This window comes from Podarcis erhardii, assembly GCF_964252035.2.
Source record: "Podarcis erhardii genome assembly, chromosome: W".
Lineage (NCBI taxonomy): Eukaryota > Metazoa > Chordata > Lepidosauria > Squamata > Lacertidae > Podarcis > Podarcis erhardii.
Genome location: NC_138506.1, coordinates 27,000,400 through 27,072,488, shown reverse-complemented (window position 1 = coordinate 27,072,488; position 72,089 = coordinate 27,000,400). Strand labels below are relative to the sequence as shown.

At 48.2% G+C, this 72,089-nt stretch overlaps 1 long non-coding RNA gene across 1 annotated transcript; it reads left to right on the top strand.

The window, feature by feature from the left end:
- The first annotated feature begins 47,623 nt into the window (after positions 1-47,623).
- On the top strand, positions 47,624-60,785 carry LOC309333273. Its single transcript, XR_014152436.1, has 4 exons — positions 47,624-47,676; positions 48,793-48,877; positions 59,743-59,870; positions 60,686-60,785. It is a non-coding gene; the product is annotated as an uncharacterized lncRNA (long non-coding RNA).
- The last annotated feature ends 11,304 nt before the right edge of the window (positions 60,786-72,089 follow it).

Sequence of the window (72,089 nt, the reverse complement as noted above, 5' to 3'; positions counted from 1 at the left end):
TTTGAATTGTGCTCGGAAATGTACTGGGAGCCAATGTAGGTCTTTCAAGACCGGTGTTATATGGTCTCGGCGGCTGCTCCCAGTCACCAGTCTAGCTGCCGCATTCTGGATTAGTTGTAGTTTCCGGGTCACCTTCAAAGGTAGCCCCACGTAGAGCGCATTGCAGTAGTCCAAGCGGGAGAGAACCGGAGCATGCACCACTCTGGCGAGACAGTCTGCAGGCAGATAGGGTCTCAGCCTACGTACCAGATGGAGCTGGTAAACAGCTGCCCTGGATACAGATTTGACCTGTGCCTCCATGGACAGCTGTGAGTCCAAAATGACTCCCAGGCTGCGCACCTGGTCCTTCAGGGGCACAGTTACCCCATTCAGGACCAGGGAATCCTCCACACCTGCCCGCCTCCTGTCCCCCCAAAACAGTACTTCTGTCTTGTCAGGATTCAACCTCAATCTGTTAGCCACCATCCATCCTCCAACCGCCTCCAGACACTCACACAGGACCTTCACCGCCTTCACTGGTTCTGATTTAAAAGAGAGGTAGAGCTGGGTATCATCCGCATAATGATGAACACCCAGCCCAAACCTCCTGATGATCTCTCCCAGTGGCTGCACGTAAATGTTGAAAAGCATGGGGGAGAGGACAGAACCCTGAGGCACCCCACAAGTGAGAGCCCAGGGGTCTGAACACTCATCCCCCACCACCACTTTCTGAACACGGCCCAGGAGGAAGGAGCGGAACCACTGTATGACAGTGCCCCCAGCTCCCAGCCCCTCAAGACGGTCCAGAAGGATGTTATGGTCGATGGTATCAAACGCCGCTGAGAGATCCAGCAGAACTAGGAAACAGCTCTCACCTTTGTCCCTAGCCCGCCGGAGATCATCAACCAGTGCGACCAAGGCAGTTTCAGTCCCATGATGAGGCCTGAATCCCGACTGGAAGGGATCCAAATGGTCCAAGGACTTGGGAACCCCTCGGCCCCCGCCAGAATTTCCCAAGCGGGAATGTTTCTATCATCTCTTGATTCGTATTTTTTGCGATTATTTTAGTCTTTTTCTTATTCAGTATAAACCCTGCCACTTGACCGAACTGCTCTATCTCTTCTAATATTTTTTTTTTTTACACTTTTCAATGGTTCTTCCACTGTTAGTACCTACTGTCACCCCTTTCATTTCTCCATTTTTCCTTATTGAATTCATTTCTCCATTTTTCCTTATTTTCCTTATTGATTTCAGAAAGACCTCCAGTACCAAGATGAATAACAACGGGGAAAGAGGACATCCCTGCCTTGTACCCTTGGTTATTCTTATGTCTTCTGTAGTAATATTATTTACTATCAGCTTTGCTCTCTGTTCTGTATATATAGCCTTTATTCCATTAAAAAATTCTTTTCCCACATCCATCAATTCCAATTTTTTTAACATAAATTGCCATGATATATTATCGAAGGCCTTTTCTGCATCCATAAATATTAACATAGCTTGTTTCTCATTCCTGGCAGTCAAATATTCTAAAATATCAGTTATATTTCTTATATTGTCTTTCATCTGCCTGCCCAGAAGAAAACACGCTTGATCTTTGTGTATAATTTCTTGTAATACCTTTTTCATCCTCATTGCCAATATACTTGCAAAGATTTTATAGTCTGTATTCAACAATGAAATAGGCCTATAATTTTTAACTTGTGTTAAATCGGAATCTTGTTTTGGAATAAAAGTGATAAAGGCTTCTTTCCAGGTTTCCGGGATTTCTCTTTCTTTCATAATGTTATTCATAACTTCTTTCATTGGTACAAGTAGGATGTGTTTCATTTCTTTATAGTAACTTGCCGTAAATCCATCTGGTCCTGGAGCTTTCCCTTTTTTCAATTCTTTTATTGCCTCTTTTATCTCTTCAGTTTCTATTGGGGCGTTCAGTCTGTCTTTTTTTCTGTCGGGATCTTCTGCACCTCTTTTTCTTTTAAAAATCTTTCTATTTTCCTCATATTATTCTTTTCTCTACTTTTGTATAGATGTCTGTAAAAGTCCAAGAATCCCTTTCTAATCCCTTTCGGATCATCTATTTCTGTACCTTCAATGATGATTTTATTAACAGTATTCTGTTCCTTCCTTTTCTTAATCTGCCACGCCAGCCATTTTCCTGATTTATTAGCGAATTCAAAGTTCCTTTGTCTCATTTTTTTTATATTCCATTCCACTTCTTTATTTATTATCATTGCAAATTGTGTTTGCAAAACCTTTATACCCTGTCTTATTTTCAAATAAATATGAATACTGAGGTTGAAAAAAGAGTAATCTGGGATGCTAGTAAAGCCGTTATGAGAGGGTTTCTGATACAACAGAATGCAATCAAGAAGAGAAGTCAAAATGAAAGGAAAGACAAAATTCTGGAGAAAATAAAAGAAGGGGAGAAGAAATTGAGAGCAAAACCAAAGTCGCAGGAGATTTTGAGAGAAATAAAATTATATCAAACACAATATATGGAATTGATGAATCAAGAAATAGAATGGAAAATCAAACAAATGAGACAAAAGACATTTGAATCAGCGAACAAATGCGGGAAACTCTTGGCTTGGCAAATGAGAAAACGACAAAAATTAAACACTATTACAAATCTAGAAGTGGAAGGAAAAAACATACATAACCCAACTGAGATCAGAAACTGTTTCCAGAAGTACTTTAAACAATTATGCTCACAAGGACCACAGAAAGAAATGGACATAGAACGATTTTTAAAGACAAATGGATTACAAAAAAATTCTCAAGAAAGTAAACTGATGTTGAACTATAAAATATCAGAACAGGAAGTAGAAGGTGCCATTCAAAATATGCAATTGGGCAAGTCTCCAGGACCGGATGGGCTGACTTCCAGGTACTGCAAATCTTTGAAGGAGTGTTTATTACAACCAATGAAATTTTGGAAGGGAAAAGGGCGCCAGAGTCGTGGAAAGAGGCATATATCACACTTATACCAAAAACAGAGACTGAAAAGACTCAACTTAAGAACTACCGCCCCATATCGTTATTAAATGTGGATTAAAAAATCTTTGCTGACATTTTGGCTAAAAGATTGAAAAAAGTATTGATGGAAGAGATTCATAAAGACCAAGCGGGCTTTCTCCCGGGAAGACATTTGTCTGACAATTTGAGGAATATAATTGATATTTTGGAAAAACTAGAAGTGAATATAAACACTAAAGCAGTTCTGATATTTGTGGACGCAGAGAAAGCTTTTGACAACATTTCTTGGAGTTTTATGAAAAAGAATCTACAGGGGATGGGGGTAGGGCAAGGTTTTGAAAATGGTATAGGTGCAATATATTCTGAACAGAAAGCAAAATTAATTGTAAATAATGTGGTTACGGAAGAATTTAAGATAGAAAAAGGGACACGACAGGGGTGCCCAATTTCCCCATTGCTTTTTATATCGGTTCTGGAGGTCCTGCTGAATATGATTAGAAGAGACCAGTTGGTTAAAGGTATACAGGTCGGAGCTAAACAGTACAAACTGAGAGCTTTTGCAGATGACTTAGTTTTGACGTTACAGGAGCCAGAATCTAGTACTAAAAGGGTTTTAGACTTAATTCAAGAATTTGGTCAAGTGGCAGGATTTAAATTGAACAAGTTAAAAACTAAGGTTTTAGAGAAAAATTTAACACCAATTGAAAAAGAAAGGTTTCAGAATGAGACAGGTTTGACTCTGGTTAAGAAAGTGAAATATTTGGGGATTAATATGACAGCAAAAAATGTGAATTTATTTAAAGATAATTATGAAAAAGGTTGGACGGAAGTGAAAAAAGATCTAGAAATTTGGTCAAACTTAAAGCTTTCCTTGTCGGGTCGAATTGCAGTTATAAAAATGAATGTATTGCCTAGAATGTTGTTTCTGTTTCAAACATTGCAAATTGTGGACAAGATGGACTGTTTCAAGAAGTGGCAGAAAGATATTTCTAGATAATAATAATAATAATAATTTATTATTTATACCCCGCCCATCTGGCTGGGCCTCCCCAGCCACTCTGGGCGGCTTCCATAGAAAGCAAAAATACAATAAAATATCACACGTTAAAAACTTCCCTGCCTTAAGATGTCTTCTGAATGTCAGGTAGTTGTTTATCGCTTTGACATCTGCTGGAAGGGCATTCCACAGGGCGGGCGCCACTACCGAGAAGGCCCTCTGCCTGGTTCCCTGTAGCTTTACTTCTCACAAAGATTTGTCTGGCAGGGCAAGAAGCCCAGAATAAAATTTAAGATATTAACTGATGTAAAGGAAAGGGGGGGATTTGCCCTGCCGGACTTCAAACTTTACTATGAATCAGCAGCATTTTGCTGGTTGAAAGACTGGCTGCTTCTTGAGAACACAGACATTTGGGACTTAGAAGGTTTTAATAATGCTTTTGGGTGGCATGCATATTTGTGGTACGACAAGGTTAAAGTACATAAAGCATTTAAAAATCATATTGTCGGGAAAGCATTGTTCAATGTTTGGATAAGATACAAAGACTTATTGGAAAATAAAACCCCAAGGTGGTTGTCACCAATGGAAGCGAAAGCCTTTAAAAAACTTAATATGGAGTCCAAATGGCCAAAATATTGGGAAATTTTGGAACAAGAGGGAGATAAATTGAAATTGCAGAGTTTTGAGAAACTAAAAAACAAAGTGCGAGACTGGCTTCATTATTATCAGATAATGGAGGCTTACAAATTGGACAAGAAAATTGGACTCCAGGTGGAAAAATCGAAATTAGAAACAGAATTGTTAGAACCCAAAACTAAGGTTTTGTCAAAGATGTATAACTTGCTGCTGAAATGGAACACTCAGGATGAAACGGTGAAGTCTGTTATGATTAAATGGGCACAGGATGCTGGACATAATATTATGTTTGCTGACTGGGAACAGTTATGGACCACCGGTATGAAATTTACGGCATGTAATGCCTTAAGAGAGAATATTATGAAAATGATTTACAGGTGGTACATGACCCCAGTCAAGCTTGCAAAAATTTACCATTTGCCCGATAATAAATGCTGGAAATGTAAAGAGACTGAAGGTACATTCTTTCACCTTTGGTGGACGTGCCCAAGGATTAAGGCTTTCTGGGAAATGATTTATAATGAAATGAAAAAGGTATTTAAATATACCTTCTTGAAGAAACCAGAGGCCTTTCTCCTAGGCATGGTTGGCCAACTGGTGTTAAAGAAGGACAGAACTTTTTTATGTATGCGACAACAGCAGCAAGAATACTTATTGCAAAATATTGGAAGACACAAGATCTACCCACGCTGGAAGAATGGCAGATGAAGATGATAGACTATATGGGATTGGCAGAAATGACCGGCAGAATCCGAGACCAGGGAAAAGAGTCGGCGGAAGAAGACTGGAAGAAGTTTAAATATTATTTGCAGAAATATTGTAAAATTAATGAATGTTAGAATGATGTTGGACAGAAATTAAGTGGTTTCCAGCTGTAATGCCTTAAGAGATATGGAAAATAAGGTTTTGAAATAAGCAAAAACTAATGGGGAGGATTTGCTGAATTAATAATTTGAATTGGAATATAAGAAAGGGAGGTATGAGGAGGTCTGGAAAATAAGTTAAAAGAAAATAAGTAAAGGGAAATTCTATGTGTTTTTTAGTTGTCTTTATTTTTCTGTTTTTGTATTTCTGTATTTTTGTTGTTTCTTTTCTTTTTGTTTTACAATGTATTATTCTGGAAAATTTCAATAAATATCTTATAAAAAAAAATTCCTTTTTTCCTTTCTCTCTCCTTTTATTTTTCAATGAATTCTGCTGGATAAAAAATCCTCTCATCACAGCTTTGCTGGCATCCCATACTGTCTTCATTTTCGTGCCCTTGTTACAATTATTTACAAAATAGTCGGTCCAATACTTTTGTGCCCTATTAATGATTTTTTGATCATCTAGAAGGTAATCATTAATTCTCCATCTGAAGGTTCTTTCCTCATATCCTTTTATTTCAAATTTTATTGCACTGTGATCCGAAATTACTCTTGGTTGAATTTCATTATCCAATATTCTCGGAGTTAATTCATTGGATACCCATACTTGATCTATTCTTGACATTGATTGATTTGGCTCAGGATGAAATGTGAACTCCTTTCCCAACGGGTGTCTAAGTCTCCAAATGTCTATTAAATTACAATTCTTTGTCATCGAAAAAAAAGTCTTAGGTAATTTTCCATCCTTACTCATCCCTGTTGCTTTCAGTCTGTCCATTTCCATTGACAACACTCCATTCATATCTCTCATTATTACTATCTTTTGGTCCATATATTCAAACAATTTTTCTTCTAATTTTTTGTAAAAATCAGTCTTACTATGTGTTCCCCATAAGGGAATAAGGGCAGATTTTTGTTTATTACAATATGCAGGAGTGGGCTGCAAAAGACGGAGTTTGGCCTCATCAGGTCCCCCTACCATGAACTCCTTAGGTGGGCCACCCTGCGTCCGCCTCGGCATCGCGCCTCGCTATTCTGCAACTCGAGATAACACTGAACTGCTCTGCAGGGTTGTTGTAAGGATTGCAAGGCAAGGCATCCAAAGTGCCTTTGAACATTGAAAAGCCCCTAGTCAATGCTTTGAACTACTGTCGCTTTAAAAAGGAAACTCTGATTAGTAAGAGTTTGGGGATTTAAAAATGGGTTTGTCCTGGGGGCGCTGAAGCTGTGTTCTGGCTTGAAAAGCCAGTGAGACCACTGGGCCATCCAGTTCTGTATGGTCTGCCACAGCCAGCAGCTGCTCTCCAGGATTTCAGAGCTCTCTTTCCCATGAGGATGAGAGTGTTGGAGATACGTGCAAATGTGTATGTGAATCCGGTCTTGGGTGTTTGATTTTCGTTGTTGTGTATACTGTGTATATACGGACAATGACAATAAATTTATCTAATCTAATCTAATAAGAATGGGTTGGAACTGCCGCTTTTTGCATCATGTGCCTCTCCCAGTGGGCCACCCCGAGCCATTTCCTGTATAGCGTTCTACATCCCATGTAGTCCTGCTTCTTCCAGCTCAATTCAGTTCATTCTGCAACTGTGCAAGTTAGGCCGCATCTGCTTTATGCATTCAAAGCACCATCATGCCCCTTGGCATTCTAACAGTTGCATCTTTGTATTCAGCACCTTGGACAGCAGTCTCTCAAGGCTCAGCCACAGTTACCTGGTGCCCCATGCTTCCTAGGCCCAGGTCCGTGCTTTAAAGGCACTGTGTCCGAGTGTTTTGTTGTCCCAGGGCTGTCTAATTGTGACTCATTTTCAGCATCCCTTTCCAGGGCAGCTTTATTTATTTCATGTCTTTAAGGAGTCCTCTGTGCGTGGCAAAGGCTTGTTGCTGGGACAATAGGAGGCTGCCTTATACTGAGTCCCACTATGGCTCTATCTAGCTCAGTCTTGTCCACAATGGATGGCAAAAACTCTCCAGGGTTTCAGACAGAGGACATTCTAGCTGGAGATACAACAGATTGAACCTGAGAGCTTCTGCATGTAAGCAGCTGCTTTACCACTAAGCTATGGCCCTTCTCCCATTGCTTCTGCCCTGAATGAACTGCAAGCCTGTCCTACAGTCCTCCCAAAACTCTCTTTGGTGGCTACACTCTGCAGGAGGTCATTGGTTGCAGAAGTTGAGCTGTCTGCACAAGTGACTGAATCCGTGAGAAGGCTGATCTGGAATGAAATGCTGACTTTCAGGCATCTCTTGAAGACCTTTTCTATGCCAACAGCTCTGTGCTATCATTTAAACATTTCTTGAGCACAAAGACATTTGAATTCTTTGGACTGATTTTAAATTTTACGGCATGTAATGCCTTAAAAGAAAATTTACGGCATGTAATGCCTTAAAAGAAAACATAATGAAAATGATCTATAGGTGGTACATGACCCCAGTCAAGCTTGCAAAAATTTATCATTTGCCCAATAACAAATGTTGGAAATGCAATGAGACTGAAGGTACCTTTTATCACCTTTGGTGGACCTGCCCGAGGGTTAAAGCCTTTTGGGAAATGATCTATAATGAAATTAAGAAAGTCCTTAAGTGGACCTTTTCTAAGAAACCTGAGGCTTTTCTCCTGGGCATGGTTGGCCAGTTGGTGCCAAAGAAGAATAGGACCTTTTTTATGTACGCTACCACAGCAGCAAGAATCCTTCTGGCAAAGTATTGGAAGATGCAAGAACTACCTACTCTGGAAGAATGGCAGACAAAGGTCATGGACTTTATGGGACTGGCAGAGATGACCGGCAGACTCCGCGACCAGGGGAAAGAGACAGTGGAAGAGGACTGGAAGAAATTCAAAATATATCTTAAAAATTGTTGTAAAATTGAGGAATGTTAAGATGTCAAGGGGTAAGAAGTAGAGAATTACAGCTGTAACTAACAAGCTTATGGAAACGTAATGAAAGGGAACTAATAGACAAACTGACTAAAGGGTTGCTAAAGAACTCCAAAATAAGGATGCAGCGAAAGGGAGGTATGGGGAAGTCGGAGGAAAGAAGGTGTATGAAAATAAGATTATGAAATTATACATGTTTAAATGTTTTGTATGTTTTTGTCTTGTGTTTTGTTTGTTTTTATTATGTGTTTGAAAAATGAATAAAAATTATTTAAAAAAAGAAGAAGAAGAAAGAGTCCACCTTACTGCTCATCTCTGAGTTTTGATGCTGAACTGCAGCTGAATCAGCCCTGACAGCCAGGCTCCTGCCAATTGAGCAGATGAGACCACTAGGGGGTCCAACAGTCAAGAAGGTGGTTTCTGCCCGTGCTGTAGAGGGAAGTGACGAGCCGTGGGGCTCATCCACCTGGGAAGGTAGCTCATTGAAGAGAAGGAAGTCCCTGATCCTAAACCTGATTGATCCATTTAGCCCAGTATTGCCCACTTCCAGCCTGAGTGGCAGAAGCTCTTCAAGGTCTTGGACAGAGAGAGGCTCCTACCTACATTTTGCTTCTAACTGCAGGTGCTAGGGACTGCACCTGGGACCTTCTGCATGCAATGCAGGTGCTGACACACTGAGGCTATGGTGCCTCCACAAAACCTTCAGTTATGGGCAGGAGGCACTACTCGGCATCCTTATATCCCACCCTTCCTCCCAAAGGAGTCCAGGGCAGCAAAGACACAACAGTTAAACAACCAAAACATCCCAAAACAGTTCCTACACAGAAGCAGACTAAGAAAAATCTCTCCTTAGAAGGCTTCTTGAAAGAGGAAGATGAAGTAGGCATTGAAAAGACAGCAGAGAAGGGACCCCCGATAAGATGGTACCTGCAGGAAGCCGTCATCTGCAGAGCAGAGCCATCCATTGGGTATCTAAGGGGTGATATGATTTTTCAGGTGCCTTAGCCTCAACCAATACCTCAAACTATCAATCAACCTCCTCAGTCTCCTTAATGCTTCTGATGAAATAGGCTATGCCTGCGTAAGTTTTTGTTATGTTGTCCTAAAATGCCACTACTCTTTTGTCTCTTCCTTCTGAAGGATCACGGTGAACAAGCAAAAAGCCTTTGAAACACACACACACTCACGAGGACAAGACAAGACAGGGCTGTGCACCACAAACCATCCCCAAATAAGCCTCCATTCCCCATCAATCAATATTGGGCTAAAAGCTATAGAACACAAAGCTAAATGCACCTAAAAACTGGTTTGAAACATTCTTGGTCTTGCCTAGTCCCTCAGCCTTGTGAGTTTGGGAGCTAGTCTGCAAGGGTGAAAATCTAATGGAGGATTCCATTGTTGAATTAACCAAGCAAGGGTCATAGTTGCCACCTATGTACCTTGTGGTTGCTCTGTGCCAGAGGGCAAATGAGGGTGGGCCTCCTCCCTCGCCTGGCTGGGAATGAGAAAGGAAAAGGTCAGAGTTGTGTGAGAGAGCTGGGCTGGAAGTTGGCAGAAGTCACAGAGAGAGAGCCATGCCTGCTTTCTTTTTGATTCAAAGGCTGTAACTGGAAGAAGCAAGACCTTCTGGGGCGTTAATGCTGTGAGCCTCTCCATCTTCGGCTCAGGTTGTATATGTGTGTGAATAAACCATATATCATAAAGACACCACAGTCTCTGCTGAGCCTCATTCCAAGGAAACTTGCTCTAACAACCTCACTAATGCAGCCCCTTCAGTCCTTTATTCTAGTTCCCCTTTCCATGCCGTACCATACAAGGCTTTGCCAGTATTTTCAGGGTCATCTTCCACCACAATTTAGGGTTGCCATATGTCTGGGGAAACCCGGACATGTCCTCTTTTGGGGGACCAACATGCCTATCTGGGCGATTTTTGACATTTTAAAGGAAATGTCCAGGTTGAGGGGGAGTTGTTGGGGTCTCGGGCTCAGGTGGCTCGGGAGTGGGCTGCTCTGCCCGTCATGGCCCCTGCCAGCCCGAGCCAGCACACCTCTTTTCCCAGCTCGGGTTGGCAGTGCCTCAGGCTGTCCTCTTTTTTTGCTCCTGTACCTTCGTTTTCAAACAGCTTAGTTCTTGAACGTTTTGGCTCCCGGAGCTGATTCCATTCAACTTCCAAGGTACGGCTGTAATCAAAATAAAAACAACAACCACCCAGTAACCCACAATTGGATGGCCCCACTGGGTTCTGGAATTATGGAGGGATGAAAAACTGATCGCATTCCACTTTCTCTACACTATGCGTGTACCACTGACCGTGTCCTCCCTTATTCATTTCCCCCCTAAACTAGAAAGCCCCAAATGTTTTAGCTTCTCATCTGGGAGTTGCTCCAGCCCCTTGATAATTTTGGTTGCCCTCTGCTGAACATTCCTGCCCCCCCCCAAGCTCTGCCTTCAACTGCAAACGTGGCAGACAATGCCTTCCCCAAAAAGTTCAGTTTTACTTTTAAGGACAGGAAATTCTCCTGCAGGCCATCTGTGCTAAAGAGAGGGTGCAGATATAAGTCTCCTTCTTTTGGACCACCCAATTTGCATAAAAATAAGACAAGATTAAAAGTGTTGAGTATTCCCCGAGCTGTGGCTCCTACTTCCTGAGCATTTTGAGATGAAAAGGGCCTGTATGGATTTGGCAAAGTCAGCATTCAGAGTTCGAGAATCACACTTGGCTCATGACCAAGGGTGTCAAAAAATAGCAAAAGCCAAACTTTTGGCTCAGAGTTGATCTGTGTCCCTCCAGATTTTGCTGGTCTCCAATGCCCATCACCATCATGACCAATGGTCTGGGGTTATAGGATCTGGAGTCCAGAAACACCTGGAGGGCCTGAGCTTGAAATTAGGAGTGTCAGTTTTTCACTCTGGGCCTGTGACCTTCTGAACAAAGGGACAGTCTCTGCAAGAGTGCTCCAATGCTGAAACGAAAAATATGGCATGTCAAACAATAGCTTGGGATCACACATCCGCTCTGGAAGTCCCAAGGCCAGATGTGTGTGAGCTGTTTGGGCTTACTCACTGATCAGAGAAAGGAGTTCTGGGCACATCGTTTTTTAAAAAAGCATTCCCTTCTTTTCCTTTTTTAATTTAAGCAAGTGGGTTCTGAAAGAAAACATTGCAACTTGGCGAGTACTTATGCCCAAGGCAAGCCTAAGACATTTTGCTGCCTGAGGGAAAGGACAAAATGCACTGAGGTCAGCTGGGTTGTTAAAAAAGTAGCGGGCAAGGCACGTGACAGCTCTCTTCTCCCACAGAAGCCGCCTAGTCAGGAGGAGGAGCTGAGGGGAATACTTTGCTGATAAATCTCATGGTAGTAATGTGCCTAGATAATTAACATTTTCTGTACAAGTATGAAATTGGTATTGTTTAAACAGCTGAACAAATATATATATTTCCTAATAACATCAACTCTGATTTGGACCTATTTATAGTATATCCTGAGATTTTACCAAGACATCTATATTTTGCATTATTCTCCAGACATGCCTGGAGTTGTTCAGTGACCATCCGTTCAATCACCTTGCCCAGGAATGGAAAGTTTGAGACTGGACAATAATTGGACATAATGGCCAGGTCCAAATATGTCTTTTTAATAAGCAGTTGAACAATCACTTCTTCAGCTGGTAGGTTTCACTCGTTTAAGTCTGTCCACATCCTCAGAGGCAACAGGTTGTAATGGATCGCATCCAACTTGACTAGACCCAGTGGCGTAGTGGGCTGCAGGGGCACAGGGGCAGTCGCCCCAGGCACAAAATAGTTAGTGCTGCCTCAATACAGCTGCACGCTTCCATCACTGGGGTCCGATGACAACGGCTTGTCCATGCGATCAGGTAAGTGACCTCTCCAGACAATGGGATGGCTCTTCTTTTCTTATCTCTGTGGCTGTGATCCCCTGGGTGATGTGGATGCCATTAGGCAGTCGAATGCGCATGCACACTCTGTCTGTTTCCCTCCCTCCTACCCCCTCCTCCACGTGGGAATTGGCAAGCCATCCTATGTCTCTGCCTAGGCAGAGCTCTGGCACCCTCCTACCTTGGTGGAGTCTACCTCGTTTTATCTGCAAAAAAACTCATGACAGGAGTCATGACAGGAGATCTTGGACTCTGTATCAGACCCTGATGGCAAAGGTGGTTCTGTTAGACTATGAACCACCTGAAAGAGTCTCCTGGTACTGTTTTCACCAACAGATCACAGCGCCAGGTTTAGACCAGAGCGCCACCCGCGTCCCTCCTGCACATCCATACCCTGGGGCAAGTCTGGGGATGGGCTCTTGGTTTCTTTGGCCAACTAACTGCTCAGTAAGTGTCACCTTTGGGCACTTCCCTGGGTGTACACGTGTCCTCACGCTTGAGGGATTATGGCGGGAGATAGAGGGGGAAAGAGTCCTTTCCTTAAGGGCAAGAATGGCGTTGGAATGGAGGAAATTGATGCAGGGGGTTGATTTTCTGAAGTGAGGGGCTTTTCCTAAGCCGGCAGTCTATAAGGGAAGTGGCTTGACAGATTTCTTGCAACAAAGGATCACTTTTGGCAATAGAAACCCGTTAATGGGCTTTTGATGGACTGAGTCCATTGTTCTCTCAGCAGGCGGCCACTCAGGAGCTCAGTCAAGCTGGCGAAGCTCCGCTGCTCCGCAGAACGGAAACAGGCAGCGGCACAAGACAGATTCTGTCCACTAGAGGCCGCTATCCGCTATTGGCTAGCTGTCCAAATCCGATGCTTTTGATTGGGCTATACGCAGCAGTATGTAAATACAGAGTTCATGCCCAAGTCCCCGTTCATATTGATACGGTTTCATACCAGAAAGAGGGAAGCAGGGTCTTTTATTCATAAAAAAAGATGTGGTGCTTGGTGCGACAGGGGAAGGAAAGGGCTTTCTCGAGCTCATTGTCTCGCGCCCTAGCTATGTGGAGGGGTTTCTGGGGAAGGCGAGATCCCTAGCGAATTCCCCCCTCGGAAATACCGTATAGCATATTCTTAAAAAAGGGAAAAAAGGAAAAAGGAGGGGGGGAGGAGAAAAGACTGAAAGGGAAGAAAGGTTTCCTCTGTTGCCCTCCACTCTTCCAAATTAATTCCGAGCTGAGGTGCAGAGCTCTTTCCTCCCTTGTGACCTGCCCACCCTCCTCCTCCTCCTCCTCCTCCTCCTCCTCCTCCTCCCTTCCACATAACTGGCTGTGTCACCTTGCCTGCCAATCATACCTCCCTTTGAACTGAAGCAGATTTCCATCCCTGTTTGTGCCAGTTCTGGAGTCTCAAAGCCGAGGACCTAAATCAGCCCAAGGAAAAGGACACCCTTCCTACCCACGCAAAAATGCAACTTTCATTGGTCTGTTTGCTACTGGACGTGGTCGCCAAACTTGGCAAAAGGGGTTTGTTTTTTCTTTTCTTTTAAGAAGCGAAGCAATAGCTCATTTGCTTGCGAGTGTGGGAGTCTGCAATTCTTGGTGTTCCAGGGCTTTTTGCAAGTTGGAGTTGCCTCCAGTCCAGCCCGGATGTAAGAACAGTCCTTCTGGATTAGACCAGTGGATGATCTAGTCCAGCACCTTGTTCCCCATAGTTGCCCAGCAGAGGCTCACAGCAAGCCCATCAGCAGGACCTGAGTGCAATGGCCCTCTCCCACTCATATTCCCAAGCAGGGCCGGACCTCTGATGAGCCAGAGTGAGGCAGCTGCCTCAGGCGGCCGATGCTGAGGTGAGGGGATTGAGCTGGGAGTGCCCTGTGGCCTGGCCTGTACCCCTACGTTAGCTGACTGCTCTCAAGTGCAGGGAAAGCTCCTGTCCTTTCCAAAGTACTTGGAAGAAGATTCAACAGTCAATCCAATTGGCTTCGGTACAGGAAAGATTTTGGGGTGTGTTACTGTTTTGGATGTTTCAATTTGCTGGCAGCGCCCAGAATGGCTGGGGCAACCCAGTCCGATGGACAACATAGAAATCTCAAGGTTGAATTTGTCTGATTTCCTTTCAGAGCCATTCAAGTTGGTACTTTTCAGCACCTAGGGGTGTAGTGGCATCTGGACCATGGACCTCTCAGCTGGTGACTTGTGGGAGTCAGTCTGCAGCTCACCACCCCTCAACCAGTGGGATGTCGAGTCTTCAGAGATGTCCTGCTCTCAGCAGAGCAGCTTCTTCCAGAGCAGTGGCGGAGCAAGGTGGGTTTCATCCTGCAGGGGGGGGGCATTCACTGTACACTTGGGAAGCTGGGGGTCGTGGGTGGGCGCTCCCGGCTGGAGGAGGCAGGCAGGGGAGAGGACGGGAAGGAGGCAGGTGAGCAAAGAACGGAGGGGGGCAGGAAGGGGAGAGGAAGGAAGCGGGATCGGTGGGGGAGCCTTTCATTCTGCCTGGAAGACCAGCGCCTACAGCTGGACTATCAAGTGGATTGAAAGGGTCACTTTGGGGGCAGCACTGCAAATGCAGAAGGGATCTTGGCCGGTTTCTAAACAGGGAAAGTGAGTTTCCCTCTAACAAACACTTTCTGCCTCCCCTCTGCAAAGCTCCACGTGTTTCCGCCCCACCCTGTCCTCAGCCAACCCCCCACTTCGAAGCCACTCTTGGGCTATTGACTTCTGTGTGCTTGTGTATCTGTGTCTCCCGTGTGGGGTTCCTCTCTGCGTAAAGTCTTCAAGCTGTGCCTGTGTGCGCCTGACAAATCGGCCCCATTGCCTTTCCCTCGTCAAAATTTATCTTTCCCCCCACCTCCAGTCTCCGTTGTTGTGTGTCCTGGCTGAGAGGAAAAACAGAAGACGGGGGGCCATCGGTCAGGGATAGTCTACTTGAGATTCCTGCATTGCCCCAGGGGGTTGGCTTGATGACCCTCAGGGGTCCCTTCCAGCTCCACTCTTCTCTGGTGCAGGCTTGTGCAGAGTTTTAGGTACAAGTTGGGTGCAAGGGGTGCAGCCCATCTTATGCACCGCCGGCTCGGGAAGAAGTCCCACTGATCATGATGAGACTCGCAGGCGAGTAGATTGCTGCTGTGCAGGCCTGCTGTTGAAATCAATGTTTTCCTTTTCAGAGCATGGTGAAATCCCCATGACTAAAACCTCCCCTTCCGTAGTTTCTGTCAGGAGTTCAGCCTGCAAGAAGATGGGGACTATAACATAGGACTTCCTAACTTGTGAGTTCTGATGAGCCGCCGCTGCTTCCCCAGTTTAAAGGATGGCGGCTCAGGTGAGCCATTAAGCTAGAAGGAGGAAAAGGACCGACCCCGGGATGGGCTGTCTGCCTTCCTTTTGCCTTCCACCTCACGACATCCTTCCCCAGCCTGGTGCACTCTAGGTGTTCTGGGGCTCCATCTCTCACCAGGCCCAGGCGGTATGGCCAGGGGTCAGGGATGGGGGCAGTTGTCCAAAGCAGCTGGAGAGACTCAAGGAGGGCATTACAGCCTCAAAGCCCTTTCCCTACCTCTCAATCTGGACTTACCTGGCCTTGCCCCTGGCCGCCTTTAGCCAGATCAGCTGTGCTCGGAGCTGGGACAGACCCCTCTGGAGACTTAGAGGTAGAGGAAACAGCCTGGGTCCCCGCAAAGGTGATCACACTTTTCCTACTCCCAGACTGCAGGCTAGAGATCGTCGCTGCACGCTGGTGACCCGTTCCCTGGGTGGTGCACTGGGAAGAAGAAACCTCATCCAGAGATGGGAGGGAAGCACTTTGGCCAGTGCCATGGGGCCTTTCTTCGGAAAGCTGCTCGGGGACCTGCAATGGAGCACTGCCCAAGGAGGAGGAAATGTGGGAGGCCTGCTGGGAAGGCTGCTGGGACCCCGACTCTTCCTGGCTAAGGGAAGCAGCTCTTCCAGTGGTATCTCTGGGAACAGAGGGCATCCAAGTGAGCTGGCAATGAGAAGGCTCAGCCAGGTGGGAGCCGGAGGTCTCTGTGGTCGCACCCAGGGATTCGATGGGCAAACTTTTCTTCTCCATTCTGTGGACACGAAGGCAAGTCTTCTGACCACTGTACCAGCTGGTTTCAAAGGCTATTTTTTATGAAAGCTTGAAAAACAAAGAAAACACAATATACAGAAATCAGTGTCAGATATCAAGCATTTTGAAAACATAAAAATGAAAAGAAACAGAAGACGAAAAGCTTTCTTCTTTGTTGCAAAGTAATTCCCAAGAATAAGCCCAGAGTAGGTAGGCCTTTTGTCTCCTGGGGAAATCACCGGCAATTTCATGCCAAATGCAGCAGAGGGAAGGGGCACAGGAGCTGCTATGAAACAGACGATCCTCAAATCACAGCTGTTTGATACAGGGATGGAATCAATCCTTTTGCTTCAGTAAAAACCTCAAGGGTCGTAGGTTGTGGTTAAATGAAGTGGATGGTGTTACAAAGGATCTCAAAATGAAACACCGTTTTTCAATTTGAAAACTGTTGAATGATCTTTACCTATCCTGGGAACAGCACATGAAGAACTACATGAAGATGATGTACAGATGGTATACAACACCAGTGCAGTTAGGGAAAATGTACAAAACTAGTTCAAATATATGTTGGAAGTGTAAGGAAAAGGAGGGAACATTTTATCATATGTGGTGGGAGTGTAAGGTAATTAAAACATTTTGAGAAATGATATACAATGAATTGAAGAAAATGTCCCATTTATCATTTGTTTAAAAACCCGAGGCATTCTTGTTGGGGTTTGTAGGGAAAGATCTGCCAAAAAAGTTGAAAAACATCTTCATGTATGCGACAACGGCCGCGAGAGTTCTGGTTGCGCAAGGATGGAAGACTGAAGAAACCCCAACTAAAGAATCATGGCAAGAAAAGTTGATGGACTATGCAGAAGTGGCAAAACTGACATATAAGCTATGGGACAAGGATAACTGTGACTTTAAGGATGAATGGGAACCCTTCACAAAGTCTCTGAAGACGCAACAAAGTGAATTGGACTCCTTGGCAGGTTTTGAATAAACATCCACAATTATTTTTTTACTGATAATAATCAGCTATACAGTTTGAGGATCTATACAACTTTGTAACATGCAGAAAATAGCAATATTAGAGAAACCAAAGACTGGAACTGAGGGAAGTTGGGAGGTGGGGTGGGGGGGTGGGTTCTGGGGGGGTGGGTTCTGGGGGGGAGGGGGAAGGGAGGAAAAATGGGGGGGGGGATAAGGATATGTTTTTGGACAATATGTCTTGTTATAACTTTGAATATATATTTTTTTAAAAAATAGTCTGGGAACAGTACACCGCAGTGGTGGGCAGTTCCATAGACCCTCCTCCTCTGCTCAAAATGCATAGAGACCCATCTTTGCACGGGGAAGATCCAGACAAAAGGAGTCTGTTTTCAAAGTACCCGCGGAGGGGTTTAGACGGCTCCATCCTCTTGCCTCCCCCGCCCCCCCCCCGATCACTGTTTCACTCCGGAAGGTGTCTCAGACCTGGGTGGAGCAGCCACAAATGACAGGCAAAGAGACAAGGTCCTGCCCAGATTCAGGCTTCCTCATGATCGTGTGGAATCTGTACACGTTTCTGTTGGCGCTTCCACTAGTGATTTATCTGTACAGGATCGGACTTCATTTCAGCCAACCACATCCTTCCTCTTCCCCCGACAGCATACTAGAGTTCATATGGATTTCAAAGCATGCTTTGAGAACTTGTATGCTTAGCTTTAAACTCCACAAAATTAGCCTGTGGCTAGGATGCTATTTATCAAAGTCTGTGTCCGTTAAGATATGGTCAGATACAAGTATGCTTTCCCCCTTGTTATACAATTATTATTTTTAAAATTGCATTCAAACAGCTTATACACCACTTGACTATAATCATCTCTGAAGTGACACACGAGAAATACATTGCAGAAAAAGTTAACATGGATGACATCAGACTTCCGTTAAAAAGACCTGCTGGAATAAAAAAAGGATTCGGTAGGTGCTGGGTGCTCTGCCTGATGCTCTCAACTGACAAGATGTAGGTGTGGTTGAATGAAATGGGAACAGTGACCACAGTGCTATCAAATTCAACATACACAGTATGGAAGTGGACAATTGCTAAGGAAATCCAGAACAGTCACATTTGACTTCAAAAGAGGAGACTTCCTCAAAATGAGGGATTGGGTACAAAGGCAGTTGAAGGGGGAAAGTCAAGGATGGCGAGCCCTTCTGTGCTCCAGAGGGCCTGGGTGGCCTCATTCCCCTCTTGTTCTGAGCACTGCAGAGGGAGGCAAACATGTCCTTCCTGGGGGCTGGTCCCTCCCCGCCCTGTTCCTGGAGGGCAGCAGGAGGAGGGGGCTGCTGCAGCTGCCTCCTTTGGGGGCATGGCTCACCTTGCCTGCTCCTGCCCTCCTCCAACACACACAACCTTACCTGCCTCAGCCATCCATGGGGGCTTGAGAGTGTGTGAGCAGACTTTGTCATGGGAGGAGGCAGGCCTTGCAGAGGAGGAATGCTGGGGGCAGGCATTCCAACTCAGCCCTGAAGCTCACTGGGTGACCCTGGGCCAGGCACTCACGCTCAGCCTAACCTACCTCAAAGGGTTGTTGTGAGGATCAAATGGGGGTGGGGTGGGGGAGAACTGTGCACACCAACTGGACCTCCTTGCAGGAAATGGGGGCTATAAGCGTAATTGTGTTATTTGTACCCCACCCACCTCACTGGGTTTCCCCAGCCTCTCTGGGCGGCTTCCAACACATATTAAAACAACAGACATTCAAAGCCTCCCTATAAAGGGCTGCCTTCCAGAGGTTTGATAGTTGCTCATCTCCTTGTCACCTGTAGGGAGGGCGTTCCACAGAGAGGCTGCCACCACCGAGAAGGCCCTCCCTCTGCCTGGTTCCCTGCAACCTCACTTCTCGCGGGGAGGGAACCACCAGAAGACCCTCGGAGGAGGACCTCCGGGCTGAAGGATGGGGGTGGAGATGCTCCTTCAGGTATACTGCGCTGAGCTTCCTGACCTAACATTTGCCTCGCTTAACATAATTAATTAGTAAGTGAAGTTTTCCTCTTCCATTCAAGCAGTACAGGAAGTAAGAACTTGCAAAAAGGCAGGCAGGCAGGCAGGCAGCTATCCGATGTCGATCCTGCCCGTTTCTCCCTCCACCCCCCTCAAAGACAGCCGCGCAGGCAGCTATCCGATCGAGGAAGGTGGGGAAATCCTGTTCTGCATAGCTATGAATTCAGGTGTGATAGTCTTAAGTTTGCATACTTATGGGAAAATAAAACTAATTTATTTTAGAGCTTGTATTTGTGTGTATTCATGGTATCATTTGTGGACCCAGTAGATGGCAGTGTGGTGTGGAGAGTGTTTTTGGCAGCTCCTGAAAGGATAGAGGGTGGAACGTTGACCGTTCAAAGGCACTATAAGCAAGAGATATATATATATATATCTCCACATTGTCCTAGCTACGTTTTCCCATAAAAGTATACACTCGAATACATTTGTATCAAATACATTTGGAACAAGAGATTGTTACATTTAAGGAACATTCTCTAGGCGATGAGATTGGGGGGAAATACAAAAACCCATTCGGATACATTTGGATACGTTTAGAAAAGTACAGCATTTTGAGGAAAAATACATTTGAGTCGAAAAATACATTCAGATCCATTCTTAAAGTCAATGAGAAAGATACAGCAAAAACGATACAATTCGATACAGCGAAAAAGGATCCATTCCCCAAGGCAAATACGATCTATTTGATCTATTTGATTGGTAGGGTCCTTCTCCTTCATTCCCCTCTCTGACCCTGACTCTCTTACGACACAGGGACCATCCCAGAGTGTGGGCACAACTTCTGCCGGTCCGGCCTGATCCAGTGCAGCGGGGCAAAAAGGAGGCTGGCTTCCTGTCCTCAAGGCCGAGTTGGAGTCCAGAGAAGGAGCCTCGTCCGCAATCGGCAATTGGCTACTGTCAGGGAACTGCCATCGGAGAGACAGGTGGTGGACAGGCTACAGGAGAATAGGAGAGAATCTGCAGTAGAAGAGGGAACCAGCAGGGGGAGTGCAGGAGTCACAGCGGAGGGGAGGCTCTGGGATGCTTCCAGTGAGAGTAGTGGAGAGGTAACGGGACCCCCGTTGGGAACGCCCACCCTTCGCCGGAAACTGTCACGCAGAGAGTCTCGAAAGCGCATGTCTGTCAAAGAGCTTTTATGTTGGCGTAAATTCCGTAGACGCCCACTGTCAGATCCTACCAGCGACTGACGGAGTCATGCTTTGGGGGCTCCGTTAGTGCATCGGTTTGGATGACCAACCAAACCCCAGAGGGATCAAGCTTTTACGCACAAGCAGCTCACTATCCCATCACAGCAATCTGACAGTCTTTGAAAGCAGCTTGTGCAAGCAGAAGGCATCATGAGCGAACCATCCGGAACCGGAGGAGCAGGAGCGGGAGCTGGCGCAGATCCAAGCCTGGAACAAAGGTACAGGGCGTTGGAGGTCCAGCTGGCACTGCAAACGGCGAGGCTCGAGGAGAGGAGGGCTCAAGATGCAGATAAGGGGAAGACCACCCCACTTGCCAGACGGGTGCCTGGACTGGTGCAGAAATTTGGGGGGGATCCCCGGAACTATCAAGCCTTTAGGACAGAGATGCAATATGCTCTCAATCTACTGTTTGATGACTTCCCCGACGAGAACTCTAGAGTGGCGTACGTGATTGGCCATCTAGAGGGAGGGGCGAGGGACTGGGTTCGGCCCCTGATGGCAGCCAATAATGAAATCTTAAAGGACACAATGAAGTTTTTCCGCGCCATGGACTTGATGTTTTCCAGCGAGATCGAGCAGGGAGTGGTGCGCAGGCAGTTAATGGCGTGTAAACAGGGGAGCCGATCTGTACGTGAGTACTGGACTGAGTTCACCATGCTGATTCATAGACTTGGGTGGGACCTTGCTAGTGAACCTATTCAAATGCTGTTTGAAGAAGGTCTCTCTCCGGCAGTGAAAGATGAACTTTCCCGGGCGCCTAGGGCGGAGTCTATGGATCAGCTGACTAAATCAGCGCTGTCCATTGGGGCACGCCAGGAAGCTAGAGCTATGGAAAAGCGGGAAGGAAAGGGGGAACGTTGGAAGGACTTCCGCATTCCGGAGCAGCCTTTCCCGCCAGCAGAGCCGATGGAACTTGGAACAGCGCGCGCGCGCGCAGTTTCAAACACCAGTGAAGGGCGGAAGAAGGAGGGAAAGAGCGGCAAGAGATGCTATCTCTGCCAACAGCCAGGTCACTTTGCCAGAGTCTGTCCGCAAAGGAAGGAATGGCAAGGGATGGCGGGAACTGTTGGGGGGAAGGAGGAAGAAGAAATCACGGAGCCAGTAAAAGCCAACGCCTGGTTGCCAACATCAGGGCACAGCAGCCAGGCCAGGGAGTAATGAATGTGCCCACGCCGGGACCTCCAAGACCAGCGCTTGTGATAGAGGTGTTGCTGGAACTGGCAAACGGACACCCACTGAAGATAAAGGCGCTATTGGATTCAGGTAGCTCATGTAATTTCATGAGCAAAGAGTTTGCAGCTGCACACCAAATACAGACTATCCCATTGAGTAAGCCTTTGCAGGTTACCACGATTGATGGGAGGGAGCTGTTGGGAGGAGAAGTGAGCCAACAGACTGTACCAATGATAATGAGGGTGGCACGACACACCGAACTGATAGCGTTTAACGTAGCCACCTTGGGAGGAGCTCCTATTATCTTGGGTATGAGCTGGCTGGCGCTACACGATCCGCTAGTAGGCTGGCATCAGAGAGTGGTTTCCTTTGGATCAGCACATTGCCTAGAACACTGCAAGGAGGGAGAGGCTCAGGCAGGCGCCAGGGGCACTCTAGCAGGGATGGAAGTGATGGACAAAGGGAGGGTGCCACCACAATACGCTGACTTGCTTGACGTATTCAGCGAAAAAGAAGCAGATAAACTGCCCCCGCACAGACCCTTTGATTGTCAAATTACCTTACTCCCAGGAGCACAATTGCCAGTGGGCAAGCTGTATGCAATGTCAGACAGTGAGATGCAGGAGTTAAGGGAGTTCATTGACAAGAATCTCAAGCGAGGTTTCATCAGAGAGTCACGAGCGGTGGGGGGCAGCCCAGTGTTCTTTGTGGACAAAAAAAACACGGGCAAGCCCAGGCTTGTATGTGATTTCAGGGCCCTAAATGCAGTGTCAGAACCAGTGACTTTCCCTATGCCCAGAATTGATGACATTCTAACACGGGTGAGAAAAGGGAAAATTTTTACCAAGCTGGACCTTAGGGGGGCATATAACTTGATACGTGTGAGAAAGGGGGATGAGTGGAAGACCACTATGTTCACCCCCTTGGGGGCCTTTGAGTACACCGTTATGCCTTTCGGATTACAAGGGGGCTCCGCCTGTTTTCAATCATTCATGAATCACGTCCTGGGGCCACTGCTCTACAAGAACTGCGTAGCGTTCTTAGATGACGTTCTGGTGTACTCAGACAATGAGGAGCAGCATGTGCGAGATGTAAGAGAGGTACTGAGCAAGCTGCGAGAAAACCGGCTGTGGGTGAAACTGGAGAAGTGTCAGTTTCATACCAAGGAGGTGGAATTCCTGGGGTACCGGTTGTCTGACAAGGGATTGGCCATGGATCCCAGCAAGGTTCAAGCGGTACTGGAATGGAAAACACCAAAGACCAAGAAGGACGTGCAAAGGTTCCTGGGCTTCGGAAACTTCTATAGGAAGTTCATCAAAAACTTTGCCCATTTAACAGCGCCCATCACGGATTGTCTTAGTAGCAAAAAGAAATTTGTTTGGACGGGAGAAGCGCAACAAGCGTTCGAACGCTTAAAGCAGGCGTTTGCGTCGGAAGAGCAACTCTTGCACGTGGATCTACAACAACCAATGAGAGTGGAGACTGACGCGTCAGACCGAGCGGTGGGGGCCGTTCTTCTCCAGCCGGGAAAAGATACGTCTGAATGGAGACCGTGTGCATTCTTCTCGCGGAAGTTGAACAAATCAGAGAGGAACTACACAGTGTACGACCGAGAACTGCTCGCCATTCATGAAGCATTCCGGAAATGGCGGCACTTGCTGATTGGGGCGCAGCACAAGGTTCAAGTCCGAACTGACCACAAAAATCTGGAATACTGGAGAACAGCCCGAGTGCTGAACCAGAGACAAGTGAGATGGGCCCAGGAGTTCTCCAAATTCCACTTTGAGATTCGTTACGTGCCCGGCTCCGAGAACGTGAGGGCGGACGCTCTTTCCAGGAAACCTGAGTACTTAGAGGGGGAGGGAGCGCCTGAGGCAAGGCATGTAATCCCTGAAGACCGCTGGGTGTGTGGGGCGGCATTGGTGGGGCAGAGGGAACTGATAGAGGGTACGGAGAACGATGAATACGCCCAAGAGAAACTCAGAGAGCTCCGGAGGACAGAGGAGAACACAGGGGGGTTCGAAGAAAAGAACGGGGCGTTGTATTACAAAGGGGCACTGTACATACCCGACGGGGAACTGAGGGGCAGAGTACTCAAGCAGTTGCATGACAGCCCCACAGCGGGACATTTTGGACAGCACAAAACCATGTGGTTGGTTACCAGGGAGTTTTGGTGGCCCAAGGTGAGGGAGGACGTACGGGAATATGTCAGGGGTTGCGACAGGTGCCAGCGAGCGAAAGGAGAGAGGGTGGCGCCAGCGGGGCTATTACAACCCTTACCCACGCCCGAAAGGCCATGGGAGGCAGTATCCATAGATTTTATGACGGACCTGCCAAAATCCAAAGGCAAAACAGCTGTCATGGTGGTGGTAGATCAATTAACCAAGATGTGTCATTTTATAGCTTGTTCACATGCAGTCACAGCGGAGGAAACCGCCAAGTTGTTTGTAGAACATATTTTCAAGTTGCATGGCGCCCCCTTGAGGGTGGTCAGCGACAGAGGGAAACAATTTACTTCCAGGTTCTGGAGGAAACTTATGAGCTTACTGCACGTAGAACTCAATTTCTCAACTGCCCGGCACCCAGAAACCAATGGGCAAGCGGAAAGGGCAAATGGGGTTTTACAACAATACCTGAGGTGTTATGTAAAAGACAGAGAAAATGATTGGGTGGATAAGTTACCTCTAGCAGAATTTGCCTACAACAACGCGGAGAATGTGTCCACAGGGATGAGTCCCTTCCTGGCAAATTATGGGTGTCACCCCCGGGCATTCCCAGGAGAGGGAGGGGAGAGGTGGAGCGTGCCGGCGGCGGAATATTTCTTTGAAGAGATGGAGGCGATCCACTGTCAGCTTCAACTTAACTTAGAGAAAGCCAAGGAAGAATATAAGAAGCAAGCAGACAGAAATAGGAGGGAAGGTGAAACTATAAGGGTGGGGGACCGGGTGTGGTTGTCCACCCAAGGGCTACCGTTCAAGGGCGGGAGTAAGAAATTGAGGCCCAAAAGATTGGGACCCTTTGAGGTCATACAGCAGGTCAACCCAGTGGCATTCAAACTCAGGCTGCCCAGTCACATGAAATTACACCCAGTATTTCACAGGTCATTACTGTCGCCGTACCGAGAGGGACGCGAGTGGGGGGAGCGTGAGAGAGAGGCCACCCAAACGCCCGTGATAGAAGAGAGAGAGCGCGACATGAACGTGGCAGGAATCATTGATTCCAGGTGGAAGGGGAATCAGGTGGAATATCTGGTAGAATGGGAGGGGGAAGCAGAGTCGGAAAACACTTGGGTACCAGCAGAGGTAGTCAATGACGAGGTTTTAATAGAAACATTTCATCAGCGTTTCCCAAGAAAACCGCAACCCGTGGCTCGATTTAGAAGGGAACACTTTGGGACCACCGATGAGGAAGGAGAGTTTGAAGGGTTCCCAGAGTCAGGGGTGGGTGAAGAAGCCGACTCCGACGAAGAAGAGGAAGACGGGGAGAGAGACGGTACGCCGTGGCTGGAAGTGTTAGAATCCTCGGACGACGAGGAGAGTTCCTTCAGGGGCTTTTCGCCCTCACCGCCAGTGGGAGAGGAGGCGGGAGGGGGTGAAGGGGGCCCTGGGGGGGAGGTGGATGTCAGGGAACTGCCATCGGAGAGACAGGTGGTGGACAGGCTACAGGAGAATAGGAGAGAATCTGCAGTAGAAGAGGGAACCAGCAGGGGGAGTGCAGGAGTCACAGCGGAGGGGAGGCTCTGGGATGCTTCCAGTGAGAGTAGTGGAGAGGTAACGGGACCCCCGTTGGGAACGCCCACCCTTCGCCGGAAACTGTCACGCAGAGAGTCTCGAAAGCGCATGTCTGTCAAAGAGCTTTTATGTTGGCGTAAATTCCGTAGACGCCCACTGTCAGATCCTACCAGCGACTGACGGAGTCATGCTTTGGGGGCTCCGTTAGTGCATCGGTTTGGATGACCAACCAAACCCCAGAGGGATCAAGCTTTTACGCACAAGCAGCTCACTATCCCATCACAGCTACCTTTGTCGAAGTAGCCAAGACTCTCAGTCTTCCAGAGGGGAAGGAGGAGTCTGTGAGAAGCACCAGGAGCCCCTGAAACTCTTTTGCAAGGAGGGTGAAGCCCCCATCTGTGTGGTTTGGGGCAGATCCAAGAAGCACCGACACCACGAGGTGATTCCTCTGGAAGAGGCTGTCGAGGAATACAAGGTACCTTGAGGGGGAGAAATAGCTGTGTATTCTTCTTGGCAGGTGATCTTCTTAATTCTCAGATCCAAAGTAGGCATGGTATTACTTGGTGGTTGTTTATTACCTTAGGAGCAGCCAAGGGGAAGCCTGAGGGCTGCTGGGATGGCTGGGAGGAGGGAGTCAAAGTCTTTCTCTCTGCCAGGGGGGCCAAGGGATCTTCCCTTGAAATACAGCAGCTTCAAAGATTTGGGTTGGGACCAAGGCAGGGAGAGTCCCTTTGTAGCTTCTCTATCGGTAGGAGAAAATAACAGAGGCCAACCAGAGAATATTGAGAAGCAAAGCAGCTAGTAAGCCAGACCTTTACTACCTGTTGCAACAGGGTGCTCACCGCCCCCCCCCCCCACGCAGGAGGGAGGAGGAGACCCCGAACCAAGTCCTTATATAGACATTTGAAATTGCCCACCTGGAGCCCAAGACCACCCCTCCATACATCATACATACATCACAGAAGGGGCGGCCTACAGCAGACTCCTGTCGGGCAGGAAACCTGTTGATGGGTTTACCTGGCTGTTGATGGGTTTACCTGCATATTCTTTTGTGATGAGAACTACTTACGGTATTTATGTATGTGTTTATATCTTAGACCTTCTAATTCTCCTAACACCAGGAATTGACCAGATGGTGCAGGATGCCCCCCCCCCAAGTATCTGTTGGAAGCAGATTTAGGAGTGGGGGGTGGAAGCACCTACTGGTGGGGAGCACACTTCTTCTGGGGATGCTTCCTCCTCCTCCTCCTCCTCCTCCTCCTCCTCCTCTTCCCACTTCTCGCTGGGGCCTCAAGATGAGAAGTCAGGCTGGAAATCTCCTCGGAGAAGACAAAGGAGCAAGCATGGCTGCCTTTCCTCTTCTCCAGACCAGTTAGTTGGACTAGAAACCTTTCCCATCCCAGTTCTGCAGCTGGGGTGCCGCGGGAGACACTGGCCTCTGTCCCTCTTTCCTTCCCTCCCTCCTCGGATGCCATCTCTGCCTCCCCAAGGCTTGCCCAGCTGTTCTCCCCCAGAGAATGGTGCCTCTGGGGCTGGCCAGGGGGTGGGGGCTGCCAGGAGCTGAGGCGGCCTCAGAAGAAGCAAGCCAACTGGCGAGGGGCCCTTGCTGTTGGGAATGGACAGGCAAGTCCCAGGCCCCTGGGGGGCAGCGGGGGCAGCTCAGAGACCAAGAGGAGGACTCCTAAGGAGAGGGGAGAGGAGAGGAGGCTGAGAGAGCACTCCGCCAGGGAGGCTGTTCGAGAAAGGGGGAGGGGAGGCAAGCAAGGGGGGACCTAACTGGTCTCCTGAGCCCCACAGGGGTGCCGCAGAAAGAAGGGAGTTGGTCCAGGGAGCCGTGGACCCAAACAGGTTGAAAACCTCTGTACTTTTCTTTCCTCCAGTCAATTACTTTGCTATTATAGCAAGGCCACTGGACCCAAGAAGCCAGTAGAATATTCATCGCCTCTCTTTGTCGCCGCCTGGAGATTCGGAGGAAAGAGAGAGGGGAAATTCTGGCCTATCAAGCAGACCTGGACAAGGAAAGCAAAGACCTCCTTGGAAGTGTCCCTATTCTTACTAGTGAGGGAACAAGCACTTCAAGAAGCAAGTCCGGACTGAGGAGGGAGGGGGAAATCTGCCCATTTCAACTTCTCCCCATTTCTCCTTTCTCCATATCGGTTTGCTATTTATTTATTATTCTGAAAATGAATCAAATGCTAGGGTGGCTACCTTCTCGTATAAATATGTTGATACGTGCTTTGCCCTCATAAATACATTTTTTGTGAACACTACCTGGCTGGGTCAACCTTGAGAAATTCAGAGGTGTGAATTTCAAAAGATTGCTGTTTTGGTCTCCATATTTTCCCAATAATAATAATAATAATTTATTATTTGTACCCCGCCCATCTGGCTGGGTTTCCCCAGCCACTCTGGGCGGCTTCCATAAAAACCAGAAATACACTAAAATATCACAGATTAAAAACTTCCCTGAACAGGGCTGCCTTAAGATGTCTTCTGAATGTCAGGTAGTTATTTATCGCTTTGACATCTGATGGGAGGGCGTTCCACAGGGCGGGCGCCACTAACGAGAAGACCCTCTGCCTGGTTCCCTGTAGCTTTGCTTCTCGTAATGAGGGAACCGCCAGAAGGCCCTCGGCGCTGGACCTCAGCGTCCGGGAAAAACGATGGGGGTGGAGACGCTCCTTCAGGTATACTGGGCCAAGGCCGTTTAGGGCTTTAAAGGTCAACACCAGCACTTTGAATTGTGCTCGGAAACGTACTGGGAGCCAATGTAGGTCTTTCAAGACCGGTGTTATGTGGTCTCGGCGGCCGCCCCCAGTCACCAGTCTAGCTGCCGCATTCTGGATTAGTTGTAGTTTCCGAGTCACCTTCAAAGGTAGCCCCACGTAGAGCGCATTGCAGTAGTCCAAGCGGGAGATAACTAGAGCATGCACCACTCTGGCGAGACAGTCCGCGGGCAGGTAGGGTCTCAGCCTGCGTACCAGGTGGAGTTGGTAGACAGCTGCCCTGGATACAGAATTGACCTGTGCCTCCATGGACAGCTGTGAGTCCAAAATGACTCCCAGGCTGCGCACCTGGTCCTTCAGGGGCACAGTTACCCTATTCAGGACCAGGGAGTCCTCCACACCAGCCCGCCCCCTGTCCCCCAAAAAACAGTACTTCTGTCTTGTCAGGATTCAACCTCAATCCATTAGCCGCCATCCATCCTCCAACCGCCTCCAGGCACTCACACAGGACCTTCACCGCCTTCACTGGTTCTGATTTAAAAGAGAGGTAGAGCTGGGTATCATCTGCATATTGATGGACACCCAGTGCAAACCCCCTGATGATCTCTCCCAGCGGCTTCATATAGATGTTAAAAAGCATGGGGGAGAGGACGGAACCCTGAGGCACCCCACAAGTGAGGGCCCAGGGGTCTGAACACTCATCCCCCACCACCACTTTCTGAACACGGCCCAGGAGGAAGGAGCGAAACCACTGTATAACAGTGCCCCCAGCTCCCAGCCCCTCTAGACGGTCCAGAAGGATGTTATGGTCGATGGTATCAAAGGCCGCTGAGAGATCCAGCAGAACTAGGAAAGAACTCTCACCTTTGTCCCTAGCTCGCCGGAGATCATCAACCAGCGCGACCAAGGCAGTTTCAGTCCCATGATGAGGCCTGAATCCCGATTGGAAGGGATCCAAATGGTCCGCATCCTCCAGGCATGCCTGGAGTTGTTCAGCAACCACGCGCTCAATCACCTTGCCCAAGAATGGAAGATTTGAGACTGGGCGATAGTTGGCCATACTGGCCGGGTCTAAAGATGGTTTTTTAAGAAGCGGTTTAATGACCGCCTCTTTCAGCGGATCTGGGAATGTTCCCTCACAGAGGGAAGCATTCACCACCCCGCAGAGCCCATCGCCCAGCCCTTCCCGGCTTGCTTTTATTAGCCAGGATGGGCAAGGATCCAGGAGACAGGTGGTTGGTTTCACGCGTCCAAGCAGCCTGTCCACATCCTTGGGGGTAATGGATTGAAATCGATTCCATGCAACTTGACCAGACAGAGCTCTAGCACTCTCCCGCCCCAGCCCTGCTCCCACGGTGGTGTCTAGCTCCTTCCGAATATGAGTGATTTTATCTGCAAAAAACTTTGCAAAATCGTTGCAGGAGATCTTGGGGTCTTTACAAAGCCCCGGTGGTAAAGGTGGTTCCGTTAAATTCCGAACCACCTGAAAAAGTCTCCTGCTACTATTTTCTGCAGATGCAATAGAGGCGGTGAAGAAAGTCTTCTTCGCCGTCGCTATCGCCACTTGGTAGGCTCGCCGTTGAGCTCTAACCTGTGTCCGGTCAGATTTGGAGTGAGTTTTTTGCCACCGACGCTCTAGCCGTCTCAGCGATTGTTTCATCGCCCTCAGCTCCGAAGAAAACCACAGGGCTGCCCGGGCTCCATGCAATCGGAGAGGGCGTTTCGGAGCCAGACAGTCGATAGCCCTAGTTAACTCCGCATTCCAGCGGGCCACCAGGGAATCAGCTGAAAGGCCATCAACATGGGATAAAGCATCCCCTACCACTCTCTGGAAACCATTTGGATCCATTAAGTGGCGGGGGCGGACCATCCGAATTGGTCCCACCTCCCTGCAGAGGGGAAGGGTCGCGGAGAAGTCCAGTTGCACCAGGAAGTGATCTGACCATGGCACTTCTTTTGTTTCACTTTTACTTAGCGTCAGATCACCCACGTCACTAGAGGTGAACACCAGGTCTAAGGCATGTCCATGACTATGAGTTGGGCCAAACTTATTCAGGGACAGCCCCATGGAGGCCATGCTTTCCACGAAGTCCCGAGCAGCCCCTTGTAAGGCCGTGTCGGCATGGATGTTAAAATCCCCTAGGACAACCAAACTAGGTGTCTCCAGGAGAAAATCCGCCACGACCTGAAGCAGCTCAGACAGGGAATCCTTGGTGCAGCGGGGAGGTCGGTACACCAAAAGGAATCCTGTACTGCCCCTATTGCCCAACTTCCAGAACATGCACTCAGAAAACTGGATCTTCCCAGTAGGACGCCTGGTGCAAGCTAGTGACTTCCTAAAAATCACTGCAACCCCCCCTCCCCGCCCACATGACCTGGGTTGCTGTGCGTAAGAGAAACCTGGTGGGCAAGCAGCGGCAAGGACAGGCCCATCTGCTTCCTCCAACCAGGTCTCTGTCACACATGCCAGGTCAAGTCCTCCATCCACAATCAGGTCGTGGATGGCAGTGGTTTTATTCATCATTGACCTGGCATTACACAGCAACACCTTCAGGTCATGTGGGTTTCCCCTGTTGATTCCAGTATGTTATTCTAAAGCAGCAATGCTGCAGCAAGCAAAGGCTCTAACAGCTCAGACAGCTGCTAGTGGCTGTAAAGCCAGACAGGATGTGTGTGACTGCTGCCATGGAAACAAAGGGGCAGCCCATCCTTATTGAGCACAGGATATGAGCTCAGTGTGTGTCATATGACCTGTGCAGGATGTACATGGGTGGAGTTTGGAGTTACTCTCTGTTTGTTGAAGAGAGCAGACACTGGGAGCCAGTGTAGTGTAGTGGTTAAGAGCGGTAGACTCGTAATCTGGGGAACTGGGTTCGAGTCTCCGCTCCTCCACCTGCAGCTGCTGGGTGACCTTGGGCCAGTCACACTTCTCTGAAGTCTCTCAGCCCCACTCACCTCACAGAGTGTTTGTTGTGGGGGAGGAAGGGAAAGGAGACTGTTAGCCGCTTTGAGACTCCTGAAGGGGAGTGATAAAGCGGGATATCAAATCCAAACTCTTCTTCTTCTTCTTCTTCTTTACTGTATGACTGCTATAGACAGGAATAAAAGCCATGTAGTAACATTTCTGTCTGTGTCTGATTCCCCTCCCTGGGGATATGCAGGGAGGAGGAGAAGGAGGAGAAGCAGTTGGTGTGTTTTTCTCACAGCCTGAGGAAAATCGCCGGAACGGACCTCGCCGGAGGGAGGTCAAAGGAATTCAGCCGGTGCCTGCAGATAGGCACATCCCTCTGACCGAGCCTGAAATCCAACAGGCCAGACCCGGAGGCAGGGATAGTCTTCAAACAACGACTAAACCTGCCTCCTCGGTAATGACATGGTCTGGTCTTAGCGTAACTCCGCCTCCTGCCCATGATCACCGAGATCGGGTGTCCCAGTGCTTCCCCCCCCTGTGGAACTTGTCCCAGCCATCGTGTTGGCTGGGGCCCCACTCCCAGGCAGCCCTGATCTCGCCCCTTCAAAACAAAACACAAACTATACAGAACCAATAGAACAACAACAACAACAAAAAGGAACAGAACAATTATATTAAAATTAATCCCCAACCAAATATCCATCCCACCCACCCCCGACAATGGAAATAAAGAAATAAAGAAATAAAAATTTAAATTGCCACCGACTGCTTGAGGACATTTTAAAGCACATTAACCCCCTGGAACAGGGAAGCAATGGCAGAACACTTCCCACCCTTCCCCAAGAGTTTGTTCCAAAAGTTTGTTCCTGGGCCAGTTGGAAAAGGCCCTGGAAGGGAGCAGGCCCTGCAGTTCTCACCCAGCCGATGGTCCCAAGAATTGCGAGTTAGGTAAGTTCTCCTTTGAATGCAGCTAAATGGAGTTGATTTCCCATTGTTGTTTATTATGTGAAAAGCAGTCAAGGAGAAGCCTGAGGACTTGTGAGCTGAGAGGGTGGGAGCAGTTCAATTCAAATCCTAATTCTCTTGCTGATGTTTTGAAGGCTGACCCTCTTCCTCACTCCGACCTCCTCAGAAACGGAGAGGCTGAAGACTGTGGAGGAGTTGAGACAACTGCGCCAGTTCCTGGAAGAAGAAGAAGAAGAAAAGCGCCTGCTGAATCATGTGGAAGAGGTGGAGAAGGAGATTGCAGGGAGAAGGGATGAGCAGCTGGCCAGACTCTGCAGGAAACTCTCCTCTCTTGAGAGGATCATCCAGGTGATGGAGGAAAAGGGTCAGCAGCCTGCGAGTGAACTGCTGCAGGTAAGACGGTAGCAGGAGCAGCCCAAGGCTCCAGGAAAAGGCTGCCTCCCATCCTTTCTGTGCCCCTTTCATGTACGCAAGGAGTGTAGGGGCTCAGTTGACGGAGTGTGATGGCCTGGGAATCCGATTCAGAGGCTGAACCGGAGGAATCCCAGCCTGCACAGGAGTCCCCGCCTCCAGGGCCGGCTGAACTGGGGCAGGGCCTTGATTCTGAAGCGCCTGCACCTGTGCCGGATCCTCAGGAGCAGGCACCAGGTGAATCCACTCTGGCTCCGAGGGAAGATGGCCGCCGAACTAGTTGCAGAGCTCTGGAGGCTATCCGAGGCAAGTTCTTAAACTTGTTTTTTAAACAGGCTCGACACCGTGCCAACTTTTGACACTCCTTTTTAATATACTTTAACTCCTCCAGAGTAGTTAAATAGTTCTAATAGTTCTTTTAGCTTGTTGTTTTTTTAAAAAAAAGCCCTCCCTGTTATCTAATGTCCGGAGGGTTTACTCCTCACGCTGCCGCTCTCCTCAAGCCTGTTCAATAATAAGGAAAACGGGCGACAGCAAATTTATTTCCAACCCCGTGTTATGCTCTGAACTATAAGCTATCAAATTACAAACTGCTATCCCAAACTTTGCCTCAATTTGGACTTTAGTCTTCAGTTGGGTGGAGTCCCTGACTTCCTAAGAGACAAGTTTTTGAAATAGGAAGAATAACCCCTGACTGGTAACAAAGATCTACAAATGGTACTTACTAGAAAGAAACGTAGGGACCTGGGGATAGTGACAAGCCCATTGTTCCAGGAGTGCCCTGAGAAACAGAGTAAAATCACGCAATACTTTTCACATACAAGGGATAACGAGAATGGAAATGGAAATGAGCAAAAGATGGCTGAGATGTTTGAGTTGAAGCAGGATGAGGCCCTTCTCTTTTCCTCTGCTGCTCAAGATCACTCAACCCTCCCTAGAGGAATACAGGACTCGGAGAATAACAACCAAAATAGAAATACAATGAGCCTGGCCCATGAAATAGTCTTGGCTGAGATGTTATCCTCAGAGTTACAGGAAGAAACCCAAAACTCCCAGAAAACCCAGACTTCATCTATGGGCTCCCAGACGGAAAACAATGACTGCTATCCTCAGGACTGGCTGCTCTCTATAAATCTGGACCTGGCAGCTATGAAAAAATATTTAACAATAACAAATGGGTTGCTCCTGACACTAGTGGAAAATTACTCCCTCCAAGCTAAAGGCCCAGAATTTCATGGTGCTGATCCACCAACCATCTTTCAAGAGCCAGAACTTATAAAGCAACCAGCAACCAGCAAGTGCACACAAGGATCATCAGCGGAAAATCATTTACACCAAGGAAAGGACATAGGGTTGTATGTCTCTGTCCCCAAAACTGAATCTTCTACTCAAGTAAATCAAAAGAAGCGAGGTATCAGCAAGAGATCCCACAAGAAGAAAGCTGAAACTAAAAAGAAAAGTAAGAACATAAAAACTACAAGGAAATCTGTCATAAACCGACGTGCATGTAAAGTATGTTGGAAAAGACTATATAAGCTGATTCCAACAAAATCAAAAACAAACTCTAACAAACCTACTACACATGGCAGCAGAGAGAATAACAGTGTGGATCCAGAAAAAAAGATCCAGCTGAAGTCTTTGAAAGAAACACCATTGCTGCCTAACAAAACAAGTGAGGAAACGAAATCACTACTCGGGTGCTCTATGCTAAAACCTCAAGGATCCACAAATATCAAAGAAGACTCACCCCATATCATTGATTATGGCAGATCTCAAGGCGAGCCAGTAGCAGGGCAAGATCTGTCCCAGGATAAAGGATGGAAACTGATACTGGCAGATAGGAAGTTGGCTTTTTTAAACTACCCGAAGCCAAAGGGCTTCCTTACACAGAAAGAACGCTCGGTGCATTTTGTGAACACTTTAGATGATATGCTGCCAGGGAAAATAAGATTAAATGACATTACCTCAGTAGATTTCATATTCTACAATGGATACTCCCTGCGAGTGATTGCCTCCTTCAAAGACCAAAACTTGGCCAAATATATATATAGATCAAGACACTTGCTGTTAAAGAAAAGGATAACGGTAACAAGATTTTTTGAAAACAGCACATGTTTGAATTTGCTTCCTGATGATATTACGACAGCTGAGATAAGATTTACTTGTAAATCAAAGGAGGAGAGAGGACACTCAAAAGACAAACTGGAACACATTGAGCAAGGGCCCTTGAAACTAAGACAGGAGATGAGACTGCCTAATGAGGGGACTGATAACTTCTATCCAGAAGAAAAGGCATTAATAAATCAGTTTGGATTGTTGCCTTTCCTTGCCCAATCTGAGATCTTGGGAAGATTGGAGACCCTTAGAAATAAGCTAACAGAGATGAATGCTCAGGAAAAAGCAAGAGAGAAAGATCCGGCAACGGACCAATTAAAGAAAGAGTACCTCTCTGAAAAAGTCAAGATAGACCCCATGAAGGACTACTCCTATAATACCTCTGCAACTGCAGAGATAAACCTATTAACAACAGATCTAACACAGTGCGCAAGGGACAGTAATAAACTACCATCCAAGAAGGGTAATAAACTACCATCCACTCTGGCTCCAGAGGTGGTTGAGGACTCAGTGCCTGCAGGTGAGTCTCCCCCTGGGCCCAGTAACCCTTCAGCCTCTCCTGAACTGCAGAGGCTCAGGGCAGAGAGGCGAAGGGAACTGGTTTCTCCCAGGAGGAGTGCTCGCCTTAAGGCCAGGAGAGGCGGGTCTCCTGGGGGCCGGGACCGCCCCTGGCCTCAGAGAAGATAAAGGCCAGTCAGCCCGGTCCCAGGTTGCGGGAGCAACGTCGTTGATGAGCTGTTTCGGCCAGCATCCAGTCCTGTTTCCCCCAGAGTTCCTGTCCTTGCCCGGCTTCCCTCTGTGGACCCCGCTTCGCCCGAGGAGGACTGTCTGCCGACCCTCAACTCAGGTCCTGGACCTCGCCCCACGGTAACCTCCTCCCCCCCCTCTACCAGCTCAGTTTGCTCCCGCCCCACCCGCTCAGTTTGCTCCCGCCCCACCCGCACTCCCCCTTCGTTGGGGTGCGTTCGGGAAAAGCCAGAAGCCATGGCCGACCAGGCAGCCACGCTGGTGGCATTGGCCCAGGAGAACCAGGCCTTGACTCACACCGTGCAGCAGCTCAGCGATGCGGTTACGGCACTTCAGCAGCGGTTGGACACCCTACCGGCTCCTGTGGCCGACGCCCCAGCTCCAGGCAAGTACCCAGTGGCCTTGCCAGAGAAATTTGATGGGGCCCCGGCCAGCTTTCCCATGTTCCTCGCCCAGGCCAAGTTGTATATTCAGGGGCGAGCCCGGAACTTCCCTGACGACCGCACCAAGGTGCACTTTTTGATCAGTTTGTTAAAGGACCAGGCGGCCAAGTGGGCATTGCCGCTGCTCAGGCAAGACTCCCCCTTGCTGACAGACTATATGGGGTTTTGCAGCCATTTGGAGGCCGCATTCGGCAACCCCCAGAAGGAGAGTTAAGCCAACCGGGCAATTAGGCGTTTGAAACAGGGCAAGTCCACTGCGGCCGCCTACACCATGGAATTTTGGCTGCTGGCGCAAGACTTGTCTTGGAATGACTCTGCACTTCGGGACCAGTATCTTGAGGGACTGTCGGACGAGATACTGGACCAGTTGGCCATGATGGATCGTCCCACCACGCTGGACGCCCTTATTCAGCGGAGCCTGCAGATAGACGATCGGTTGGAGGACCGTCGCCAGGCCCGGGACCGCCAGCACCCCCGGCTCCTGGCTCCAGTCCTTCCCAGCAGTTCCACGCCCACAGCCGAGTTGCCGGACGAGCCAACGCAGCTCGAGGCTGCGCGACCTCGCCTCTCCCCCTCGGAGAAGACGCGGCGTCGGGAGGGGAACCTGTGTCTTTACTGTGGTGGGAGTGCACATTACGCCCGATCCTGTCCCGAGAAGATGCCAGTCGCAGGAAGACCGCCAACCTCGGTAGCCGAAGGCCCTAGCAACCTGGGGTCCCAAACCATGCAAGAGGGGCCCTCACCAGTGGAATTGCGACATCTCTGTTGGAATCCTGCCTCGGTCAGAGGAATGTGCCAGGCTGCAGGCACCGGCTGAATTCCTTGTTGACCTTCCCCCTACGACTCCCGGCAGGAAAACAGGCGAGGCCTGTGATCGGCGATCCTTCCCAGATGTGAGAAGAACACACCACTCCTTCTCTCTCCCCTTTGCTATCCCCAGGGAGGGGAAAGAAACAGACAGAAATGTATCTACATGCTTTTATTTCTGTCTTTTGCAGCCATACAGATAAACATGTCTGCACACTCTTACAACAGCAGAGAGAACAACTAAACTCCACCCATGTACTTCCAGTACAGGTCACATGACACACACTGAGCTCACGTCCGGTGCTCAGTACAGTGAATGGACTGCCCCTTTCTTCCCATGGTAACAGTCACAAACATCCTGTCTGGCTTTCCAGCCACCTGCAGCTGAAGAGGCTGCTGCTGCTCGCTGCTGCATTGCTCCTTTTTGGTAACATCCTCATGGTTCCAGTGCGTCTCTACCCTCCAGGTGGGCCCTGGATTCTTACCCACGCTCTGGTGGATTCAGGGGCAACCCGCTCCTATATGGACGCTGCCTTTGCCACTCATCATCAGGTGCCACTTCAGAACAAGCCAGAAGCGGTACAGGTGGAGGCAATTGACGGACGGCTCCTGCGTTCGGGTGCTGTCACTCGGGAGACCCAGCTCTTGGTCCTGTGTCTCCAGCAGCACCGGGAGGTGCGAACTTTTGACATTGCCTCCATGCCCCGGTTCCCCCTGGTGCTCGGGATGGACTGGCTGGAGGCTCACAATGTTCAGATTGACTGGGTCAATCGGACTGTGCACTTCCCAGACCCATGTCCCCATGCTCAGTCCGAGATGCTAGCAGCCGCACCCACTGAGGAGGCTGCATCCACGCTCCCCGCCGAGTACCGGGACTACCAAAACGTGTTCGAGGAACGGGGGGCAGACCAGCTGCCGCCGCATCGGTCTTTTGACTGCGGCATAGACCTCCAGCCCGGAGCACCCCTGCCGGTGAGTCGCTTATACTCTCTAACAGAGCCAGAGCGCGAGGCTTTGCAGGACTTCTTGCGCAAGAACCTGGAGCGTGGGTTCATTAGGCCTTCTACCTCGCCCACCACTGCGCCAGTGCTCTTTGTTAAGAAGAAATGTGGGGAGCTCCGCCTTTGCCATGATTACCGGGCCCTGAACAAAATTACCATCCCGGACCGGTACCCCTTGCCCCTTATTTCGGAGTTGCTGGAGCGGGTGCAAGGGGCGCAGGTGTTCACCAAGCTAGACCTCCGGGGGGCCTACAATTTAATTCAGATCCGAGCCGGGGATGAGTGGAAGACAGCATTCGGGACCCGGTACGGGCAGTTCAAATACCTGGTTATGCCCTTCGGATTGTGCAACGCGCCCGCTGTGTTCCAACGGTACATCAACCACGTGTTCCAGGACTTCTGGTTTACTCCCGTGACCCAGCTCGCCACAAGGGTCATGTCCGGACCGTACTGCAGCGCTTGCGGGAGCACCGCCTGCATGCGAAGCTCAGCAAGTGCGAGTTCCATCAGCGGTCAGTGGACTTCCTTGGTCACCGACTCTCTCCAGATGGGGTGCAGATGGATCCTGGGAAGGTGGCAGCGGTTCGGGAATGGGCGGCATCTCGGAACCGCAAGGACCTACAGCGATTCCTGGGGTTCGCCAACTATTACCGGACCTTCATTGCAGATTATGCTCATCGCACCACCCCGTTGACCCGGCTACTGCGCCCCAAGACGCCGTTTTCCTGGGACAAGGAGGCAGAGGAGGCGTTTCAGGGGTTGAAGGCCTGTTTCCAGAGAGCGCCGATCTTGCAACATCCTGATCCCTCTCGACCCTTTGTGGTAGAGACCGACGCCTCCAGTACGGCTCTCGGTGCCGTTTTGTCTCAGCAGTACGGACCTGATGCGCCACTCTTACCCTGCGCCTTCTATTCCCGCCAGCTCCTTCCAGCGGAGCGTAACTATACCGTGTGGGAGCAGGAACTACTGGCCATCAAGGTGGCCTTTGAGGTCTGGCGCCACCATCTTGAGGGGGCACGACACCCGGTGGAGGTGAGAACTGACCACCGGAACCTGGAGTACCTCCAGACAACCCGCAAGCTGAACCAAAGGCAGATCCGGTGGGCGTTGTTCTTTTCCTGGTTCCAGTTCCGGATCCACTACATCCCTAGCTCCCAAAACCAGAAGGCGGATGCCCTGTCCCGGAAACCTGAAGACAACGCAGACACGGTACAGCAAGCAGTACCCACCACGATTCTACCACCGGCTGCATTCCTGGCCACCCAGGAGGCTGAGCCACTGCAGGCTCGGGTGCGGGAACAGCAGCGTGTCAACGCTTGGGCCCAGGAACGACTCCGGGAACTGGCCGAAGGGTCATGCCCTCAGTATCCGGGGCTGGTCTTGCATCAGGGCCTTCTGCTGCACCACGGTCGCCTATACATCCCGCCAGGGCCACTGCGGGCTGAGGTTCTCCAGATGACCCATGATGCCCCAGCAGCGGGACATTTTGGGTGGTATCGGACCACCCATCTGGTAAGCTGTGAGTTTCGGTGGCCCCGCCTGAAGGCTGACGTGGCTCGCTACGTCGCTGGTTGTGATGTCTGCCGGCGGGCCAAGGGCCCTACCGGGCGACCCCCCGGCCTACTTCAGCCATTGCCAGTCCCACCACGTCCTTGGCACACGGTTTCGCTGGACTTTGTAGTGGACTTACCCCCGTCTCGTGGCTGTACCTGCCTTCTAGTTTTCTCCGACCATTTCACTAAGATGGTGCACTGTGCCCCCTGCCCATCCGTACCCACAGCTAAGGAAACCGCTCAGCTGTACCTTCAGCATGTCTTCCGCCTGCATGGCCTACCTGAGCGTGTGGTGTCCGACCGGGGCGTTCAGTTCACATCCCGGTTCTGGCGAGCATTGCACCAGACCCTCGGGACAGAGGTCTGTCTCTCGTCAGCCTACCACCCACAGACCGATGGCCAGACGGAACGGGCGAACGCGGTGCTGGAGCAGTACCTCCGGTGTTACTGCAGCTACCAGCAGGATGACTGGGTTGACCACCTAGCATTGGCGGAGTTCGCCTAGAACAATGTGGTGAATGCGTCCACCCAGCAGACCCCGTTCCAGGCCAGTTACGGTTTTCATCCACGGCGGTTTCCGGATGTGCTGCCGGCATCCGCAGTCCCTGCGGTGACGGAGTGGCTTCAGGAGCTCCAGTCCCAGCAACAGCTATTGATGGAGCAACTGCACCAGGCCAAGGAGGCGTACAAGGCCCAGGCCGACTGCCACCGCCAGGCGGGGCCGGAACTCCATGTCGGTGACCTGGTATGGCTCTCCACTCGCCACCTCCACCCTTCTCGACCTTCGCGGAAGCTGGACGCCCGTTTCACCGGCCCATTTCCTATCGTGGACCAGGTCTCGCCTGTGGCATTCCGTCTCCGGTTGCCCGCAACCCTGAAGGTTCACCCGGTATTCCACAGGTCCCTTCTGAGTCCGGTGGCCCCACCCGACGAGTTCCACCCGAACCGTCCCCGACCGCAGCCAGTTTTGGTTCAGGGGGAGCCTGAGTACGAGGTGGAACGCATTCTGGACTCCCGATACCGCAGGGGAAAGCTGCAGTATCTCATAGACTGGAAGGGGTATGGATCGGAGAACCGTTCCTGGGAACCAGCAGCCAACGTCCATGCGCCTGCCTGCCTCCGAGATTTCCATGCGGCGTACCCCAGCAAGCCGGGTCCAGACCCTCGATTGAGGGGGGGGCCTGGGAGGGGGGATGGTGTGATGGCCTGGGAATCCGACTCAGAGGCTGAACCGGAGGAATCCCAGCCTGCACAGGAGTCCCCGCCTCCAGGGCCAGCTGAACTGGGGCAGGGCCTTGATTCTGAAGCGCCTGCACCTGTGCCGGATCCTCAGGAGCAGGAACCAGGTGAATCCTCGCCCCACGGTAACCTCCCCCCCCCGGACCAGCACACAGAGCCTCAAGTCAGCTTTGTAATGGACAGGAACACCCCAGAGACCTGGGATGCTGAACTCACCTGAATGCCGACTAGAGATTCTTCAGTCTTCTTGAGGGAAGGGGAGGGGATTTTCTGCTCCTTGCTGATGATTTGCCTCCAAATGCCTTCCCGCTGGGCAATGCTGCCTTCCTGCCCTGCCCTGGGCTTCGCCAAGGATGCAGTCAGGCCTCCTTCTGACATGAGCCAGTCTCTTGACCAAGCTTCTCTTCCCGTTCCCTCCAAAACTTCTGGGTGGATCCCCTTCCCCATAGATCCTGATCGGCCCAAAATGGTGCTCGGTCACAGTGACCAAAGAGCAAGACAGAGGGACTCATTCAGATTGCGCCACCTTCTCCACTCACAATCCCATATGGCCAGACGTACAAGAGCTTCTGAACGCCCTCTTTAAGGAGGCTGAGAAGGCTGACATACTGGCAAAGGCAGGAGAAGCCCTATTACAGAATGATTACCAGATGTCCCCGTCTCCCGGGGACAGCCTCCCGATTTACAAATCTGTCCCCAACAGATTGTAGATTTGTAGATTTACTAGTAGGGAAGGAATGTTGCGTGATTGGTTCAACGGCACAAGACACATCATATGGGGACTTCCGGCGAGGCAAAATGGCAGGTGCCACGGCAATGAGCAGCTCCTGAAGCCAGCCAGAGCCAAGTGCACTACCAGGCTGGCTCCGGGCTGCTGAGACTGCCGCCTGCGCTGCCACTGCCGAGGGGGAACCAGGGATGCCCGGCGCGTCAACTGGGGGAACCGCTGACACCCCCCCAGGACCCAAATCGAGGCGGGAGCGAGAGCGCCCGGCCACGTGGCCGACTGCCCAGCGGCGCTCCAGGGCCAGTAAAAACCCCGGAGCCAACCCAGGGAGAAGGAGAAGGAAGAGAGAGAAAGAGGAAGGAGAAAAAAGAGGGGAGCCCCGACCTTGCCGGGCTGCTGCCGCTGAGGAAGAGAGGTAGGAGAGCACCAGGAGGGCAAGGACACGGGGCCGAGCCCAGGCCCGACCCGAGCCTACTCCAGGGCAGATAGCACTCCAAGAGATCAGGCTGGGGCCCAGAGGAAGGCCATGCGACAGAGGAGACCCAGAAGAGAAGGTATTACTTCTATTTATTTTTTTTAAAAAATGATTTTTAAAAAATAACATTTGTTTCTCTTTTGAAAAAGTGTCCCCGGATTCTTTGAAAAAAAATCTGGTAACCTTACCTTAAATCCTAACCTTCTAATTCCAAGTCTCTTCTTTCTCAATATCCCCATTCCGTTAACTGCACCAAGCAACAAGCTGTAAAATACAAGTTTAAAACGCAAGCTTTCCTTTGCATCTCGCAGAACTTTAAACGTAATTCCTGGGTTTTTTCACCTGTCCTCCAAACTTAGGTCTTTTGCCATCCTGTGTGAAGAAGAAGAAGAACGAGGAGAGTCTGGAAAGGAGGGTGGGGAGCGCTCCCACCCCAGCCGCTCCAGGATGGGAAGTGCGTCCCGGGGGAAGCGGGATTCAGGCGGAGGAGGACCTCGGGTTGGGTGGGGGTTGCCAGGAGCAGCACGATGTCCCTCCAACCCCCGACTTCCACTCTCCAGGCAGGCGCCCAATGTGGCCAGCTGGCAAGGGCTCTTTCTTACTCCAGCCTTGGCGTGCAGATCCCGGGTTCAGCCCCAGATCTCTGGAGCGGAAAGGCTCTTGGGCGTGAATATGAAAGGCAGCACCTGTCAGAATAGGTCATACAGAGCCAGTACAGGTGACCGTGACTATTGGTTCGCTTCCTCGGCATCCCAGAACTGTGAAGGTTGCCTCAACTGTTGAGCAGCACAGCTAAGGAAGAAGGAGTGGCGTGTCTCCGGGGGGAGCATAGCTCCCCTTCCCTTCCAAACACACAGACAGGACAGTGTGGTGGCACCCAGGGAATAGTTGCAGCAGCCGGATGGCTGGCTGAAACACACACCATTGCACTCTTTTTGCATGGGATTCACTCTGAATCAGCCAGTTAGTGAACTTGGTGCTCCTGTGCAACAAAGCCACTACAAAACTGCTCTTCCCCGCACACTTCCAGGTCCCTCCAGCTGGGCTTTTTGAGTGTGATGGGTTTTTCTCACTCTAGAGCAGTTTGTGTTTAAGCTGAAGGTCACCAGGAAAGCTAGGGAGACTAAAAAAATTGCATTTGTTAATATAAGAAGGTTTTAATAACTCTAATAATGACTAACTGTGTGGAAATGACTGGAAAAAGAAAAAAAGGAAAATCAAGGCTTTTGTCTCTTGGTTTCCTGGAAGAAGATCAAAAGACTCCCCTGGACTAGAAGAGACATCTCATTAACAACTGGAGAAATGCCAAAGAACTTTGGATATCTGCTTGGGGGGTTTCTGATGCAGTATTAATTTCACAAGGAGCCAGGAGTGAAACCGAAAGTAGACTGACCAGCTAGCTGAATCCAATTATATTGCTATGGGGTGGGGGGAACCTCTAACATTTTACTTTTCGATATTTGTACTTCCAGGGTGAATTGAATGGGTGGAGGGGGGGTGGAGGAGAGGCAGAAAGAAGAGCTAACTTGTCCGTGGCTGGGGGCGAGTTCTGCCGGGCCGCAAGATCACCTAACTACTGCTCTGCACCTCTGGACCAGGGGTGGATGGTGCTCATTGGGACTGGGAGGGTGGAAGGCAAGGAGGCCAACAGTAGGTGGCGCCAGAGCCAAGGAGTGGCAGAGCCAATGCGTTCTGTATCTGAGATGGAGTGGGAAGGGGCTGGCGGCCACCGCAGCCATCCCCTGTCTGCCCTCACGGACTGACCAGAATCCACTGGGCAAATGCTCATCTTGCCAGAGTCTGGGTCTTCTGCTGTTGCTCTCTCAGAAACCGTGCCCAGGTGGGATGTTTCGTTTTTCATAGCTGCTTCATCCCTGAGGAAGTTGGAGGTGACGCAACTCCTGCATCTCTGACATGGGAAGGTTTGGAGGTATTTCAAATTCTCCCTTGGCTCCCTGGAAAGAAGGCATCTTGACATTTTGAGCGCATTTCACAGGCCAGGAGCCAAGCACCCCTTCCTGAGGGGGAGAAGAGGCCCAGAAAAGATGAGCCCTTCCCAGCCCAAAGGCGTTCCCCTGAGATTCAGCTTCCGGGCTATGGCTATCCAGGTTAGGAGCAGGAATATTGGGAGCGGGAAGGAACTGATGTCATCTGCCAGAGCAGCTGGCTAATTGAAGGGAATGAGGTGATAACAAGGCTTTCAAATCTGAACTCTTGTTTGCGGCTGGTTAGGATAGAGGGAGGTGGAGAACAAGGGCAATCGGAAGCAGACTCTGGGTAGTTGGTTCCTTCTCTTTGTTTGGGTTCCTACGTCACACCAGCAGTTTAAATGGCAACACTCCTTTGCAAGATTGGCCGCCTTTTTAATTCTTTGTTATGGAAAATCAATAAAATGATAAGTTGCCCCTGCCAAAGGGTTGCATGACATCTGGCTGAAGACTTTTTGTGCTAAAAGTTGAAGCTATGCTGGGGTGTGTGGGTGTGGGTGTCCGTCCGTCCATGTGGCCGCTGTGTATTCACTCTCAATAGATTAACCATTTCTCTTTATCCGTCACCCTTTTGTCTATAAAAAGTGTCTTCTGGTGAAACCCAAAATAGAGTCTTTGTGTATAAACTAACTTTATATCTATTTTCAGATTCTTAATACGCCACCCACGTCTAATACAGTGGTTCTCAAGGTGCGCATTTACTCTGACTTGATCTACCACAAATATCCAAGCCATCTAACCCTGAAGTCCTAACCTTCTAATTCCAAGTCTCTTCTTTCTCAATATCCCCATTCCGTTAACCGCACCAAGCAACAAGCTGCAAAATGCAAGTTTAAAACGCAAGCTTTCCTTTGCATCTCGCAGAACATTAAATGTAATTTGTGGGTTTTTTCACCTGTCCTCCAAACTTGTCCCCGTGTCCCTATGGACTCCCAAGGGTATGTGGCTGGCCATTGTGGGAACAAAATGCTGATCTATTTTTTTTTTTTTAATAAATATTTATTAAGGTTTTTAAATATAAATGCACACATAATAAACAATCTTACTTCTTTTACAACAATTTCAACACTTCTTTGGACTCCCTCACGTCTCCCGCTCCCATTTACATCGTTAAAAATTTTTTCCAAACAAATTATCAACTTGTTTACAATCTCATGTCAACTCATTCAAATATAATCTAGCACTTCTTCCAAAAAAATTTTTTTATATTTTCTTTAGTCTCACTTATCATCAAATTTAAATCTAGTTTAGTGGTGGCCAATTTTTTATAATCTAGCATCCTTCTTAACATTCAACCAAATTACAATGTTTTTGTAGATACATCTTGAATTTCTCCCAGTCTTCCTCCATCTTCTCTTCTCCCAGATCACGGATTCTGCCGGTCATCTCGGCCAGTTGCATATAGTCCATCAGCTGCATCTGCCACTCTTCCAGTGTGGGTAGATCTTGAGTTTTCCAGTTTTTTGCAATAAGAATCCTTGCTGCCATTGTTGCATACATAAAAAATGTTCGATCCTTCTTTAACACCTTCTGGCCGACAATACCCAGAAGGAAGGCCTCTGGTTTCTTTGTGAAGGTATACTTAAATACCTTTTTCAGCTCATTATATATCATTTCCCAGAAGGCCTTCACCTTAGGGCATGTCCACCAGAGGTCCAAGCCATCTAACCCTGAAGTCCTAACCTTCTAATTCCAAGTCTCTTCTTTCTCAATATCCCCATTCCGTTAACCGCACCAAGCAACAAGCTGCAAAATGCAAGTTTAAAACGCAAGCTTTCCTTTGCATCTCGCAGAACATTAAATGTAATTTGTGGGTTTTTTCACCTGTCCTCCAAACTTGTCCCCGTGTCCCTATGGACTCCCAAGGGTATGTGGTTGGCCATTGTGGGAACAAAATGCTGATCTAACCCAGCAAGGCTCCTGTGTTCTTTAGCATGCACCAGCTACTCTTGCACTAAGACTCTGATACAGTATGTGTCATTCCCCACACCAATACACTCTCTCTCTCTCTCTCTCTCTCTCTCTCTCTCTCCCTCCCCCTGGGGGCGGGGGGGAGGGGGGATGAACTGGGTCCTAATCAACAGCTGCCCTGGGGATGAGGGGGTCAAATTCTCCATCCTTGCCAGCTCCTTTTAGTGATGGGCTGCTTGCCATTGCTGTGCTCCTAAAGCTCTCTTGCTCCCCCCTCCTCTCTTTCTCTTTCTCTTGAATGTGGTAGCTTGAGATAGAACTAACCACCCTGAACATTTCTGGAGAGGAAGATGGGAAGGAGGCTGGAGGCATGGTTCACCAGCTGCTGTGTGCTGCATTGCCCAGACAAAGTCGTGGGCTGGGGCTCCAGCTGTTGCTCAGTTTCTACCACTGCCTCTGCAACGTGCTCTAGACAAGGGGTGGTGAACATGTGACCCCATCATCTCATCATGCTGGCTGGGGCTGCAGCCCATCAACCTATGAAGGCCCATCCATGTTCTGTTGCTGTTGTTCTTACTTATTTCCTGCCCTTCACCCTAAGGTCCCAGGGCAGGTTCCAGCAATGTAAATAAAATGTTAGCTGTCAGAGCTGCCCAAGGTCCCAGCTCACAAAGGACCAACGCCAGTTCGTTGTTATATACAAAAGTCTTTATTAAGGTTCAGTTTCGATTTCAAAGCCGCGGCGCGCAGCTCTACGTCTCAACTCTAGACCGCTGAAGCTCCGTCTGAATCTCCTCCCCCTAGACACCAGTTTAAGACTCTAGCCTTGCTCCACCTCCTCCTCTGCTCTTTCCTCCTCTGGGTCCGTCTGCCCGCTGGGGTGTTGCCCTTTCTGGACTCTTCTGACGCTGAGTCCCCGGATTCTTCCCCCTGCCTCCGGCGTGCTTTAGGACCTGGCTCCCAATCCGGGCTTCCTGCTGTCCCACGCGCCTGTACATTTGAACTTGGTGCGCGCGCCCAGCCGGCAACCTTCCTTCTGACCGTTTCACTGCTCCTGTCACTGCTTCCCCCCTGGGGGGGGGGGGTAGCTGGACCTGACTTCCCCTCCGTTCCCTCACTCTGCGATAGAGGCGTGGCCAGCTCTGACTCATTTTCTCTCCCTACTGGAGAAGACGCTGGCCCTGATTCATGGGACTCCTCCCCCCCACTCCGCTCTGGTGGGGGAACTGGTCCTGATCTCCCGCTGCTGCTTTGGGAGTCCCCGCTGGCCCCTTGTTTCTGGTGTGTCCCCCCTGGGACCCCCCTTGCCCTGGCCACCGGCGCCCCCCTCTGGGAATCTTCTGAATCGCTGGAGAAGCTCATGGAATCTCTCGGGCCACTGTCATACTCCCCTACTCTGCCCTCAGATTCCTCCCCTTCGCTCCCCGTTTCCTCTCTCCCCTGTGTCTCTGCTCCTGAGCCCCTGACATTAGCCAAACCTCATGTCCACAGCTGCATATTCAGTAAGCTTTGGGGTGAACTGCAGATCCGGAGTGGGAGGATTACTAGCTGCATATTAATAGGGGGAGGGGGAGCTTGGATTTGGGGTGCGAGCAATTTGTTTTTTGTTTTCCCACTTGAGATGCTTGCTGTGGCTAGGGCCGGGCGATACGTCAATATAGATATATTTTCAAATCAGCTTCAAGTCTAGATAGTGAGACTGGTTTCATAATTTCTGACCTGGCAATTTATTGCGAATCATGATGTGTGTGTGTACTATGCAAAAAACACCAGATGGGGGGGAAACTGTGAAGCCAGACAATGCTTCTCGAGATTCCTGCAGCCCCTGTGGACTCTGCCGGTTCAGCTTTCCCCTGCCCTCCTGCAGGGGGCAGCAGAAATCACAATGCGGGGGAAACCGTGAAGCCAGCCAATGCCTCTACATAGCTCCATCTTATTTCAGACATCATGATATATTGGTGTATTGCAGTGTTTAGCTAGTGATATATCACCGTGTTGAAAGCCAGCTATCGCCCAGCCCTAGTTGTGGCCTCAGAGGGCAAGACTTGTCCACCCAGCTGGAGCAAGGAAAGAATGCACACAGGCACACATTCTGTCAGGCTCTCAGGCCAGTCCCGCTTGTCATTGGACCTCCAGGAGAAGCAGTTTCTGGATATCGTACCCCAGGATGGTGATGACTCCACTGAGCGGCCAAGGAGATCTGGCTTTTGGTGGACCACCTCTTCAAGAATGCCTGCCACCAGGTGAGCTGAGGGGGACGGTACCATTGAAAGGATGGGTGTGGGCTGGAATCCAGTACCAGTTTTGGGGTGTGCAGGTTCCAAACGCCACAATGGATTTATATCTTAGCTACCGATTCGCTCTTACAAACTCCTGCTGTGAGAATAGTGGCACCTTGGTGGAGGAAGACACAAGATTTACCCACCCGGGAAGAATGGCAGATGAAGTTGATGGACTATATGGAATAGGCAGAAATGACTGGCAGAATCCGACACCAGGGAGAAGAGTTGGTGGAAGAAGATTGGAAAAAAATTAACGATTATTTACAGAAATATTGTAAAACTAATGAGCTATAGAAAAATGGTGGAGTGAAGTTATATGGCTTTGGCAGAAATGTTATAAGGAACTAGGTGCAGTTAGATTGTTAATGTATTAAAGGGGGAAAAAAGGTTAGAATATGGAGTCTATTAACAGAGGAAAATGGAAAGGAATTGCTGAAACAGTTAATTGAAGTGGAATACAAAAAGGGAGGCGTGAGGAAGTCAATGAAACAAGTGAATGAAAGTTCAGATTGAAAATATTGGAAGTGTTTTTAATTGTTTTTGTTTTGTTTTGTTAATTCAATGTTTCATGTAGTGTTTTTGTCTTTGTTTTTTGTATTTTATTATATTGTCATGTTTAATTCTTTTTCTTTCTTTTTGTAATCTTTAAACTCTTAATAATTTATTTATTTTTTAATTTTTTTTAAAAAAAGAGAATAGTGGCACCTTGGTGGAGCGGCAGCGGGTGGGACATCCAGCATACGGTCTTCCTTAGAGCGGCTCAGAAGAACCCAAGTGTTCCCAACCATTGTCTGTCTCTCCCTAGCAAAGCGGCTCTCTGAGACTCGCCACTAGAAGAAGCGGGGAATGATTTCACTCTCCCATTGCCCCAAATCAGGAGAAGAGTAGTAGGAATGCTACTGTGGAAAGCAGGCGGGATACAATTCTCAGCCCTTGTGCCAGCTCTCTTGGTGATGGGCTTCTCTCCATTGTGCCATTCCTCGACCTCACATTATGCACCCCAAGGCTGGATTGTTCTTCATGCTATCCAGGATGTACCTCATCCCTTCCTAACGCATGGGTGATACTCTGCTTCAGGAGGACCTCTTCCAGACGCCGGGGACGCAGGACGAGCTGCAGGAGATAACTGAGTGCCTGGACACCAGCATTCCCGAGACGATCCGTATCCTCTTTGGGGGGCATTGTTGGGGAGCAGGGCTGCTTGGTGGTTTTCTTTTGCCCTTGGCTGGAGTGGACCTCACTTTTATATACCTGGTGGCTTAGGTTCCTAGGCCACCCCACCCTTAAGGCTCTGGGACACAGCACAATGAAATGCCCACAGTCAAGTCCAGTCATGCATCCAAACATCTTCACAGCTTTAACCCCCATTTGAAAACATCAGCCTGGCTAGATAGAGCAGAGGTGGGGAACCTTGACAGGCCCGCAAGCCCCACTTCTAGCATCATACGTGGTGTTGAGGCATCTAATCATAAGCCTGCATTTTTATCAAAGCTTCTATATGTTTAATCAGGGCTTGCATTTTAAAATAAGCTTAAAGATTTTCAAATGTTTCATGCCAGGCAAAAGACCAGCTGCCTAAAAGGCCTTGGCAATGTTTTTCCTCCTAGGAAAGGGGCCCCCTGATTTATAGCAGAAAACAATTCTCAAAGTCATAAAAAAGGGAGTTACAGACCTGACCTTGCATGTTGCAAAGTACTAAATTAAGGGTGGATAAATGGGTAAAATAACACCATGGGCCTCCCATTAAAACTTGAGCCGTATTTTCCTAAGGCCAGGAGCAATGGAGAAGCATCTAGCTGGCTGTGAAAGGAGGGGTGTAAACTGAAGAGGCTTCTTTTAAAGCTGTTTTTTTACTGAGTTCCTTTTTTACTTTACAAAGGCCTTATTCCTTTTAAAAGGCTACCTATGATAATGTATGAAATATATTAGCTTAAATATATTGGCTTAAATGTAATTATGCAAAGGATTTAAGAAATGCTAGATTCTTATTTCATAGAGTCATATTGCAATAGGAGACCAGAGGGGCAAATGAGCCCAGCCTCCTGCCAGACAGGAGACGCCATCGAGCACTCCTGATATATAGTTGTCAGGCCTTTTTGTTTAGAAACCATCAAATGAAGGAGATCTTTCAATGTTGATGTGAACTCAAGATCCTTGACATCTGTTGAAGATAAAAATTTAAGATTAACCATCTGTTTTAGAAGGCAATAGGGCAAGGAGGGCAAGAGGTGAGCTGGTAATTAAGATTCCTTGTTGAGACATATGTAAGATATATTACTACTTATTTGTCATTTATAGATGTAACAATATATAGCTCTTTGTGTTCCATAAAAGGGCGAGGAAATGGGTGTATCTCTTGTGATTGGTTCTAGCAAACAGCCAATAGGAATTTCAACCAGGCTGATTGGACAGAGGCAGCCACAGGAGGAGCAAGGGGGCTGGATTAAGGAAATATAAGTGCTGGCCAGAATGGCAGGAGGCCAGGCCAGAGCTTGGTAACCATGTACCACTGAGCCTCTCATTTATTTGTCTGACAAATAAATTACTATTTTAATTTCTCTATTGCTGCGTTGAATATTTCATTCCAGCTAAGCGTTAACCACAAGCAGGGTGCTACATTTTATGGTGCCCCTGTGACTCGGATAAGTGGTCTGCTGGAACGCAGCCCCTTCGCCCTACTGGGCAGGGTACAAGAGAGAGGATCTCTAAACTGCTTACCCGAGCGCGCACTGGTAAATTTTTCCAGGGGGAACGCAGAAGTCTCGTCTGTCTCATACCCTGCTCACTGGCGGCGACGGACCGGGGGTAAACAGGGAACCAACCAAGGGTAAGTGCACAAAGGGATTTTTGGCCCTCCAATTAATTGGGAGGAAGAGAAGTCTTGATCAAACTTCTGCGTCTCAGTAAAGGGGAACTGAGTACGCTAGGTGGTTGGGTACATCAGATGTTGGTCTGGTGGAGGAAAAGGGAAAAATTGGGAGGTAGAGTGTGGTGAAGTATCCAGCGCATTGTATGTGTGAGAAAGTACAGAGCAATCTGTAGCTGACCTGAGTGTGGAGTGGGCAGTACTTCGGTTCCTAGTAAGGCGACTTCACTAGGCAAGGAAACCCACAAAGCGCGTCTGTGAGTGACTGAGTGGATACTTCACAGGGCCATACAATGGGAGTTGGGGGTTCAAAGGGGGGAAATACACCTCTTGATTGTATGTTAAATAATTTTAAGAAAGCCTTCTCAGGGGCATATGGAGTCAAAATGACGCCAGAACGCTTGAGAACGTTATGTGAACTAGAATGGCCAAAACAAAATACTGGATGGCCATCTCAGGGAACCTTTGATATAAATTTAGTAAGCAAACTTTGGACTGATATCGCCAAAGAAACTGGAGGGTGCCCAGAACAATTTTCATATATAGATTCCTGGCTGAGCACATTAAATAAAAATCCTCCATGGATAAGGAAATGCAAAGTCAAACGATGCAAATTATTGGCTGTAAAAGCCGAAGCTAGGAAAGGAATCTTGCCAAATAAACTCAAACCCATTTTTGAGGGGCCAGAGGAAGAGGTGCTTTCACCTCCACCCTATGCGCCACGTCGAGGGGAGCCTAATCCAAACACTCCACCAGTTGTAACCCCAAGGCAAGAAAGTGGAATGAATAATGGGGGTGGAGTCACAGAACTTGATTCCTTGATAGATTATGATAAATATCTTCAGGAGGCATTGGATTCCTATAATAAAGCCCAAGCAGAAGTGGTTATTCCACCTGTGACTCCTAATAGACCTCCATCTACAGTCTCCTTTAGTGGAACAACTGATTGCCCACCCCAAACCCCTGTGCATCCAAGTCCCAGAGAAATATTACAGAAGTTACAGGGAGACCTTGATCGGTCAGCAAGCAATACAGCCAGGCGTATAAAGCTGCTAAAAGAACGCCTTAGAACAGATACCATCCCCTATGATTTGAGGCCCCTAGAGCAAAGTGAAGAGAAAGGTCACGTAGTAGCCCCTCTTAGAAGAGTATTTGATGCACTTGAGGAGCCTGTGCTGGTTAATGGGCAACCCGGACCACGGCCACCTCGAACTTCGACCCTGCAATATATTCCATTCACGACTACGGATCTGATGAATTGGAAAACACACACCCCATCTTTCGCAGAAAAACCTCAGGCTATGATGGACTTGGTGACTTCAATAGTAAATACTCATAGTCCTACTTGGACAGATTGTCGCCAGCTCCTAAATACTCTTTTCACTACTGAGGAAAGGAGAGACATAATTGAAAAGGCACAGATATATTTGCGTGAGCAGGCCAGAGTGGGAAATATTTTTAATATTGATCGTCATCTTCAGGACAACTTTCCCTTGGAAGATCCTAATTGGGATCCAAACAATGCAATTCACCTGGCCAGACTTACCACCTACCGCCAGACACTTGTGCAAGGTATCCGCAGGGCATGCCAGAAGCCCACTAATATGTCTAAAGTCTCAGAAGTAGAACAAAAACCAAATGAGAGTCCGGGAGACTTTTTAGAGAGGCTGCAGGAAGCCTATCGTATATGGACTCCTTTTGACCCTGAAGCCCCTGAAAACAGCAGAATGATTACTGCTACATTTGTGGCCCAGTGCGCTTCTGACATTCGTAAGGAAATTCAGAAATCAGAAGGATGGGAAGGGATGCTGATGAGCCAAATTATGGCCATTGCACGCCGAGTTTATCGGAATAGGGATGAGGCTGAGAAACAAGAGAAGAAGTAGTGGCAGAAGGAAAAGATGGTGATGCTAGCCACAGCAGTGAAGCAAGACTACCGCCCCTTAAATGGAGGGAGAGGGCGAGGAAGGAATCCAGCACTGGGAAGGAATCAATGTGCAAATTGCAAGAAGGAGGGTCACTGGAAGCGGGAGTGTCCTGAACCCTTGAGGTTGGAAGAAGTACGCCCAGGCCCAGGCCTAGGCCCAGACTCCGGCCCAAGAAACCAGGGACGGGGACGGGGAATGATCCGAGGTGGAAGATATCAGAGACCTGGACAGGGACGGAGTAGAGACAATTTCATTGGACTGGCAGAAGAGGATTTTACTCAAGACTAGGAACGACCGGACTCCATAAAGTTAGGCTTCCAGGAGCCCACGGTCACGATTCAATTAGGGAGCCATTTAATAGACTTTATGATTGATACTGGGGCTGAATACTCAGTACTCCCAGAACTATTGCAGAAAAAGGCATCCAAAAGTGTAGTCATTAAAAGTGCCACTGGACAGTCAGCCAAGAGGTCTTTCCTCCAACCTTTGGAATGCCAGATTGGGGGACATCGTTTAACCCATCAGTTTTTGTATATACCTGAGTGTCCAATACCTCTCTTAGGCAGAGATATGCTGTCCAAATTGCAGGCCCAAATCACCTTCACTCCTCGAGGTCCAGAAATGAAACTGCCATCAAAAGCAGCAGGAATAATTACCCTCTCAGTACCTAAGGAACAATCATGGCGCCTAATGTCAGCCTTGCAGGTCCAACCCACATTGGATACAGAATTAAACAAGCTCCTCCGAACTCTACAGGTGCCACCAGGAGTATGGGCCGAAAATAGCCCACCAGGAATGGCTAAGAATATAGCTCCAATTGTAGTAACCCTAAAACCTATGGCTACCCCTGTATCTGTAAAGCAATATCCCTTACCCCGGCGAGCAGCAGAGGGCATCCAGAAACATTTGGACCGCCTATTAAAATATGGTCTGCTTAAGCCCTGCCAATCAGAATGGAACACACCCCTTTTGCCTGTTCGAAAACCTGGGACAGATGAATACAGGCCAGTACAGGACTTGAGGCTCGTAAACCAGGCTATCGAGACCTTGCACCCAAATGTACCAAACCCATATACCTTGCTGAGTTTGATCCCACCAGAAGCAACATTTTTTACTGTATTGGACTTGAAAGATGCATTCTTCTGTTGCCGGCTGGCACCACAGAGCCAACCTATATTTGCCTTCCAGTGGGAAGACCCTTTGACAGGAACAAAAGGCCAGCTAACCTGGACAAGATTGCCCCAGGGATTTAAAAATTCCCCAACTTTATTTGGCACTGCCTTGGCGAAGGATCTAACAAGTTACCCCTCAATACCGGGAGAAAAGGTGGTTCTGCAATATGTGGATGATCTTATACTAGCGGCAAAGGATTTTGATACCTGTAAAGAAGGGACAGAGGAACTGCTCCACTTGCTCTGGGAAGCTGGCTACCGAGTTTCCCAGAAAAAGGCACAGTTATGTTTAGAAAAGGTCAAATATTTGGGCTTTGACATCTCACACCAACAACGAGCATTGAGACCAGAGAGGAAAGAAGCTATTTGCCTTATCAAGGAACCTACCACAAGAAAACAACTTAGAGGATTCCTGGGAACAGCAGGGTTTTGTAGACTATGGATACCTGATTTCAGCAGTCTGGCCAAGCCCTTACATGAAAGCACTCGAGGTGCAGAAAAGGACCCATTTGTATGGGGACCTGAGCAGAAACAAGCCTTTTTAGTTATCAAACAACGACTTATGGAGGCCCCAGCCCTTGGATTGCCTAATTCGGAAAAACCCTTTCAGCTGTATGTACATGAACAGAATGGGATTGCAGCGGCAGTCCTGACCCAGAGATTAGGAAGTTGGAACCGTCCAGTAGCTTATTTGTCTAAACAATTGGACTCAGTAGCAAAAGGATGGCCTCCATGCCTAAGGGCAGTAGCGGCCACTGCAAGCCTTGTCAAAGAAGCTGATAAATTTACTTTCGGCCAGACGATGTATGTGAATGTACCTCATGCTGTTCTGACACTCATGGAATATAAGGGTAGTTATTGGCTAACGAACCCAAGGATGGCTAGATACCAAGGCCTATTGTGTGAAAATCCCAGGATTCATCTACGGGTAGTGAATATGCTCAATCCAGCGACTTTGCTGCCCCTACCAGAGGTAGATGATGAAGAATCACATGATTGTCTCCAAATAATGGATGAAGTTTATTCCAGTAGACCTGATCTGAAAGATGAACCATTGAAAAATCCAGATGTTGTATATTATACTGATGGTAGCAGTTACCTGCATGAAGGTGCTAGACGAGCAGGATATGCTGTGGTCACCAATGAGGAAGTTGTGGAAGCTGAAGCTTTGCCTGCTGGCACCTCAGCACAAAAAGCTGAACTTATAGGTTTAACTAGAGCTCTGCAATTGGCAGCCGGATGTAAGGCAAACATCTATACTGATTCTAAATATGCCTTCTTAATCCTGCATGCACATGGAGCTCTATGGAAAGAAAGAGGTCTAATCGGAGCCCACGGGAAGGCCTTGAAATATGGACCTGAAGTAGAAATCCTGTTGGAAGCAGTATGGGCTCCAGAACAGATTGCTGTAATGCACTGCAAAGGTCATGGACGAGGAAGGGATCCAATAACCAGAGGAAATCATGCTGCTGACAAAGCAGCCCGAGAGGCAGCCCAAAAGCCTGTGGGAGGATTTATAGCAGCCCTCATACCAGAGGTAGTTCCAGAAGAAGTTAAACCTCACTATACCCCAGAAGAGAGGAAGTGGGCTGAACAGGAAAGAGCGGTTGTGAAGGACGGTTGGATGATCCTGCCGGACAATAGGATTTATGTACCTCATCATCTAGCAGGCACAATTGTAAGAAATTATCATGAATCTACTCACCTTGGCGGTACTGCAACCAGAGAGAGTCTCAGTCGGAAGTTGTATATTATTAATCTATCACAATTAGCAACTTGTATTTCACAGAAATGTGTTCTTTGTGCTAAAAACAATCCCAGGCAGGGACCGGTACAACCTCCTGGAATTCAGCATGTGGGATATGTCCCCATGGAAAGCCTAATTGTGGACTTCACAGAGCTGGTCCCTTCTAAGGGATTCAAGTATCTCCTTGTGTTTGTAGATACTCTTACCGGATGGGTTGAAGCTTTTCCCACCCGAACTGAAAAGGCACGAGAGGTAACTAAGAGACTCCTCACTGAATTGATCCCGAGGTTTGGATTACCTAGATGCATTGGAAGTGATAATGGGCCAGCGTTCATTGATCAAGTAGTACAAGAAGTATGTCGAGTTCTACAAGTGAAATGGAGACTGCATGCAGCATATAGGCCTCAGAGTTCAGGGAAAACTGAAAGAATGAATCGGACTCTGAAAACCCAATTGGCAAAATTAACCCAGGAAACGGGATTGGGATGGGTAGATGTGTTACCCATAACACTGTTTCGTGTTCGGTGTGCACCCACAAAAAGACTTAAGTTGTCACCTTTTGAGCTCCTGTATGGGAGGCCGCCCTCCTTTGTTCAGGATATTCCAGCTGACCTTAAACAAATAGGAGACCATGTGACACAGGAACAAGTGCAATCTCTCTCCCGTGTTTTTGTTTCTCTTAACAGGTGGGCCCTCGAGCGCACGCCGTGCAGCATTGCCGAGCCGATTCATCAGTTCCAGGCTGGCGATAGCGTATGGGTGAAAGAGTGGAAACGCGATCCACTTGCACCTAAGTGGCGTGGACCTTACACCGTCTTGCTCTCTACTCCAACAGCGGTGAAGGTAGCTGAGGTGACCCCCTGGATTCATCACTCTCGTTTGAAGAAGTCTGAAGGCAGTTGGACGTGCAAAGGTGACCCCTCTAATCCTTTAAAACTGACTCTCTCCAAAAACCCCTGTATCTAGCCCTACCGGGAACAGGCTAGGTCACGGGCAACATTTAGACGACCGGCCTGCTGCAGCCACAACCTGGAAGCTGGCTGACCTGCGCACGCCTGAAGCTTGAGGAGCGTCTGAACCAGCGACTGTGAACGGGAAGATTCTCTTATACAATTGATTGACTGCCCCCTTGTGGAACAATTATAAGGGATATTACTCATTGGGGATCCTCGGGATATATGTTTTGGTCTTGGTGGTTCCCCATTTCTGTCACTGGGGGAATCATATTGGGACTAATATTTATTTGCTATCACAATAAGGTAATCTTTTGTGGAAGGAATGCATATGCTAGACATCAACATGATTTTATTATTAATCCTGATCCCTTGGGAAGGGGAAGGGTCCTTGAATCTGACCAAATTTGCTAAATATGGATTCCGCCATGACCACAATATGTGGGTAGGCTTAGCTGAGATGGTAGCCAATGTTGCAAATAGGACTAATTGCCTTGTTAGCTCTCTTGGGCCAGGTGATTCAGAGGGAGGTATGCCCTTATTACCAATACCATTAAGTGCCATTGGTATGGTAAGCGAAATGCCACACCAAACAGAAGTACAGAATTTCCCCGGATGGAACTCAACTAAACCAATACGAGTTATACCTGTGCAAGGGGAAATCTGTGTGCATAAATCATCAGATGCAGCTGATCCTACCATGATAGGCTCCTCCCATTGCCACTATACTTGGGATTATATTAAGAATAGTCAAACCTGGGCAAACGGTACTACCTATCGAACTCGGAATACCTTGCCCTGTGCACCTCCTTTTATTCATGCATGGAAAGTGGTATGGAACATAACTGTGACAGAAAAAGGCAATCTAACATACTGCACTGTGAACTCTCTACCCCTTTTGATATTTCGCCTTTTGCACTCCACGTACCAAAAACCTCAGACCCGATGGTTGTGGTGGATATGTGGAGAATGGGCATACAAGAAACTCCCTTCCAAATGGAGTGGGACTTGTTTCTTGGGATGGGTATTACCACCAATGTGGATTATGCCCACTAGTTCGGCCAAGCGTACACGAAGAAACACTGATATTTCTCATATAGCAGGAGGAAGTACCCAAAGTTGGAGCGATACTGATGATTGGCCACCAGAGCGCATTATAGCCTATTATGATCCTGCCTCCTGGAATCCTGGTGAGCTCATACAAGGGGCACGGGATCCTATTTATAATCTAAACAGAATAATTCGATTGCAAGCAGTAGTGGAACTTGTAACCAATGCAACGGCCCAGAGTTTGAGACTTATTGCACAACAGTTGGATGAAAGTAGAGCCGCCATTTTGCAGCTGAAAATGGGAATGGATTATGTACTTGCCAGGCAGGGAGGCCTATGTGGAGTCTTGAACTTGACAGGGAATGCCTGTTGCTTTAACATTTCTGATAATGGTGAGGCAATCTGTGTGTTGGCCACAAAGATGGAGAATATAGCACATGTCCCAGTACAAACATGGGAAGGATGGGATATGGGATGGCTCACCAATTGGTTACCTAATGTCGCAGGACTCAAAGGGATACTATTGTCTTGCTTGTTTTTCTTGACAGTAGTAGTAATGGTTTTATGTATGATGCCATGTATCATTTCGTGTTTTAGAAGTACAATTAGCAAGATGGTTTCAAATGAAACTTTACCTCATATCATGGCCCTATACAGAGCTTTACCTCAGGAATATGATGAAGGTCAAGCTATCAAGGACACTTGGGATGAAGGTCCTTGAGCTTGAAAGGGGGGAATGAGGCATCTAATCATAAGCCTGCATTTTTATCAAAGCTTCTATATGTTTAATCAGGGCTTGCATTTTAAAATAAGCTTAAAGATTTTCAAATGTTTCATGCCAGGCAAAAGACCAGCTGCCTAAAAGGCCTTGGCAATGTTTTTCCTCCTAGGAAAGGGGCCCCCTGATTTATAGCAGAAAAACAATTCTCAAAGTCATAAAAAAAGGGAGTTACAGACCTGACCTTGCATGTTGCAAAGTACTAAATTAAGGGTGGATAAATGGGTAAAATAACACCATGGGCCTCCCATTAAAACTTGAGCCGTATTTTCCTAAGGCCAGGAGCAATGGAGAAGCATCTAGCTGGCTGTGAAAGGAGGGGTGTAAACTGAAGAGGCTTCTTTTAAAGCTGTTTTTTTACTGAGTTCCTTTTTTACTTTACAAAGGCCTTATTCCTTTTAAAAGGCTACCTATGATAATGTATGAAATATATTAGCTTAAATATATTGGCTTAAATGTAATTATGCAAAGGATTTAAGAAATGCTAGATTCTTATTTCATAGAGTCATATTGCAATAGGAGACCAGAGGGGCAAATGAGCCCAGCCTCCTGCCAGACAGGAGACGCCATCGAGCACTCCTGATATATAGTTGTCAGGCCTTTTTGTTTAGAAACCATCAAATGAAGGAGATCTTTCAATGTTGATGTGAACTCAAGATCCTTGACATCTGTTGAAGATAAAAATTTAAGATTAACCATCTGTTTTAGAAGGCAATAGGGCAAGGAGGGCAAGAGGTGAGCTGGTAATTAAGATTCCTTGTTGAGACATATGTAAGATATATTACTACTTATTTGTCATTTATAGATGTAACAATATATAGCTCTTTGTGTTCCATAAAAGGGCGAGGAAATGGGTGTATCTCTTGTGATTGGTTCTAGCAAACAGCCAATAGGAATTTCAACCAGGCTGATTGGACAGAGGCAGCCACAGGAGGAGCAAGGGGGCTGGATTAAGGAAATATAAGTGCTGGCCAGAATGGCAGGAGGCCAGGCCAGAGCTTGGTAACCATGTACCACTGAGCCTCTCATTTATTTGTCTGACAAATAAATTACTATTTTAATTTCTCTATTGCTGCGTTGAATATTTCATTCCAGCTAAGCGTTAACCACAAGCAGGGTGCTACAGTGTCAGGTGTGGAGACAGGTAAAGGCATGGCTGCAAAGGAGCTTCAAGGGCGCGTTCAATTGTTCTTTGGCAAGCAGGGTTTCTTGACCGCACTTTTGGAGTTGACCACCAGTATTTGTTGTTTGGATTGAAACCATGCCTGCAGAAGGACATTTCCTCGGCAGATCAGCTTTGCAGGCAGCTTCGTCAAGAGGGGAGGTGTGGGATAATTACAGTGGGATGGCTCAGCTGGTAGAGCGTGACACTCTTAATCTCAGGGCTGCGGGTTCAAGGTCCACCTTGAAAGGGGGAACTTGCAAGGTGGGCCCAGATGTATAAGGACCAAGCTTCTTGCTTTGGACCAGCCTGGGAAGGAGGCAGGCTGCAGGTAACAGGACAGAACACTTCCCTTGCCAGGCTGTCAATAGCTGGCAGTGACCACTCGGTGGCCGAAGCTCTGCTCATCTTCCTGGAGGCAGTGCCAGAACCAGTCCTTTGCTATGAACTGTATCAGCGCTGCCTTGAGTGCTCACATGACAGCCACCTCTGTCGCCAGGTCGGCCCCAGAGCCCCATCTCTTCCTGGCTGGTCTGTGGTGTGTACAGAAGCATAGAATCAGAAGGGATTTCCAAAGTCATCTAGTCGAAATGTTGCCGCAAGTAACAGGAAATCCACTAAAACATCCCTGAAAGCCAGTAAACCGGCACACTGGCAGGAGGGCTAGTCTGGTCTGGGAAGCCTTGTTAACTGCAGAGGTTGCTGATGTCTCCTTCGATAACCATCCCTCTCGGTTGTGGAGGGGGGTGGGGTGCGCACATGTTGCCTTTTTGCTTTCTGACCAGGACTTGTAACAATAGCCCACCTGTTTCAGTGAACCTCGCTTGAATTTCCAACCCAGGAAGCGGCCATATACTGGGCCATCTAGCTCAGTATTGTCGAAATTGACAAGCAGTGGCTCTCCAGGATTTCAGACAAGGGATGTTCCCTACCCTCCTGGGAGATGCTGGGGGTGGAGCCTGAGACTTTCTGCATGAAAAGCAGGTGGTTTACTGCAGAGCTATGGCCCTTCCCCCAAGATATCTCAGTTGGTAGAGCATAAGACTCTTCATCTCAGTGTCCTGAGTTCAAGCCCCACCTTAGGCATTGCAGGGGGTTCGATTAGTTAACCCTTGTGGTCCCTTCCGACTCTACAGTTGTATTATTCCCCAAAGTTCCCAGCAGAGTTCTAGTCCGGTTACCATTTTAAACATTCTTTTTTTTATGCCAGGTCTAAACCTGCAAACATAACAAGTACACCGTGCTAGTGATCCATGCCCCTCCTCTAGCAAAGCTCTGCACTGAAACTCCAAACCGCCCCTCCCTGTCTTGCAGGTGATCTGCCAGTTGCCGCGGTCGCATCAGAACGTGTTCCGCTTCGTGGTGGCTTTCCTGCGGGAGCTGCTGAAATACTCTGAGAGCAACAACGTCAGTGGCAACATGAAGAAGAAGAAGAGTTTGGATTTGATATCCCGCCTTTCACTCCCTTTAAGGAGTCTCAAAGCGGCTAACATTCTCCTTTCCCTTCCTCCCCCACAACAAACACTCTGTGAGGTGAGTGGGGCTGAGAGACTTCAGAGAAGTGTGACTGGCCCAAGGTCACCCAGCAGCTGCATGTGGAGGAGCGGAGACGCGAACCCGGTTCCCCAGATTAGGAGACTACCGCTCTTAACCACTACACCACACTGCCTGTCCTGGCTGGGAGCTGGCCTTCCTCCTGCTCCCGCCTCCTCTCATGCAAATGTTTTCGCTTCCCTGCAGCCACCCTCTTCGCCAGCCTCCTGCTACGGCCTCTGCCCAACGTTCTGCCGAGTGCCATCGGCTTCCTCCTGGGCTTCCTGCTGGGGGCGGATGACTACGAAAGGTGCCAAGCGTGACTGGAGACGAAGTGGGGAGGGAAGAGGCCTGCCCTTCCCCTTGTGCCATCTTGCCATGTGCCAGCTCCCTTCCCTGTGCTTCGCCCTTTCCACCTTTTCCTCTTGACTCCTGACACGGTTGCACACTTGGCTTTCCACATGGTTCCAGGGCATTGGCAGCAGGTTCAGGGTGCTTGGGGAGGGACCCTGTTGGAGGACAGTCATTCCCCTGCCCATCCTACTACCACCACTGCTGCTCTCAGTCCCTGCGCAGTAGTCCACGCTCTCCCCTTCTGCTGCAGCTGAGCATGTGCTACTCTTGGTGGGTACCAGGCATAAGGATTCCTGGCCTGTCCTGGGATTGCAGGACCTCTTTCTCTGTCCCCCCAGCCTTGATGCTCATCAAGAAGGGGCAGGGCAGCCACTGTGGCCCACGTACGCCTTAGCCTGCTCTCTATAGTTCAGCTATCTGTCCCCATTCAAGTAGAGTTCTAGGGTGTTCATTCTTCATGAAACACTAAGCACTGCCTAAAGGGACCAGGGAGGAGGGGGGGGCACAGGCTGGGCAGCAGGAGGGGAGCTGAGGCAGTGGGTACAGCTGGGTTGGGTTGGGCTCCCCACCCGACCCCAAGTTCTGCAACTTTGTCTTTCTGCTTTTCTGTCCTGGGTTCCTGTACTTGGTGCACACACACTCTTAATTTATTGGGAAACGGTTGTTTCAAAATGAAAGATCCGTTGTGCAGAGATTGTTCTGGTGTTTGGAGGGGAGCTACACTTGCCTTTGCTGGTTTCTCCACTGCTCTGAAGCTCAGCCAGACTTTCCAAATGTAGCCGCCTTGGGCCCTCGCAGCACACATGAGGGAGAGGCTGTGGGGCATCAGGTCGTGCAGATACCATGGAATCTGACTTGGCTCTTCACAACAAGGCTTGCAGGTGCAGAAAGAGGGCTACCTTGCTTCCCCAAGGTGTTTCTCAATTGCTCTCCTTCCTCATACTGCTTGCAGCTTGCAAGTTTCAGCCCAGCAGCAGCTGGCTGCGAATTCTTGCATAGACTCTTGAGGGGAGGTCTGCCCTCCCCTCTCCCCATTAAGCTTTGTCTCCAGGGCTCAGTGGTAGGAGGGAGAGCAGAGGAAGAAAAAGAACTGGGCTTGGCTTGAGGGGGCTATGAGAGCATATGTGCACCTGGTGCCAAGGGATAAGGCTGCAGAACTGAGCAGAACACACTTAAGAGCAGGAGGAGCTGAGCCCTGCTCCCGCCGCCGCCACCACCAACAGCAACTCCTAGATGTCCACTTGCTCTTCTCAAGGGAGTCCCCAAAATGACCAAAGGAGACTGGAGCTCTGAGAGCAGCTATGGAGACTGCAGAGTCTGGATGGGAGCTCTTTTATTATTTATTTTCATTTGAAGTGGGATGGAGTGGAGGCTAGATGGGTCACTTTGAGGGGGGGGGGAGCAGGCGGAGAGCAGTGGAACGGGATTGGGAACTTCCCCCTTCCCCACTGAAATAATCCAACTGGGCACCCTAGGAATTGGCAGGGCCAACCTGCGCATGAGGCGTTGCGAGGCCATTGGCTCGGGCGGGGGGGGGGGGCAGATCAAGGTCCATAGAGCACCATGCTTGCAGCCATGCCACTATTGTGACCACGGTCAGGCCCTTGTGAGGGTTTTGCCAACACAACCTGCTCCTCTCCAGCCTCCTTTCCTAAAGGAGAAGCAGAGGCAGGGCTCAGGGTGTTTCTGCCGCAAGCAAAAACATCCTCAGCTGGTCCTGGCAGTGGACATTAGAAATTGCTTTTGATATGGAAAAGAGTGGAATGAAGGAAAGTGGGGGGAGGGGAGTGTGTTAAAGGAAAAGGGAGGAGTTTTCCAAACTAAAATTGGGGTTAAAGACAGAGCTCTATTGAGTCACAAAAGGGGCTTCTGCCCGCCCAGTGGAATTTCCGGCTCCCCACATCCCAGCGTCTTAAAACACAAGAAGAGCTTGGGGTCTGTCCTTGATGTGAAAAGAGGATCCTTTCAATATTTACTTTGGTGAACTACAGCTCCCACAACAACAACAACTCTGAAGGTGACGCAGATGTTCAGAGCGGGGTGCTGATAATGCCAAGGTCATAAGTTTGATCCCTGTATAGGCCAACTGCATTATTCCTGCATTGTACGGGATGGAACTAGATCAGTGGTTCCTAACTGGCTGATTACTGAGGACCCCTTATTTTTCAAAAGCCAAGCCGCAGACCCCCTACTTTTGAAAAAATTGATAACTCTATGGTAGTTACCTCTGCAAAGCAATTTTTTGAACAAAATGTGGGGTAATAAGCAAAGGATTTTAGGTATACTAAAAACAACAAGACCACCCATAAAATGTATGCTATTGCCATGCCAAAATGAGAGAAAATTAGTTGGAGGGAGGCAAGGGATGGGGCCACGGACCCCTGATTGGGAATAAGGGAACTAGATGGTCCTCGGTGTCCCTTCCAACTCCACAATTCTATGATCCTGTGTCTTAAACACAAATCTTGAGGACTAGTGTGTGTGTGGGGGGGGGGTTCTGTTTGAACTTTCCCAGCCTTTGCTTTATTCTGATTTGCGCTTGCGTCCCTACTCCCCACGTGTAGAATTGCTATACCTTTGGATTTTCCTGGACATTCAAGCGTTTCCCGCATGGACACTTGTTTCCAACGGCCAAATCCCGGTGGATGGCAACCCTACCCACTTGTGCCAGATTGCCTGGCATACATTACAAGCATCTAGTCACATAGATTCTCCAGAATCCCGGGGCTAGCCGACCTGACGGGAAGAGTCCGCGACCAGAAGGAGGAGGAGTACCAGGAAGAATGGACAAAATTCAAAGATTATTTAGCTAAATATGTCAAGATAACCTAATTGGAAAAGCTTGCAAATATGAGATAGGCTTAGGATTTAAATATGTAAGGATAGGAATTAAGATGTTTCAAGCTAGATTAGAAAGAATGAAAGATGTGAAGTGATCAAGTTAATTTATTTTTTTTGAGAAGATTGATTTTGGAAAACTGTTAAAATGAAACACAATGAAATTCAACCAGGGGGATTTGAGGAAGTCACTTAACAATGTTATCAAGATTGGTTTAATTACAATTAGGATGTTTGTTTGTTTGTTTGTTTGTTTGTTTGTCTAATTTTTTTTGGAAAATTAATTTAAAAAACTGAAAAGAAAAACACCATAGATTATCCAGAATCCCAAGCAGCGACATTGTGAAACTACTAGATCTAGGTTTCAAACGGAAGTGATTGAAGGGAAAGTGAAACTAATGAAGGCCGCATATAGCATACTATTAGAATGGGAGACGAAAGATGAAGAGGTAAAATCAGTTATGATTAAATGGGCAAAAGATGTAGGTCACAACATCATGATGGAGGATTGGGTTAAATTATGGAAAACTGACTTAAATTTTACAGACTGTTCCCTATTGAAGGAGAATTACATGAAGATGAGGTACAGATGGTACACAACACCAGTGCAGTTAGGGAAAATGTACAAAACTAGTTGAAACATATGTTGGAAGTGTAAGGAAAAGGAGGGAACATTTTATCATATGTGGTGGGAGTGTAAGGGAATTAAAAAAAAATGGGAAATGATATACAATGAACTGAAGAAAATGTTCCATCTAACATTTGTTAAAAAACCCGAGGCATTTTTGTTGGGGATCGTAGGGAAAGACCTGCCAAAAATTTGAAAAACTTCTTCATGTATGCGACAACGGCCGCGAGAGTTCTGGTTGCGCAAGGATGGAAGACTGAAGAAACCCCAACTAAAGAATCATGGCAAGAAAAATTGATGGATTATGCAGAAGTGGCAAAACTGACATATAAGCTACGGGACAAGGATAACTGTGACTTTCAGGATGAATGGGAACCCTTCACAAAGTCTCTGAAGACGCAACAAAGCGAGCTGGACTCCTTGGCAGGTTTTGAATAGACATCCACAATTTTTATTTTTTTTTACTGATAACAATTAGCTAAACAGTTGGAGGATCTATACAACTCTGTAACATGCAGAAAATAGCATTACTGGAGAAACCAAAGACTGGAACTGAGGGAAGTCGGGGGGTGGGGTGGGGGGATGGGTTTTGTGGGGGGAGGGGGGAGGAAAAATGGGGAGGGAATAAGGATATGTTTTTGGAAAATATGTTTTCTTATAACTTTGAATAATTTTTTTTTTAAAAAAAATTGGAAAATTAATTTAAAAAACTGAAAAGAAAGACACCATAGATTATCCAGAATCCCAAGCAGCGACACTGTGAAACTTTCATAGGAATAAAAGGTAGGAGGAAAGGAGGCACAATGTCAAGCAGGCAACAGAATAAACCCGAGCACTGTGGGTCTAAAACCGGCCCCTGAATCTCTTGCTCCCCACTCTGCCCTTCTCACAAGAACATTTTTTTGCTTGCTGGATGGCTGTGTGCAATGAGCTCAGTCACTGAGGAAGGGTGCTGGCCCAGTGGGAGAAGCATGTGCTTGGCATGCAGGCGATCCAAAAATCCATTCAAGAGCAAAATTCCAGTTCTCATGTTTTCTGTATGCATGGCTAATTTAAAGGGGAATAGCATGGTGTCTTCCACAGAGTCAGACCATTGAGCCGCCTAACTCCTTAAGGGAGGACCAGAGCTCGCTGGTGATGCAGGTCCCAGAACAGTCTCCAGCCTCTCCAGGTGAAACTGAAAACATCACCTGCCTGGAACCTTGTAGAGCCACTGCCAATCAGTACAGACAGTGCTGAGTTAGGTAGCTATGATCCATCCACCATCACCCTTTGCCCGAAGCAAAGGCACATCGCTGGTCCAAATCTTTGAAAGAAGTTCCCTGCTCACCAAGCCACCTGCCCTCCTTTATGCATTGCCGATGGCTTATCAAAGGGATCCTCACTGCAAGTCTCATCAAGGCAGACAGCTTGATGAAATCTTGGTGCCCTTTCTTACAAAATGCTAACAGGGACAATGGCACCAGTTGCCCTCTGGACTCACAGGGTGCAGCTGATTTTGGAGCCATCAATTGTACACATTTGGAATGGCCCTTGAGAAATGATGGTCTGCCTATATTCAGCAGCTTACCACCTTGTTGTTTGTTAAAAACTTGAATAAAAAGCATGCTTAAAATAAAACAGGAAAAATGAAATTTTGCTGGCTTCTTGAGAAAAGAATAATGCCTCATTATTTGTATCTGCTTTTAAATGTTGTTTCTCTTCTCTTTGTAATGAGTTTTACTGGGTCTGTGGTCATTTTAAGTTGCTTACCTTCACTAAAATATATAAATCTACTCGACTGGAAACTTTTATTATCCAAATTCAAACCCACTTTGGATAGCAAAATTCCTGGAGTGGGGAGGAGGGTTCAATGTTCTAATAGATTAGATATGGACAGTCCTTCAGTACAGCAAAACGTGACACTTAGAGACCTTTGAGTCCTTTCCAAAAGGACTCCACCCACTATTTAGGGGGGAAGTATGTCAGACCTGACCTTCTGCAGTACTGATTCCACATTCTTGGACTCCTAATCTTACACGTAAATTAGAGCTGGAAGCATCTCAGGCCCTATGGCTCTTGAAATGACCACGACCTATTGAGCAAAACCACAGAACCCACCTCTCTGGTGACTAAACCCCACTTGCGTTTACAAAATAAATTAACAACAGAGGAAAATCATGGAAGAAATAAAATGGCTTTTGAAATTAACAAAGGCAATTCCTTTTATCCACATGTATTACGGGACATGTTCAAAGTGCCCCTCAGGAGAAATTCTGTAAGCAAAGGTAGCAGGCTTTGAAAAGCTTATGCAGATACACAAGGACACATTGCTAAAAGAAACAAAGGGATTTGGAGGGACCATGAGTGAACAGGTAGTACCAGAATGTACAGAATTGTACCTAGAAAAAGGTTACAACTGGATTACCTTTTTGTAAACAACAACAACAACAACCCCCAAAATAAAACTCGGAAGCAGCAGGACTCCTTAGGAACTCTTCAAAAGACAAAACACAAAACTGCATATCCCTACCTAGTCACCAAATGGGAGGGGAAACGTAAACCAGCATCTTACACTGTTTTAAATGATAGCCAGATTCTGCAATTTTTTACCACACCAGAAGTAAAAGCACGGGGCATTAATAAGTTTTTGAAAAATCATGCACTTCATTTGTAGGCAAGGGAAAGCTTTCTGAAATGTACAAAATCTTACTAAGACACACAATCTGTTGAAATGACCAAGCAGCGGACGAGATTCGGGGCAGTGGTGTGCCGCCTGGGGAAATGTTCCTTTCCATTCACCTCAAGCAAAGATGTGGTGACCTTGTGCATCCATAAATAACTTTCAGAAATGTATTTCATTACTTCCCAAAGCTTCTCAATGGGCTACCAAATGGCATTTCTTTCTATTTGGGATGAAACTGGGGAAGCAGCTTTAGAAGAAGGGGTTGCTGACATTCACTGGCCTGGAAAACACCTGATGCCAATATGATGGCAAATTGTGGGAGGTGCATTGATGGAGAAACTAAGGCAACAAATGGGGACATGACGCCATCGGTGTTCTAAAGATACATTTCATGTAAAGATTATGATGGGCTTCTTCAAATGCCCATAGCCTCTTACAAGCAGAGGTTTTAGATCAGTTTTCTGTAAACCTCTGTCATAAACAGTTGTCACTGGAAATACGACCAAAACAATGCAATGCTGGACTCATCCCTCCCATCAGCGTGCCTGGAAAGCACGGGTCCCAGTAGGTTCCGCCTTACTCTGCTCCTTTCTCTGTGAAAGCCTGCTCTTTAGCCTTCACATCGGAGCAAACCTCAACCCACCCCCTCCCAAAGAAACCTTTTTTATGAGCCCCCCTACTCTGCGTGTGCTTTCTTTGGCTCCTGTCTCAATGTGCAGAATTTGAGCACATGAATTTTCCAGCATCGGGAGTTTCCCCCAAGACAGTGTCGAGATCAGGCGTGTTTGTGTGGCTCCACGCTTGCAGTTATTGGGGCTTTGGCTAAGAGGAGTGCATGCACTTTCAGCAAGACATAGCTAGCTAGCTAGCTAGCTAGACAGTTTACCTCCCTTTGCTACAGTTTAAATTTCTGCATGCCATCTGCTGTTGTGGAACAAGTCATCCCCATGATCCCTCTAGCCCAGTGTTCTCTAGGGCAGCCCACAGAAGCTCTCAAGGGTTTCAGACAAAACATTTGTTCACTTCAGCATATAGCAGTCCCAGGAAATGTATGCTCTAGAAGGTCACAGGCTCCCCCGTCTTTGGGGTAGAGGTTTGACGTCTGAGACTAGATCTGCAGGACTCATAAACATTTCACTCTGTAGAGATGAGTAGTCGGCACCGTCCGAGTATAGGAGGAGGGGGGTGGGGGTGGAATACAGGGCTGAGAAATAGAAGAATGCGTTCAATCTCCTACACGAAGCCAGAGCCAATTATGAAGATTGACCAGTTGCTTATAGATCAAATGCATGGATCATGCAGCTGCAAAGAGGTCTACCCAGCCGCTCCCACAGGCAACATGGAATTCTTCTGTGCAATTTACTGTGTTGTTGTTGTTGTTAAAGATGTAAGACAAGCCTATATTGCACTTCATTAAAAATGCCAGGTCACTTCACAACAATATACTGATGGACTCAGTAGAATCAGCAATCAATACTGGGGCACGGGCCTTGGCTGGCCTTCGGTTGCCTACCCCTGCTCAAGGCAATCACTTCCTGCACTTCACGTTAACGCAGAAGACGGCCCAGTTGTGCTCAGATGCTCAAAATTCCCTTTTCACCTTTGAATCTTTGGAGGGTCTGTTTCAGTTGGCATCGGGACAGCTCACCTAGCAGTGCAGCTGCCTTTATTGCAGAGGCAGGAAGTTTCCTTCCTTTCATATTCAGGATTTCTGTACTCACATAGAAATAATAAAATGGTTTCTGCTGTTTGTTAAAAGTCATGAATGAACTCTCACAACTCGTTGATAAGGTAGCTTGCTTGTGTTTCGAGAAATCGCATAAGAGGAGCATTCATAGGAAGTGGCACTTGACAGAGTCAATCTAGCCTAGCACTGCCTACACTGACTGGCAGCAGCGCTGCAGGGTTTTCAAACAGGGGGCAGTCCCAGCCCTGTCTGGTGGAGATCCTGGGCTGAACCTGGGATCTCCTGCATGCAAAGCAAGGCCTCCCTCAACTCGGGAGGCGTGAGTTCTCTACTGTATTTCAGCAAATGCTTTCACTTTATCATTTCATTTTCATCTGTATATTTTGTGCACATATTTTCCTGTATATTTTAGACAGAGAGGAGTAGCAAGAGGGTTAGAGGCAAGGTTCAGAGTTAGTGTTGTGTGAGCATTTTAAAGCAGTTGAGTTTAAACCGGAGGGGATTTCACCTGAAGAGATGGCCAGCATTGTGAATCTGTAAGTAGGATTTCTTCTGCTTCGTTTTTGTAATCTCCTGGGGCGAGGGCTTGGGGTCCCCCACACGGCCAGCATCCCCATGGAATTTAACCCCTTCCTGAACAGCTTAACTTCTCTTCCCACCCGCCTTCCCATTCTCCCTCAAATCTCATTGCAGCTCAGCTGGTTAGAGGGAGCTGCAGATAGCACCAAGGTTGCAGGTTCGATTCCCATAAGGTACAGCTGCATATTCCTGCATTGCAGGGGGTTGGACTAGATGATCCCCAGGGTACCTTCCATGATCATTATTTGGGGATGCTTTTTATTACATTCGTAGCCCACTTTTCATCCAAGCAGTTCAAGGTGGCATTGATGGCTTGCCTTTCCCCCCGTTTTCCCCCTCACAACAAACCTGTTAGGCAGGCTAGGATGAGAGTGACTGGACCCAACATCAAACAGTGCACTTCATGACTGAGTGGGGATTTGCACTCGGATCTCCCAGGTCCTCCTAGTCCAGAATTCTAGCCACTATACACCCCCCTCTCTCTACCCCTTCTCCCTTTCTCAACTCTTCAGCCATCAACTGCAACAGACAGGCGTTCTGTCAGTCTTCCTGTCAGTCACTCTGGCTCTAAGAGAGTATTCATTGCATTCTTTGGCTCATCTATGCCTTGATGCTTTGATGACCTTCCTAGCAGCCCCCTTCCCTCTCCAGGCAGGGCTGCTGTCCTAAAAGCATTATGCTGAGGGCTCTTTTAAATGCTGGAAATGCTTCCCTTATCTTTGCTTTGCTGGGGGTGGGGGTGGGGGGAGTGTTGGAATCCCCCCCCCCATACATGAGATGCACCACTGTGTTCCTGTGGAGAGCCGTTTGGGGTCTGTGGGTGCATAAAAAAAACAAAAAGAGCCCTGTTGCGTGGCGAGTTCCCGCCCCCCCCCAAGTGGAAATAAAGACACATGACACAATTATTTAAGGTTAATGGGCTAAATATGGCCACAACTTTATTGGTTACAGGTGATGAGTGGTATTGGCTTAGGCATTGGTCCTAACCGACTATCCGGCTTCAGCCCGTCCGCTTGAAGTCCGGGAAGGGTTAACCACCAGTAGGGGGAGTCCTGCTGATGCACATCAACTCGCAACCCGCCCCCCCCCCCAGGTAGGCGCAAAACCAAGTCCGGCAAAAGAGGGAGATCCCCGGCCGCGCCAGCGATCAATAGGGCTGGTCACGCCCCCTGAGCCAGCCGATTCCCTCAGTCGCACTTTCCAGACTAAGGAGAGCCCACTCAGTAGCTGCAGCATCCTTGCTTGATGCAGACCTCCTGGGTCATGTGGCTGTGAAATCCTGCCACAGCACAAAGATGGCCAAACTGCAGGCTTGGAAGGAGTCGTTGCCACCAAAGACAGGATCCATAAAGCCTCCTTGTAAATAGGGTGGAAGGGGGGCCAGGTCAATTTGGTGAATCAGTAAATGTGGCAGAAATTCATCTCTCTTCTCCTTCATTCTCTTCCAGATGACATAAGACTTGATGTCAGTTTCGATTATGGGGAGAAGACACAAGTTTCAAGGCTCAGCGATGATGGAGTGGCAAGTTTTGCTTGCTGTTTCATTGTGTGTTGTTGCTAATTGTGATCATTGCTGTTGTTTTAGAATTCTTTCCTATGCAATATTACTTTTTTATTGCTTTTAAACTGTCCTTGTAAAGGAAAGTGTTCTGCTGATGTTGATTGTATTCTGAATTGCTTCAAGAAGCCTCATAGCAATGAATACTATTAAGAGTAATAATTATTTTACCTGCCTTAATTATAATAAAGCATTGACATGCATATTTTAAATTAGCGGTTAAGGTCTTAAACTACACATTTTAATAGTTTCACATCTGTATTCTTTTCTGTGTTCTAGCTTATAGATTTTGATTTTAACCTACATATATATGAGAGCCAGTGTGGTGTAGTGGTTAAGAGCGGTAGTCTCGTAATCTGGGGAACCGGGTTCGCGTCTCCGCTCCTCCACCTGCAGCTGCTGGGTGACCTTGGGCCAGTCACACTTCTCTGAAGTCTCTCAGCCCCACTCACCCCACAGAGTGTTTGGGGGGGGGAGGGAAAGGGGAATGTTAGCCGCTTTGAGACTCCTTAGGGTAGTGATAAAGCGGGATATCAAATCCAAACTCTTCTTCTTCTTCTTCTTCTTCTTCTTCTACATTTTCTCTATCTCTGTAGAAGTCCATATTCTGGTTTGTGACTGTAATAAATTGATTCGTTCATTCAATAAAGCTTCGGTGGTTTTGAAATTCAGTAAATTGTCTCTGCCTCCATTTTTTGGTATTGAGGGAAACGCTCGATAAAATAATCAGAAAACATCAGGGTTGTAGTCAACATCAGTCCTTTCCACAGCAGACCTATTTAAATTGATGGGCACAAATTACGTGGCTGTGTTGATTTTGACGCATCTCTTCTGAGTAAAACTCAGTTGACTACTGTAGGGATAATCGCGGAGTGG